The sequence below is a fragment of the Pistacia vera genome, unplaced genomic scaffold (genome assembly GCF_008641045.1).
Source record: "Pistacia vera cultivar Batoury unplaced genomic scaffold, PisVer_v2 Contig600, whole genome shotgun sequence".
Classification (NCBI taxonomy): domain Eukaryota; kingdom Viridiplantae; phylum Streptophyta; class Magnoliopsida; order Sapindales; family Anacardiaceae; genus Pistacia; species Pistacia vera.
Genome location: NW_022196447.1, coordinates 49,334 through 110,281, shown reverse-complemented (window position 1 = coordinate 110,281; position 60,948 = coordinate 49,334). Strand labels below are relative to the sequence as shown.

The window sequence follows — 60,948 nt, the reverse complement described above, 5'->3', positions numbered from 1 at the left end:
ATTTCTGGCCGGAAATGGCCATACGGTGCACAGAGGCTATTTCCTGCCTTCTGTGCACCGTTAGGTTGCTAGCTGTTGGCGGCCTGCGGTGGTTGCCGGCGACCGACAGTGGCTGGGTTGGTGGGGGTGCTTTGTTGATTTTTCAAACTTTTATTATAGGGTTGTTTTTGCTAAGTTTTTAAATGTACTGGAGTTATATAATCCAAATAATAATCAATATTAAAAAAATAATAATATAATAATATTTAATTAGAAGACAATTCAGTCATTTAAGTAATATATCCACCAATTTATTCCTCCCAACCAAACATATTAATACAACATACCCATCAATTAACCAAACACATTTTCTTAAAGATTCCCAGTAATCTTCAAGGTAATCTAACTTTTCAGTAATTCAACATTCTCTGAACCAAATGTCTCCTAAGATGTTCTCCTTCCTAAAAATTAAAATGGGTTAAATGAGAAGAAAAACACCATATGAAAATTGAAAGAAGTACAAAAGGAAAATAAATTTTTGTATGTAAATTGTCTGTTTCTCTGTTTTTATTCAGCTTGCAAGTTATATGTAAATTGTCCGTTTCTCTGCGTTTACTTTGATTTGATCCACATTCCCATAATCTTTTCATTACCCTCCACTTCTATATAAATATCTCAACTCTCAACATTCACCCTCTCCCTCTCTCACTACACGTTACACAACACAACTCAACCACCTCTTCTTTACTGCAAAACATGGAGAGCGGAGCGTCAACGAAATGGCGTTTTGAAGAAAACAAAGACTCCAACTACAACTCCAACACCAACACCAAAACGGCAGCCACCTTCACCGTTCGAGCTCTACTCAACACTTTACTCGATAATCTTAACCAAAACGACACAAGACCCGTCATTCCTTTGGGCCATGGCGACCCCTCTGCCTTCCCCTGCTTTCGAACAACTTCTGTGGCTGTAGACGCCATCGTTGATGCTGTCCGCTCCGCCTACTACAATTCCTATTCACCTACTGTTGGTATTCTCCCTGCCAGAAGGTAGACACATCTTTGTTACCTTGTATATCTATGTATGATGTTTCTTTGCTTTTTGTGTGTTGGTGCGTGTTATGGATGATATTTTTTGTTGCCGTGGTCAGGGTTTGCAGAAGATTATTCTTCCACTATTATATGGTATATATTCAAATAATGGCACCAAAAAGAAAAAGGGATCCAATACAATAGAGTTACAAATTAAGACGGCACCATAGCATTTTTTATTGCATACTTTAAGCTCATAACTTGGAGGTCTTAAAAACTCAATTGCATTCTTGCGAAGTTATACTTAGCGACAATTAGGCAATATAATTATTTGGTACTGGTCCTACTGGATAGAGATTTTTATTTTTTTATTTTTCATATAATATTAGGCAAGTGTATAATTGTTTAATCTCATAAGATTAAGCATATACTGTTTTCATCTACTGTTGAGTCGGTTTTCCTGATTAACGGCATTGGAAAATAAGATCAAGAACCAAAACTAAAGAAACATGTTTTCTTCTTAGTTTATGGTTTCATTTCAATATGGATGTGGACGGTATGTTACTCTAATTCAATTTCAATTCCACCCTATTTATGGGATCAAATACTGATTGGAATCTGATTATCCAATTCCACTCCCAATTCCCAGGACTGATTCAGTTCCAAATGCATGCAAACAAAGGGTGCAAATTAATATTTAACCTCTTGAAATACAGCTTTATTGTAATAAAATGTGAAATTTGAAGTTTCATAGTACATTACATGGACAAAGAATAAGAACCTTAGGTTTTGTTTCAATAATGGGCAGGTTCACATATACGTCTAATGATAAATGCCATTTGCAAAGTTGCACATCCTTTATAAACATCAAAACTTCCCGGAAATTTTTTGTAATTAAAAAAAAAAAAAAAAAAAAAAAAAAAAAGAAAGGGATTGGTATGTGTCATTGTGTTGCATGTCACATAACTGCCAGTTGGAGGCTAAGGTGATGATCATAAAACGCAATGAAAAACCCAATCTCCAAGTTTGTATAGTTACGTTTTATGTGTATCATTTGATGTCTATTTCTGACAGGGCTATTGCAGATTATTTGAATCGTCACCTCCCATACAAGTTATCACCAGATGATGTTTATCTTACACTTGGATGCACACAGCAATTGAAGTCACTGTAAGTGTCCTTGCCCGCCCCGGTGCCAACATTTGCTTCCGAGGCCTGGCTACCCATACTATGAAGCTCATGCAAACATAGCCATCTCGAAGTTCGCCATTTGATCTTCTCCCAGAAAAGGGTTGGGAGGTTCTTGATGCAGTGGAAGCTCTTGCTGATGAGAATACTCTTGCCTTGGTTATCATAAACCCTGGCAATCCTGTGGAAATGTCTATTCTTACCAACATTTGCGAAGGTGGCTAAACTGTATTTTCTTTTCCACCAGTGATATAATTGAACTTCTTTAATGATATAAAAGCTTTAGTTTTGCATATACATCGTCATGCTGATATAAGAAACGTAGCAAGCTTCTATATTAAATGATTCTGTACCTTCTTTTACCTGTAATTATGAAAACATGAGCTTAGCCTTATTGGTACGAGTTTTTTAAGGTTGTTTTCATGGTAATTAAGTGGTTCTAAAGTTTTGCTAAAAGCAGTGGTGTTCTGATTTGCTGAATAGATTGCAGAGACAGCAAGAAAGCTTGGGATTATGGTAATTGCTGATGAAGTTTATGCACCTCTCATTTGGAAATAACCCTTTTGTTCCAATGGGAGTGTTTGGATCAATTGCACCTGTCTTTACACTTGATCTATATCCAAGCGATGGATAGTTCCTGGTTGGCGGCTTGGTTGGATTGTGACAAGTGATCCCAATGGCATCTTTCAAAAGCTGGGGGTTGGTCTCTCTCTCTCGATATCTGGATTTAGTGAAAAATCTTATATGGCTGTTGTAAACTTAATTAATCCCAGAGATTGATTTTTTATGGCTTTGGGCTTATCAGATTGTTGATTCAATTAAGGACTCTCTCAATATCTCCTCTGATCCTGCAACCTTCATTCGGTTTTGATTATGATGCTTTTTGTGAAGAATGTAATCATATTGAAAAAGAGTAATTGTTTTTCATCTTTAAAGTGACTGGGGATTTACTAATTATTCTCTGACCTATGAAAATTTATTCTAAATATTTTTTCGGGTCTTTTCACCTGAAAGGTATTTGGCATTCCAAGTAACCAACAGAGTAATCTTCCATGGGTCCACTATAAACATGGTAGTCTAAAGTTTCTGCGACATTATGACCTTGAAGCATTTGTACTTGGGACACGTTTATGTTTCTTGACAGCTCATTGGGGCTTGAACTCCTGAATACTCCCATGTGGTCTCTGGGGACGCCTAAAGATACTGAGCAACAATTTCTTGTGGCAGTCACTGAATTTTATAATTTTATTAAGTTTAGTTGTCTGCGTTTTTTACATTTTCAGGACTGTTTTGTTGAAAGGTTCATTTTCTTAAACACGTTTTACTTTATGAGTAATCAACTTGATTAGAATTAAGTGTGGCCTGGCTTCTAAATATGAACAGTAAGAATTCTATGGCTTAGAGATCTCTCTGTGTGTATATCGTTGATGTGTAAAAGTTATTTAGCGTTCTAGCCATTAAGTCAGATTCTCTTGATTATTCTCATACAGTTATAACACGTGCTTTATGCATCAGGGAGCCGTTCCTCAAATCCTTGAGAATACAAAGGAGGATTTCTTTTCAAAAATCCTTGACATACTAAGGGAGACTGCAGACATATGCTATGATAGAATTAAGGAGATACCATGCATAACGTGCCCAAACAAACCTGACGGATCCATGTTTTTAATGGTAAGAGCATCATATCATCTAATATGTGCAGAAATGAATGTACACTGCTAATGCACTTTATTCCAGGTGAAGCTGAATACGTCACTGTTGGAAGACATTAGCGATGACATGGAATTCGCTCTCAAGCTTTCTAAAGAGGAATCAGTCATTGTTTTACCCGGTAATATACAAATTACTCAAAACTTAGTTTATGTAGCATATTAAATTTTACCAGCATGATACTTCCTAGCTTCTCTTCTTTGATTGAAGGAACCAGTTCAAATTCAGGGATATATACTTTGATTGCAGTAGTTTTGTTTTAGTTAACTAAGAATATTTTGGAGCGAAGGGAAAGGGACACATGAAACTTAATTCCGAGTGTTTGTGGACCAATATTTATTTAATTTGTGAGTGCTAACCATCAACGATAACAAATCTTGCAGGGATAGCAGTTGGAATGAAAAATTGGCTCCGTTTAACCTTTGCCATTGAACCTACCGCCCTTGAAGACGGCCTTGGGAGGATAAAAGCCTTCTATAACAGGCATGCCAAGAAGCAATAAGAGTTGTATCAAATTACAAGTTGGGAGTTTGGTGATCAACAACAACAGCGCGTTGATATCGTAGTGCTGGTTTCCTCAGATACCTATGAAATAAAGTACCTCTTGTGTCTACATAATTAGAATACAATCAAAGGACATAAGAGGGGTTGTAGTGAGCAGCAACTTCGTGTTGCCTCACAGTGATTACTGCTTGTTTTCTTGTTTTGTGTTTGACGCTGTTCAATTAATGATTTTATCAAATGAAATATATATAACCCGCCGTAATAGCTCACACAGTTCCCCTGTAGAGAGACACACAGACAAAAGCCTTCAACGCGGGACAGAAATGGGCGGGACATCGATTTATAGTACAAGATATTGATAATTGATTCCAACCCTCAAGATTAAGAAGTGGTAAATGTGAGAACGGTCCTGAATCCTGATCGAATCTGATTAGTTGACCTTGTCCCTCCAAACTTGACCCGACTTGTCGTGAATCACGTGAGTACGTGACCAGTTAAGTGAGTATAATGCATACTATGTGACAAAGCGTTATTTATCAAAAAAAAGGAAAAACAAAAATTAAAATTAAATTAAGATTGACGTGATTTGGTTTAAAAAATTAAATATAAAGGAAATGAAGATAAACATTTACACGGCACACTCAACGCCCTCTGTATCGCAAAAACATGGAGAACGGATAATCAACAAGATGGCGTTCTGAAGAAAACAAAGACTCCAACAAGAACACGGCAGCTGCCTTCACCGTTCGAGCTGTCCTCACCACCTTAAGCGCTAATCTTAGTAAAGACGATACAAAACCTGTCATTCAGCTAGGCCATGGCGACCCCTCTGCCTTCCCCTGTTTCGAACTACTTCTGTTGCCGAAGACGCCATTGTCGATGCTGTCCGCTCCGCCAAGCACAATTCCTACTCATCTATGGTTAGCATACTCCCGGCCAGAAGGCAGACACAACGTCTTTTTTTTTTTTTTTTTTTTGTTATGATGACACTATTATTGGTCATAATTTTCAGAGATATTAGTACATCAGATGGACAAAAGAATAAGAAACTTTCAGGTTTTTGTTTCAAACAATGGGCGGGTTCGGGGTTCCCATAATAAACTTATTGATAACAGTTGCACATCCTCTATAAACATTCAAAACTCTTTAGAAACTTTTGTGTCTTTGAAAAATAATAATAATAAATTGGCAGCTTTGGCAGGGCATAAAACTACAGGTGATGATCATAAAAATGCAATGATATACACAATCTGCTAACTTTTAACAATTTCATAACATTTATTATCATTTGATGCTAATTTCTGACAGGGCCGTTGCAGATTATATGAATCTTAATCTCCCATACAAGTTATCACCCGATAATGTTTGTCTTACACTTGGATGTACTCAAGGAATTGAAGTCATGGTAACTGTCCTTGCCCCCCTTATGCCAACATTTTGCTTCCAAGACCTGGCTTCCCATATGATGAAGTTCGTGCAAAACATAGTCATCTCGAAGTTCGCCATTTTGATCTTCTTCCAGAAAAGGGTTGTGAGGTTGATCTTGATGCAGTGGAAGCTCTTGCAGATGAGAATACTCTTGCATTGGTTATCATAAACCCTGGCAATCCTTGTGGGACTGACTACACTCACCAAAATTTGCAGAAGGTGGGCTGAACTGTTTTCTTTTTTCCACAGGAGATTAGAATTGAACTACTTGTAAAGTTGTAATGATATAAAAAGCTCTCATATTTGCACGCGACATCTTGATTGTTATATTAGAATATTAGCTAGCTTCTACATTAAATTTTTTTTTTTTTTTTTTTTTTGATAACTGAGGTGTCCGGGTCAGTTTGTGCGCATCTCAACTAATTCTCAGAGTTCATTGAACACACTAAAAGTCCAAAGGACCAGAATGTTATTATGGTAGGTGACCTCAAGGTTTGAACCCAAGAATTCAAGGAAGGGAGTCCTTGACAGCCGGGCCAACCGCTTGGGGTTTACATTAAAATGACTTTGTACCTTCACTTACCTGTAATTCTGAAAACATTTAGGAGCTTAACCTTTTGAGTTTGAGTGTTGAGAGTTGTTTTTCCATGGTATTAAGTGGTTCTAAAGTTGGGGTGAGCGGTTCCGGGTATCCTGTAATTTTTGGGGGAATTAGAACAGGAACCGGAACCAGAACCGAAGCCGAAACCGAAACCCATACAGTGTAGGTTCCCATAAAAAGGAACCGGAACTGGAACCTATCAATTCTGGTTCTTAAATTCAAGGAATTGGAACCTGAAATACAAGTTCTGGTTCTTTACTTGGGTACCCTATAAAAAATCAATTGCCCCCTATCAGTTTAAAAAATAACAAAAATATCTTAAAAGTTTACAAATACACCCCTAACAAATTAAGAAAATCTGTATTTAGTAGTTTTCAACTTTTGATTACTCATTCATTTGTGTCCAATGTGACTCATAAATATTGTACTAAATTTCTAATAATTTAATTAAATATTGTACTAACGTTTATAACGTAATGTTATAATTAATTAAGTAATCATACTATAAATCTATAATATAATATTATAATTAATTAAATTTCTAATCATTTAATTAAGTAATGTACTAATGTAGTAAATTTCAAATATTTATAATGAATGTAATAAATTTATAATTAATTAAGTAATCATTTAACTATATAATGTTATAATTAATTAGGTGATTATAGTATCAGGTTCTTTTTCCCGGTTTCGGTTCCTCCACATGTAGGAACCGGAATCGCACAGTGTCGGTTCCAAAAAAATAGAACCGAAACCTACCCGCACAGTATCAATTCCAGATAGGTTTCGGTTCTACCCGCAGGTTCTGGCTCTACCCACCACCCGTGTTTACCCCTAATCTAAAGTTTTGCTAAAAGTAGTGGTGGTGGTTGATTTTTTTATTTTTTATTTTTTTAAAGTAGATTGCAGAAACAAGAAGAAAACTTGGGATTATGGTAATTGCTGATGAAGTTTATGCCCATCTCACCTTTGGAAGTGATCCTTTTGTACCAATGGGAGTGTCTAGATCAATTGCACCTGTTATTACCCTTGGATCTATATCGAACGGATGGATAATTCCTGGTTGGTGGCTTGGTTGGATCGTGACAAGTGATCCATCTTTCAAAAGTCGGGGGTCTCTCTCTCTCTGTCAATATTTGGATTTATGTAAAAAGTAAAAACTCCTATATAGCTACTGTAAACTTACAGTAATAATCCTAAGGTAATGATGTCTTTAGCTTTCTAAATGATTAAAAATCAGCCCAATTCATCCGATCGTGTTGTATTTTGAACATACAGATATTATTTTCGAGTAACTTTTGCCGCCACGAGGATCTCAATAGTCAATATGATAAAAATTGACAATAGCGGTATCATAAGAGTGTTTCTGAAAAAAAAAAAAAAAAAAAAAGATAGATAACAATTGACAGTATCTCGTACCAGCTAAAATTTTTGATGAATTTGATTAAAAATTCGACCATAAAAAAAAAATAATGATGATGATAATATTGGGTATTGTATGTGTTAGTGTATGCCCTAGGAATCAATCGTGTCGTCAGTTCCAAGACATTATGTTTTGTATATATATATTAATGTATATATTTTGTATATACATTTTTATCTTATCAATAGAAGAAAATGTTCTTATTTCGCGTGTGGTTCATTGCTTCATTTATATATATATATATATATATTATGTGAAATGTCCGGATAATACAAATCTTTAGAATATCAAAATCATCAAAGTATTCCCTACATAGGTAATATTAATTGGGCAATTATATTATATAGTAGGAATGTTGAATGCCTCCGTAGAATATAATGTGATGGTATTAGTGTGGGTGATTATAAAAGTTATATCACTAGGGCATTAGTATGGATAAGCGGTTAGTAAACTGTTTATCGAATATAACCATTTATGATTAATCACATGGACATTTAAAATGCAGTCAATGATTTATCATAAGATTGTATTAGTGTATTATTAATCCTTAGACCTGAGATATCACGGTTAGATTCTGCATAAACGCATATGGTTCATATGATGTATAAACACGAGACTAATCATGTCATGTGTTAATAAGCTGATTTGACCATGTGTTGTTTATGTGTGAGGACAAGCGATAGTCATGATGGGATCCGTTGACTTGGTATAGATTGATATCAAGTTTCTAGACAAATGTCAAGATAAGTTGGAAAAGAGAAATCTCCGGCCGGAGTATATAAAATGTTACCTGAAAGGTTGTTTCATAATGACACGTTCCATATGTATTGATTAATTTGATATAAAATTAAGATAAAGATTTTGACATACCATGAATCCATTCTTAATTGGGATTAGACAGCAGGATGATTTGATTATACAGTACGTATGATTATAAAAGGGTTCGGTGGAGTATATATTCATTGTGATTTAGGGGTTATGGAGCATTGCTAGATGCCTACCATAATCGATGGCAGTTTTGTTCATAAAAAGTTATGACAAAACATATCAGAATAGACTATGATATTGGGCCCACGGCTAGGCCACAGTGAACCTAAGAGGTCACACATAAAAACTAAGGAGAATAGAGAAATAGCCAAAGAGAGTTGATTATCCAAGGTTGGCTAGCACCTACCAATGGTAATAAAGTTATTTATATTATTATCATTGAATTAGATTCAATGGAGGGTTATATTAGTTATTATGAATAATTTAAAAGTTAAATTGCTAATTGGAATTAAATGGAATTTCAATTCATAATTAATCCTTTATATTAAACTGAAGTTAACAGTGGGTTGTAATTGAAAACATATAAACAATTTAAGGGTTAAATTGTTATGTAAACCATTTAAGAGTTAAATTGTTAATTGTGATTAAATGTTAATCCAATGTTATTATTTAAAGAAGTTTAATAACTTCATAATAATTATTGAATTATTTACAACTCCAAAACAATTATGGAATTGTTTAAGGAAGTCCAAAACAATTATTGAATTATTTACAAGGCTACATATATAAAGAAAATGATATACCAATTTTAAGATAAAGATAAAAAATTTCTAAGAACCCTAAATGTCTCTCTTGGCCTAATTCTTCTTTTACCTTAGTGTGGATACTCTTTTGTTTAATTTCTCTTGAAATTAAAAGTCTCCAAGGTTGCTAAGGACTTAAGGTAACAAGTTATACCTTGCTTGTTTTTCAATTTGATTGAAATTTTTTGCAAAATATGAATATACATGTTATAGTATCACATGCATCATTCTCCATGCATTCCATCTTTCAGTAGGCTAATCAACGCTGAAATGTTTTACTTGGAACACTTACCAAAGGCCTAGAAATTAGAAACTAGAACCTTCTGGTTCACAAAATGCGGTAGGATATTGGGGTCTAAAACAAAAATTTAAAATATATAGAGTGCGTTTGGTTAAGGGAATATTGGATTACTGGGAATGTTATATTAATGGAAAGTTAGATTACCTTGAAGATTACTAAGGATCTTTAGGAAAATGTGTTTGATTAGTTGGAATAAATTGGTGGGCATGTTATATTAATATGTTTGGTTGGGAGGAATAAATTGGTGGGTAAGTTATTTAAATTACTAAATTGCCCTCTTTTAAATACTAATATAATATTTTGTTATTATTAATTTTTGAATAATTCTTTTAACCCCCAACGTTTTAAATTTAGCTAAAACACCCCAACTTAGACCTGGGCAGGGATCGGTCCCAACCGAGTCCGGGTCTGGGCCTGATTGGGATCGGTCCCAAAGAGACTGGTCCCATTTGGGACCAATCACTCATGGGCCTGGGAAATTTATTTCCACCCTTATGAGATTAGTAAATTTTTAATTAATTTAAAAAAAATGATAAATTAATTAATGGTTAGTTATAATTAATAATTATTTATAAATATGGGGTGTTTTAAATTTAAACTTTAAAGAGATAATTTAATTAATTAATTTTAACATAAATGTAATATTCACACAATCACACATTCACACTTCACAAATAAACAATTAAATAAATTTGTTTTTATTAAATTATTCATCGTCAACAATATTTACATCATTCAAATCTGTGTTCCTAAAGAGTTTGAGTAGTTTGGGATCTTCAGGGTGCTGCTGTAGTCTTCTCTCTGCATGAGTCCAATCCCGTAAACATGTTATCACTTCAATCATCTCATTGGTTAAAGAGCATCTTCTATCTTCAACAATCCGGCCACTCGTTGAGAATGCTAACTCGGATGCAATTGTAGAAACCAGCACAAATAAAATGCCACGTGCCATTTGGGCTACAATAGGAAATCGACTTTGATGTTGGTTCCACCATTGAAGCACATCCATCTCACGTTTCTCCTTCTTCGTTATGTAGGACATGTCCATTTGTAGGTAGCGATTCAGCTCATTTGGTCCATGTATGTACAAGCTGGAGTTACTACTTCCGCCATGTTCCATATACGTCCACATGCTCAATCCTTGATAGATATCTTCATTAGGGTCTTGTTGGTCGTCTCTGCTGGACGTTCCAGTTCCACTTCCATTGTACCTGCTTTGATATAAAGAAAAAAGGATTTCCAATTTTTGCTTAAAGTTAATCAAATAAGACGTATAATCATGTCCTAAATGCTAGCCTATCTCAGTAATTATACAATCAACTACGAGTAATTTAAACCTAGGACCTACAACAAGGCCTAATCCATGTAAGAATGGAATATCTAACCAATATTTCTAGTATTTTTTTTCCATCTTTGAAACAATTTCCATTAAGACGTCATTGTATCTATATTTAACAAAAGTTTTAGAAATTTGAAGTAAAATATCTAACGCTAAATTAGTAGTAGGATAATAAATACCACTTAATGTATTAGTGGAATCATACAAAATTTTAAGAAATGAATAAAAAAGTTCGCAAACGGTCCAATCATCATAGTTGACAACTTCCTCTGGATAGTTTTTCCGGTTGACGAAATCTGTAATTTGTCCTACGGTTGGCAAAGCTTTTTCCAACATCAAGTAGGTGGATTTCCAACGGATAGGTATGTCCATACATAACTTCAAAGGTCGAACTAGTGGGTCCTCTTGTTTACAATATTTGATGTACTCTTGCCATCTTTTGTTGTACCGCCGATGATGAATCCGATAGTTGCACGCACCCTCTCAATCTTTGAATTTTAGCTTCTAAACCTGCTTTAACAATCAAATTGATGATGGGGCAAGCACATCTTTGGTGAAAAAATTTGTCTGCATCACGCAGATCCAATCTCTTTTCAAATAAAGAGATAGTCGCGATGTTAGCAGCTACATTATCTAGCGTTAACGCTACAACTCTATCAGTTAATACATATTCTTGCAAAACTTCAAGAATTGTAAAATAAATAGTGTTAGCATTATGTGCAATATATAATGGTTTAAAACCTATTAATTTTTGTTGTAAACCCCAACCTTGATCTAAGTAATATATTGTGACAGTTAAAAAATCTGTTTTTGATCTACAAGCCCATATGTCTGAAGTAAGTGCAATAGATATATTCTAAAAATGTTTAAATTAGTTTTTAAGTTGAACATTTATTTTGTTACAAAGTTTTAGTATGTCTCTTCTACTTCTACTTCTACTTCTACTAATAGAAGTATATGCTGGACAAAATGCAGTTTTAATCATGTGAATAAAATAAGGATTTTCATATCAAGAAATGAGAGAGTCCATAACAACTATGTATTTTACTATTTCCTCTCATGCTTAGAGTGCATTGTATTACAATGTTGATAGAGTTGAGGATTGTGGATTAAAATTAAGTTGAGTTTGAATTTGCTTACTGGGTCCGATTGAAGATGGACCAAACAGTTGCATTATTTGGGAGTGCTTCTTCTCCAAGTGTCATCGCATCATCGAAGTCCCCTTCTCAGCGCCGATAATGGTTCCATAGAAATTACATACCCCGCACGATTCTTCCCCCTCCCCATTTGTCTTTACCCGTTTTGATTTGGTGAAGTATCGCCATACATTGGACACAACCCTCTTTGACGGTCAGGGGACTGGGTCGCGGAGTCGCATCGCACTTGTGTTTGGCTGCACCCCGTTCCGACCGAATTTGGTTGTTGAATTGCAGTTGCTGCCTCTAGAAAGGGTGAAAATAGATCGAACCCTTCCATATCTTCGGTGGATGGAACGTAGAACTCATTTGGCCCTTCGAATGCATAATTTCGGGAATCCATTATGAATTTATGATAAAATAATAAGTAATTAAAATGAAAAAAAAAAATTGAATAATATAAATAAATGAATAATAATATGAATAAATTATAAATATAAATATAAATTGAATTGAAGAGAATATGGAATGAAAATTGGATTGGAGTAGAGAGAGAGATTGAGAGTTGGTGTGAAAAAGAAATATGGAAGTGTGGGATTTATAGTGTAAGTTTGGGGGGGAGGGGGGGGGGGGGGGGGGGGGGGGGGGGGGGGGGGGGAGAACGTACAAAAAAAAAAAAAAAAACAAAAAAAACTCTCCCCTCCCCCCTTCTTAAACCACATGACTGTTGGTAGCCAACGGTCATGTGCTATAATTCTATTTTTTTTTTCTTATCAATTTAACTCTTGATATTTTTGTTAATTTCAAAACTTATAAGAGTTTTTGGATATTTTCTAGGGGACTTTTTGGAAAGAAGCAAAGGGGTTTGGGCCCAAGCCCGGGCCTTGGAGAAGGGCCCGATCTAGGGACCGATCTCTTATCCGTGGCCCTGGTCCAGGTTTGGGACTAGGCCCTCCTAGGATCGGTCCTCACAAGGACCGATCCTAGGACCGGTTTTTTGAGCCGATTTGTTGGGATCGGTCCCAAATGCCTAGGTCTACCCTAGCTTATATAAAACTTTAATTTATAACAAAATCACCCCCACCACCCCAAGCCATTGCCGGCCACTGCCATCCACTGCCGGAAGTCGCTGAAAATCGTTGGAAGTCATCAAAAGTTGCTGAAAATCGCTGGGAATCGTTGGGAGGCTCCGATATGACCGTTTCTAGCCATATTGATGACCGAAAATGACCATATCAAAGTAGATCTAGCCACTCTGGCTGGAAATGGCCAGATCTATTCTGGCCATTTCCAGCCAGATCCATGGCCTTTAACGGCCAAATCTACTTTGATATGGTCATTTTCGCCCATCACTATGGTCATTAATAGCCATATCAGAGCCTCCCGGCAACTTCCAGTGGCGGCTAGTGGTGGTTGGCCAGTTGCCAGCGGTGGTGGTGGTGGTGGTCTGCAATTTGTTTTAAATATATGGGCATTATTGTCCAAAAACTTAAATAAACAAGGGTAAAATTGTAATGGTGGATTAATGTAAATTGATTTTAAAACAAGGGCATTATTGTCCAAAAATTTTATTAACAAAGGATAAAATTGCAACAAAAATAAGATAACCAAGTAGTCTTACAATATCTAAAAAAATGGAGATTACAGATTACCTCCAATATTACCAACAGTAATTACTATTGGTATTGGAAGATTACCAGAATCTTATATTACTTGACAACCAAACGTGGTAATCAGGTAATATAAGATAACATTACCTCAGTAATCTCATATAACCCCCAACCAAACGTCCCCATAGTATAATCCAATAAAACCTCTCTATAGTCATAAGAGTGGGATCAAACTAATTTATTACTATAAAGAGGTTATAACTTAATAGAGGTGTAGTTACAAAAATTATTGTGTTGATTTCTTATTTTATAATTCATGTTTTAATAGTATGTATTAGGATTTCAATTCATTGTTTTAGTAGCCATTTCTATAATTAGACAATAAGAGAAATAAAACAATCATGAGGATGATAGTATGGAAATACAAAAAGTTTCATGCCAAGTAACTTTAAACATGCTTGAGAAGCTAGAAATATTTTGGCTTCAATAAGAAGATGTTTATGCTAACAACTTATTACCTACCTGCAAGTTAAAAAATCTGGTAATAACTCTTAAATCATTGTCCCAAATAACTTTAGATAAATATTTTATTTCATCTTAAACATTTTAATGTAACATAGCATATTTTTTTTTGCAATATACAGATAGTCATTACTATGTGGGGACAACTTTTTTAAGACGAGACTTATTACATTGTGAAATTTATTCTTATTTATAATTATCCCAAATTGAGAATAAAATTTTATATGACTATATAAATGTTATTCTTATATAGAGTATCACTATAGAAAGGTTTTACTATATGTATAAATTAATACTCGATAAATTAATAATCTCTATTACATAATAATTTCTTAAGGTCCCGACTTGGGCAATTGGGCTCGTAGGCTAAATTAATAATTTTGATAAATTAATAAAATAATACTTTTCTGGAAAACCTTACATAACTCTGCGATCCTATTCATATCATAAATAAATAATTTGCTAATTGACTATGATATTTTATTAAAATATGACTATTTTTCTTGAAATTTAAATCTTGTTAGATGTCATCTCTAATTTTTCTCATTGCATCTAGAAGTTATGGGGTTGAATTCTCATTGCAATAAAAAATTATAAAGTGTTGTTGATGCTTTGAGTGCTTCCTTGCGCGTAACAAGCTTCAAAGCTATTGCATCATCCCCAGCTTCATCAGCAGCAAGATTTTCAGTGATGTTAGCACAATTTCTTCTAAACTTAAAACCTTTGAACTTGCATCATTTTCACCAGAGTAATCCAAGAGGTAATTTACATTATACATAAATTCTCTTAAGATTTTTGAAATAATAAACTTGAATTGTAAATATACTCTATAAATTAATCACTTAATTAATACCTCTTTTAATTAATAGAATTTATATGGTCAGAAGGTTATTAATTTATAGAGGTTATACTTGTCTATTTTCTAACTAGATATGGGGTCCGAGCGTTGCGCGAATATATTTATTCAATGTTTTTGAAATAAATTGTAAACAAATTTATTCTAACAAAATAAACTAATTAGATTAAGACATAATAATTGTCAAATTATACAAATTTTAAAGTAAATATAAATTGTATATACAAAGTTGTGTTAAGATAAAATTAATAATTATACCTGTATAATTATTAATATCAATTATAGTTAGATGTCATTAAATCATTCATCCAACTTGAGAATATCACATGAATATTATATGATCTAATTGTATTTTCAAGATCATCACCTTGTACAATTGATATTATTTTTGTAGACATGTCTTTGATATTCGATGTCAGTATTTTGTAGTGAATCGTGTATGATATTTAATATCACCTTAATATTATCAAGACCAACTATTTAAACTTAAAATGTATACTGACCTTCCACAATTTCTATAACTTATATTCATTTTCAAGTTACATTGCGCGGGTAAGTTTATTATATTTTTTTTACATTATTATTGGTTTTTTTGTGTTTTAAATACATATTTTCTATATTGAAGTTCATTTTATACTGAATTGATAATTAAAAAATCAATAAATAAAATATCCACAAATTGAACTCAAAGTCTATATCATCATGGTTCTTCTCAAATATGTCACAATTTAACATCTGCAACCAAAGTTTAAAACTTTGTCAAGAAAAGCAAAAAAAATTGCAAGTTAACCCACTGGGTATTATTGATAAGTCTATAAATCAATCAGAGAAAGAGAAACCTTGTTGAAAAATGTGAACTTTTAAGCAAGAGACTTGTAGAGCCAAAGGAAAAAACTGATTTTGATTATTAAGAAAAGAAAATGAATTATTTTTATTATTATTATTTTAGAAATTAAAAGAAAAATTAAGAATGTTGAGAAGAGAACTCACATAGAAAGCAATAACAACTCCAACAGTATAATCTGAAGGCAACTTAATTGAAGCATTGAAGAAGCCATAACGATAAAGGTCATGTGACACAAATCCATTTGCTACAATTAGAATTGACCACCACCTATAGCAAAAAAACATTTGATAATAGCATTCTAAAGAAAGACGATAATTATAAAACCCACAAAACACACAAATCAAACAACAAAATCAATCCAAAAATCAACAAAAAGAGATAGAACAAATACAATTAAAAATACATATCAATATTTGTTTTCCTTTGTCATCACTGTAATTGAATTTGTTTTATGTGTATAATGATAAAATGAATGGTTCAGGAGTAGGTTTATAGTTATCCTAATTCATCATATAATATATCAAATTAAAGCCCTATATTTCTAGTTTCCAAATATTCAAACCGCTCATCAATTGGATTTTTATTGAGCAAATTATGACTAATTTACTACTAACTGTTCAATGGAAATCGAGAAATAGGGGAAACTGAAATGTGCGTGATGATAAAAAGAATGGTTCAAAAGTAAGGCTACAGTTATCTAAATTAAGCATATAATATATCAAATTAAAGCACCGTCTATCTAGTTTCTAAAGATTCAAACCTCTTATCAATTGAATTTTTATTGAGCAAGTTATGGTCAATTTACTACTGACTATTCAGTGAAAATTGAAACGTGTATGATGATAAAAGGAATGGTTTGGTGGTTGGGTTACAGTTATCCAAATTAATCATATAATATATAAAATTGAAGCCCTATCTGTCTAGTTTCTAAAGATTCAAACCTCTCATCAATTGGATTTTTATTGAGAAAGTTATGGTCAATTTACTACTAACTATTTTGTGAAAACCGAAATGTGTATGATGATAAAAGGAATTGTTCGACATTGGGGCTATGATAATCATATTTTACACTATGATTTTGCATTGAATTTTGATAGGATTTAGGATATTTTTCATACAATTTAGGCCATAATTGCTATCTAATTCTATTAATTTGTCTTAGCACGCCTAAACAATGATTTTGAGCATAAATGACAGTTTTGAGCATAAATTGTGTAACTTGAGCTTGGAAATTCAGAATGACCTGAATTTAGAAGCTTTGAAAAGCTAAGAAGAAGAGCTATAACTTTCATGTTTTGGGTTTTTCCTAGTTCTAACTAGACAAGGGTGACAACTTTCTGCCATAACTTGTGCTGTAGACTTCGGATTGTGCTGATTCTTGAACGAGTAGAAAGATAATTGAAAGGGATACAATTCATATGTTTAACACTCTTCCAGATTCAGATTCTATCATGCTCAAATTTGGCCCGAAAGTTCCTCGCCGCGGCGAAACCTGCATCAGATGTAAAAATAAAACGACGCGTTTTGGCTTGCTAGGGCTTCATCCTTAAGTGAGAGGGGTATAAATTAGAGCGAAAAGGAAGAGAAAAAGGTCTTGGTTCATCATTTGGAAGGCAACTCTTGGAAGGAGAAGATTATTGAAGATTTGGGCTTTAAATTAGAGAAGATTTCTCCATCTTTTGCTTGTTTTTAATGATGAATCTTGATTCAGTTTGTTTTTGTCTTTTTATTTTGTTTTTTAGTATGAACTGAGTTGTTTAGGTAGGGTTTGATGTAACCTTGATACAATGATTCAAATTTATATGAATTGATTTACTTTGAGTTTTAATTTCATGATTGAGTGTTTATCTCTTTGCTTAATGACTTTTGGATGCTTGATCACCATTCAAATGTGTGTTGTTCACAATAAGACTAAGAAGTGATTTGTGATTGTGCCTCTTGGGATAAATACCGTAGATTAAGCAAACGCTAGAGATAGGTTTAGCAATCTATGAAATTTAGATAGAATTCCATAAAAAGCTTAAAAGACTTTGAACTATTAATCTTCATTTTGTTGGGTGCGGTGTAACAACTTCTTTCTACTATCAAAATCATTAAATATATTAATGAAAAGACAAGTATACTTATCAAAATAGTTGGGCCCAAAATTTTTTCTTTACTTAATATATACATTCTTTACAAAGTACAATATCATTTGTACAAGAAGACTCTCAAAATAGTGGACAGTGCAGCCAAGTCTCCCCGCTTGCCGATGTCCATCCGACCAAGTCCTCACCTATAACCTGTAAAAACATAGAAAACAAAGGGGTGAGCACAAAGATGCTCAGTAAGTAAATCTTTTATTCCATAGTCCCCGTGTATTACTCTTCAATTCTTTTCTTACTCTACTTCTAGCTCTCACTATTCTTTTCTTTCTTTCTATTCTCATCACCCATGGAGAATCTCATAATAACATGCATGGATGGGATGCATATGCACTAATCATAACAATGCATTTCTCTCTTTTCTTTTCTTTCTATTCTTTTTCCTCAGTTTTCTTATTCTTTCTTATTCTTCGCCGATCGGTCTTGTTGATGCATGGATTCGGAACCCTTAGCATGTGAGTGTACTCTCTCTCATGTATAACCTCACCCACATGTATTTTCACGGCTATACGAATTCTTTTTCTCATTCTCATTCCGCTTCTCATGGCGGATACCGCTCTCATCATCGTTATGTTACATTGTTTCTACACTCACGACTCCCCATCCACACCTATTCTCTTTTCTCTTCTTTAGCACTTCTCTAGTGCTAACTCTTTCTTCTCTTATTCTAAGAGAATTAGTTCTTTTCTTTATCTCTATTCTTAGAGTGTTTCTTTCTCATTTCTCATATTTCTTTCTTAGGTGATTATTCAAATAAACATATGCATATGGATGGCTCATGCCTAATCTTTCTTATATGCATTCATGAAATGCAAATATGCTATGTTGCATAAAGTAGGTTCTCTACTTCTACTCATGCTTCTTTAAGCTTTCATCAAACAATATGTGTGCATCATAAACTCTACCTTACAAATTCTACTTCTTTCTTAACCATCCAAAATTGGAGTTCAACTCTTTTCATCACACACCTGCAAAGAAATACACTTCAAATATTCCTCTCAAAATTCTTTCAATTCTATCCATACTTCTACCAACTTTTATCAACACAATCCACCATTTTCATGGTGGAATTCTCTTCATAAACAAAATAAACTCATTCATAAATCCATCAATACATGACAAACATAAAAATTCAATCAACTAAATCAATAGAAATCTCTACACATCATTCAATCATGCAAATCACACTTAGGTGATTTACTTACCTTAAACTCAAGTAGAATCCATTAAGCTCTCCACTCTTGATGGCTTGATACTTTCTCTTAAACCTTAAACACAAACTCAATAAGGATCCTACTCTTACACCAATAAAATTCACATCTAGAGTAAGGATTCTACCTTTAAGTGCTTAGGATCAACTTTTATCAACTCTAGTCAAAAACCCTCCAAAAATCCTTAAAAAGTTGAATGAAAATTTGAGAGAATTGAAGGATGAAAGAGGCGGTGGAAAGAAAGAAATGAGAAGGTTTTCTAAAACTAAACCTTTAATATCTCATATTTTCTCCCCTTTCCCATCTTACCCTACTCTTTCTCAGGAATTCCATCTTTGTCCTTTAATTCTTTGCAAATGCACCCCCAAAAAAACTATTCTCCATGCAATTTCCTTGCATTTCAATCCCCACTTTTTCTGCTAATTAGGGGTAAAATGGTCATTGTGCCCCAAAGGAAGAATTCTCTAAAAACTCAAGGAAATTTTCAGCCGAGTCTTCGCCCTGGCAAAAACTTACAACAGCTACACCGTGGGTTGTAACACCTCTCGCCGCGGCGAAGCTTCTTCTTCGCCCCGCAGACTGTAACATCAAGATTTCGTCAAGTCTTTACAATTTTCAAGCAACCACTCAACCAAACCAAATAATTAACAACATACAAACTCAAATGAGGGTAAATCAATAAACATTCAAGCCATTCCACAAGGCTTAAAAGACTTTGAACTATTAATCTTCATTTTGTTGGGTGTGGAAGCTTAATAGGGATAAGTAGGGAAATGTAGCCTGAGAAGGTATGTTTTACAACTTAGGGAATTCGATTTTCAATCAAGGAATTAGAACTTGGGTAATAGATTCTATAATTTGGGTTAGCGTATCTAGGTGAAATCAACACCCTATAATTTTTTAGCATTGTTTAATTAGTTAAGTTGTTGGGTTTTGCTTTAATTTCATTATCATTCATTTATATTTTGTTAATTTGTATTTAGTTGTTAATTTTCCATCAATCCAATTTATTGTTTCTTCAATTAGGACTTAAACTAGAGAAATCAGTACTTAGTAACACTATCCTCGTGGGAACAATACTCTACTTACCACTTTATTACTTTTTGCGACTAGTACACTTGCTACATTTGCATGTTTATGAAATCACGCATCAGGCTATAGTTATCCAAATTAAGCGTATTCAAGATCTAGTTGTCTAGTTTCTAAATATTCAAATCTCTCATCAATTGGAGTTTCATTGAGCAAGTTATGGTCAATTTACTACTGATTGTTTAGTGGAAACCTAAATGTGTGTGATGATAAAATGATTGATTTACTAAAACTACATGGTTCAGCATCAAACATCAATTGATATTTGCTAAATAAATGAAATTAGTTATATTTAGCAACAACCTCTTTTCATGATATATGTATGTAACATAAAAAGATATAAACAAAAAGAGATTGATCAATTACAATTAAAACTATATATCAATATTTGTTTTCCTTTAAGGATAATAATAATGGTTCGGCAAATTATAAATGGTTTACTAAAGCTACATAGTTCGGCAACAAACATCATATGATATTTGTGATACAAATAAAATTTGCTATATTTAGCAACAACCTGTTTTCGATATATGTATGTAACATAAAAAAAAAAAAAATATATATATATCAACAAAAAAAGATAGAATAAATACAATTAAAACTACATATCAATATTTGTTTTTCTTTGTCATCACTAAAATTAAATTGGTTTTATGTGTGTGATGATAAAATGAAGGGTTCGGCTGCAAGTCTATAGTTAGCTAAATTCATCATATACACATCAAATTAAAGCTCTATCTTTCTAGTTTCCAAAGATTCAAACCACTCATCAATTAAATTTTTATTGAGTAAATTATGGTCAATTTACTACTGATTGTTCAATGGAAATCGAGAAACAAGAGAAACCAAAATATGTGTGATGATAAAAAGAATGGTTTGGAAGTGGGGCTACATTTACTCAAATTAAGCATATAATATACTAAATTAAAGCCTATCTATCTAGTTTCTAAAAATTCAAACCTCTCATCAATTGGAGTTTTATTGTGCAAGTTATAGTCAATTTATTACTAACTATTTAGTGGAAACCGAAATATATGATGATAAAAAGAATGGTTTGGTAGAGGGGGTACAGTTATCCAAATTAAGCATATAATATGGAAAAGTTAAGCACTGTCTGTCTAGTTTCTAAATATTTAAACTTCTCATCAATTGGAGCTCTATTGAGCAAGTTATGGTCAATTTACTACTAACTGTTCAGTGAAAACCGAAATGTATGTTATGATAAAAGGAATGGTTTGGCAGTGGGGCTAAAGTTATTCAAATTAAGCGTATAATATATCAAATTAAATCCTTATCTGTATAGTTTTCAAGGATTCAAACTGCTCATCAATTGGATTTTTATTGAGCAGATTATGGCTAATGTATTATTGATTGTTTAGTGGAAATCGAGAAACAGGGGAAACCAAAATGTGTGTGATGATAAAAGGAATGGTTTGATTGTGGGGCTACAGTTATCCAAATTGAGTGTATAATATATCAATCTAAATCCCTGTCTATCTAGTTTCTAAAGATTCAAACCTCTCATCAATTGGACTTTTATTGAGTAAGTTATGGTTAATTTACTATTGACTATTTTGTGGAAGCTGAAATGTGTGTGATGATGAAAGGAATGGTTCGGCAGTGGGGCTACAGATATCCAAATTAAGTGTATAATATGTCAAATTCAAGCCCTTTCTGTCTAGTTTCTAAAGATTCAATCCTCTCATCAATTGGATTTTTATTGAGCAAGTTATGGTCAATTTACTAATGATTATTCAGTGGAAACTGAAATGCATGTGATGATAAAATGAATAGTTTACTTAACCCAAATTTAAGGGATTATCATATTATGACTGATAAGAGATATTTCAAATAACACCTATTAATTGGAAAATGGAATGAGCCAAAATTAATTCATTTAAAATATATACTCACACATCAGCAGAACATAAACAATTAATCATTCATATAAAAAATTAAAATACACGAATGTTTTTACAGAAAACATATTCAACACAAATGAACTGTTTCTACTAATATAGATATGACACATACTTACAGTTCGGCTTACAATAGGATCATCCTCAATTTAATCTTAAAAAAATACATGAATATTTCCTTGTAAACAAACATAACAAAATTTAATCGATCTTCATGTTAAGATTGTTAAGGAATAATTATTCATTCATATAACAACTGTTACCTGAAAATGAAATCAACCAAAGTTAATTAATCTTCATATTAGAATTGTTAAGGAATACACTTACCGTTCGGTAGGACTAACACAATTAATCATTTAAATAGATTGACTGAACAAAAACAATCATTCAATTAAATAATAACCGTTAAAATAGTTAGGAGATATACTTACAATTTTGTATTAAAATAGTTAGAAGATATACTTACAGTTCAGAAGAACGAATCAAAATAACAACTCATTTGACAATGTCAATCAGACATCCCGCCTTTTCCATGTCAATTCATGAATCGTTGACCTGTAAACAACAACAAAAACATAAAAAATAAATAAAAAATCATGAAGAACAGACATATTATTGACACAAACTAACATGACCTATAAACAATTAACAAAAGACTAGACGTATTGTTGACACTAACTAATGATGGGATTTATGCATTTTGGACATGGAAATCGAGAGAAAATGATGATCAAGATGATGGACATAAGGTAGAAAACAAACAATTAAAACATTAACTTATTAATGTAAGAAAAGGATAGAAATTACCAACTCCTTTTGCTATTAAAAGCTTGATGTTGAAACTTAGAGTCTAAATTCTTCAAAAGAGAATGAAGAAACTCAAAATAAAATCCACTCAAGCCAAAGATGAGAGAGAGCCAAGAGAGTGAGAGAGAAAATGAGAGAGTGCCTTTTGTTTTTCAATTGTTGCAATTGCATTAAAAGGTATAATACTTAATTTATATACCATGGGCACAAAGTGTAATTTTAAATAGTTTTGGGAAGGCCTCAAACAATTTAAAATTAACTTGAGAATAAACATTTATGTCAAGTCCTTGGTTTTATGTTTAATTCATAATTAGACCAAAATTTAATTCCATTAAATATTCTAACCCTTTAGAATAAAACCAATGCACTTTTGCCCCCATCATTGAATCCAATTCAATAATAATATTTAATAAATCCTTATTACCCTTGGTTAGTGCTAGCTACCATGGATAATCATTTCTCACCAATACATTAATTCGGATGCAACCGTTTACGTCCGAACATCATTAATATGATTAATTATATGTATTATTGTCTCTCCTAGAGCTTGGTCTTATGTGTGACTGATAAGAGCTTGAATGTGTATATTTTGTTAGTGTTTTAATGGGTTTATTTATGGAAAAATATGCTTAAAGTATGGAATTTGGATTATTTCTTTCATAAATACCATTTATGGGATCACGGGTGCATGTTGAGTGTTTTCAGGTGCAAACAGGTTATTGAAGGGAAAAGAATGATGTTGATACGTGTAGGAACAAACGGCACAAGAATCAGGGTCGAAATGATGAAGTTGTGACACGTCGAAGATGTTACGGAAAATCTGGAAATCTTTCATCACGAGTATGCCTCGATGTTTCTGTCATAACTTGAGCTGTGGAAATCAGAATTTGATGATTCTGGTGGCTTTGGAAAGCTTATTCAGAGAGCTACAATGTTTGTGTTGATGACTTATTCAAATTCTGAAGATTATGGATGCCTTGGACATAAATAACAATCACTGCGGTGACCATTCTTACCGCCGCAGCGATGGGTCACAGGTTTGGGTTAATTCATTACCCTAATCCGAATCTGAATGAAAAAAGTTTTCTAATATTTTCCCTAAGCACGACCAGAACGCAGGGGATATAAAAGAGAGTCTTTAAGAAGTTAAAAGGACTTTTGGGGAGAAGAAGAAGACGGCTACCAATTTGGAGATCGGGATCCTGAAAGCGCTCGTTCACCGATTAGAGAAGTTTATCTTTTTCTTAAATTGATGTCATTAATGAGAATGATGGGTCTTGTTATTTTCATTATGAACTAACTTTCTTGTCTAGGGCTAAGATGTAGCCTGATTTATGAATATGTGTTGACTAGAATGGTTGTTAATCCTTACTGAGTTTATAATTCTAAGTTTTATTACTATGCATAATGCTTTCAATTCTCAAGGGCCCGAGGGTTGAATGATTTCAAGGGTTAGGTTGAGATCGAGAGATGAAACCTGATTTGTCTTAGGTAATAAAACCATAGATTGAGCGAACGCTAGAGATAGGTTACCGCGATCTGTGAGGCTCCGGTAAATTCCATAGAGCTTAATGATCTCTTAGCTCCTAAATCCAATTTAGAGATATCTTGGGTTGTTGTTTAAGGGTTAATTTGCTAATTGCTCGAGAGAGAGTTAGTGGAATAATAGGGGATTTGGCTTTTAGAATACACTTGATTAGGTTAACAACAAATGTCAATGCATAGGATTAAATTGGTGTGAAATCTATGCCCTAGGTTTAGTCATATTGATTTTCACTTCAAAGTGTTTACAAATTCTGCCTTTATTTAGTACTTAGTTTTTAGTTTATTTACTTTTTCATTAAATTCATTCTTAAACTTCAGTTTAATCAAATAGCAATAGAATATAATAGTTTGGTACTTGGTAGGTAGTTCCCTTGGGATTCGACACTCGTTTACTCGAGTTTTACTACTTGCACGATTTCGTACACTTGCGAAAAGCCTGTCAGTGACCATTTTGGTTCACTGTGATCTAGCCGTGGGCCCAATATCAGATTTTGATATGTTTCGTTATAACTCTTTATAATCAAAACTCCCACTGATTATAGTAGACGTCTAGCAATGTTCCATAACCCCTAAACCACAATGAAGTGTAAACTCCAATGAACCTATTCTGATCGTACGTACTGTGTAGTCAAATCCCTCCATTATCTAATCCCGATTAAGAATGGTTCATGGTATGTCAAAACCTTTAACTTAATCTTTAATCGAATTGTCAATCGATACAATGGAATTCGTCAACATGAAAGTACTTTTCATTTGACATTCATTATACTCTGGCCAGAGATTTCCCTTTTCTAATGTTTATTGACATTCATCTAGGAACTCGAGATTGGACTACTTTGAGTTAACAAATCCCATCTTGACCATCACTTGTCCTCGCACATGAATAACATATGACCAAACCGGCTTATTACACAAGACGTGACTAGTCTCATGCTTATACATCATATGAACCATATGCATCTTGACCATCACTTATCCTCGCACATGAATAAAATATGACCAAATCAACTTATTACACAAGACATGACTAGTCTCATGCTTATACATCATATGAACCATATGCATCCTATGTTGAATCCAACCATGATGTCTCAAGTCTAAGGATCAGTGGTACACTAGCACGATCCTACGATGCATCATTGACCACATCCATGTGATTCATCGTAATCGGTCATATTCGATAAACAATTCACTAATCGTTTATCCATGCTAATGCCTTAGTGACATACCTCTTATAATCACCTACACTAATATCATCACATGATATTCAATGGAGACATTCAACATGCCTACTATGCAATGTTATTGCCCAATTAACATTACTTGCGTAGGGAATTCTTTAATGATTTGATCTTATAAAGATCCGTGTCATCCAGACATTTCACATGCAATATTAAATATAATATAATATAAATGAAGCAGAAAATCAACATGTGAAATAAGAACAGTTTCTTTTATTCATAATACATTTACAAGATATAATGTCCTGAAACCGACAACACGATTGGTTCCTAAAGCATACACTAACAACGAATATATAGCAATAATACACAACTGAACATACACCCCCTTTTATAACCCCTTATTGAGACCTTTCGAATGCCAATACAATTAAATACGAATTGAATACGAAGAAAGGTTTGCAATGTCAATACAATACACCTATATAATTATTAATAAACATGTATGTTTTTACTACCAATGCGATGCACCTATGTAATCAATCTTTATGTCTATTTATTTAAAATTTGGAATACCAATGCAGCAATTAATATTGTCTACATCATCACCAATAAAATCCAACCACATGGCAATCACAAATCCAAGGTGTCATTACGGTTAAACCTTTAGAATGCCAATGCAATGCACCTATATAATTAGTATTATTATTAATTATTAATACAACCAATGCAATACACCTATGTAATCCAATCTTTATGTCCTTTATTTAGACTTTGGAATACCAATGCATCAATTAATATTGTCTACATCATCACCACTAAAATTCAACCACATGGCAATCACAAATCCAAGGTGTCAAGATGGAGCAATTTGATTGGGCTCATTAAACCACAAATCCTAGTTGTCAATCTAATGTGTCAAGATGGAACAATTCTATAAGTTCTAAAATGTGCCACGTGTCAAACAACCAAGGAGGTATTTAGCTTTATATAGTAAAACCTCTCTATAGTAATACTCTATATAGAAATAAACTTTACATAGCCATAAAAAATTATAGTCCCAATTTGGGATAATTATAAATAAGAATAAACTCTACATTGTAATAAGTTATAATTTTTTTAATTCCCACCTTAAGGAAAGTTACCTCTACATAGTAATAATTATTAGTATATTATAAAAAAAAATATATGTTATGTTACATTTAAGGTTTAAGATGAAATAAAATATTTATCTAAAGTTGTTTGGGACAATGATTTATGCTTTAGAATTGTTACTACATCTTTTATTTGGCGAGTACGTAATAACTCGTTAGCATGGACACCTTCCTTGTTGAAGCCAAAATATTTTTAACTTCTCAAGCATGTTTAGAGCTTCATGGCACAAAACTTTTTATATTTCCATACTATCATCCTTAGGATTATTTTCTTTCTCTTCTTGTCTAATTATAGCAATGATTTCTTCTTTGGTTAAAGCATACATGATTTGTTGCTTATGTGGATGATCGAGGAAGACATTAATATCCATTTGATTATTGTAGTAAAATTGTCAAATCGAATCACTGAATTCTGCAATGACTTTTTTATTCTCCTCATCCACTTTATTTGTAACTTGCAATTCATCGACATTGGGGGCTTAATTTTGTAGTGCTTAAAACCATTGGCTATTGTCTATGGCTTTACATCAATTGACTATGAATCAACTGCATTTACAATTCCATCAATGACGTTGATCTTTGCTGGTTCCAAGACACAATCTTCTATTCGTTTCAAAAATAGGCAATTGAAGTGTTAAATTGAAATCCTAATACTGTACTACTAAGACATGAATTATAAAATCAAAAATCAAAACAATAATTTTTGTAACTACACCTTCATTAAGTTATAACCTCCTCATAGTAATAAAATTAGTTAGTCCCACTATTATGACTATAAAGAGGTTTTACTATATATATATATATATAGTAAAATCTCTCTATAGTGATACTCTATATAGGAATAAACTCTACATAGTCATAAAAAATTCTAGTCCCAATTTGGGATAGTTATAAATAAGAATAAACTCTACATTGTAATAAGTTATACTTTTTCTAATTCCCGCTTTAAGGAAAGTTGCCTCTACATAGTAATAATTATCTATATATTGCAAAAAAAAATATGTTATGTAAAATTAAAGGTTTAAAATGAAATAAAATATTTATTTAAAATTGTTTGGGACAATGATTTATGCTTTAGAGTTGTTATCACATATTTTACCTTACGAGTACGTAATAGCTCGTTAGCATGGATACCTTCTTGTTGAAGCCAAAATATTTTTAGTTTCTCAAACATGTTTGGAGCTTCATGGCACAAAACTTTTTGTATTTATGTACTATTATTCTTAAGATTGTTTCCTTTCTCTTCTTGTCTAATTGCAACAATGATTTCTCCTTTGGTTAAAATATACACGATTTGTTGCTCATTTGGATAATCAAATAAGACATTAATATCCATTGGATTAGTGTAGTGAATTTGTCAAATCTGATCACTCAATTCTATAGTGACTCTTTTATTCTCCTCATCCACTTCATTTGTAACTTACAATTCATTGACATTAGTAGTCCTCATTTTGCAGCGCTTAAAACTATTGATAATTGTCTGTGGCTTCACATCAATTGACCATGCATCAATTGTATTTTCAATTCTATCAATGACACTTATTTTTGCTGGTTCTAAAAAACGATCTTTTATCTATTTCAAAAGTAGATAATTGAAACGCTGTATTGAAATCCTAATATTACAAAAATATGAATTGAAATCCTAATAATGTACTACTAAAATATGAATTATAAAATAAGAAATCAAAACTATAATTTTTGTAACTATACCTTCATTAAGTTATAACCTCTGTATAGTAATAAAATTAGTTAGTCCTAACATTATGATTATAGAGAGGTTTTACTGTATATAGTTAATATTCTATAAGAAAAATGTTTTATTTAGATTTTACTTAAATTATATATTTTCTTTATTTTTTATGAAAAAATTATCAAGAAGTCCATTTTGGAATTGACTTAATATTCATTTGTAGAGCTATTAAAATGAAAGAGTTTTGATTATTTTGAATAAAGTGGAGAAGATAAACATGAGATTTGAATATAAGAATAAAATTTTGAAAAATAAATAATTTAAACAGTTTTAATCTTATATGGCATTATTTAATACTCCTTCCGTTTTTTTTTTAAGTGACGTTTTAAGAGTTTTTAAAATTTTCAAAATTAAAGTCGTTTTGCCTTGTCTTTTCTGCACCTTTCATCATGCCTTCTCCACTTTTTATCACACCCTCTCTCTTTCCATTTCATCTTGTCATTTCTCTACTTTTTGCTTCTGTCTCTCTTTAATCTTTTATCTTATCTTATCTCTTCCCCTCTTCTCCTCTCTTCCTTATTTTCCATCGCCACTTCTTCTTTCTCTAATCTGTCTCTGCTTCCATCTTTTCTCTCTTTTTCTTGTCTTCCTTCTCTATGTTCCTCTCTCCACTTATTTGAAGCACCCTATCGTCTTCAATCTCCACCTTCACTTCCTCTTTCTTGAGCCCTGGAAGATCAACCTTGAACTCGTGAGCTTTTGGGGTTTCCTTCCAGTCCACACGGGTGTTAACAAAACCCGAAGTTTCTTGAGGGAGTTGAGAGGAGAGTGACGATACAGATGATGGGAAAGGAAAGTCCTTGAATGAGTTACAGACGGTGCGGAAAGAGAGGATGTCTATGCATGTGGCAAGGCGTTTAGCGATGGCGTTGAGGAGAAGTGCAGGGAGAGTGGACTAGTCTGGTTGAGTGGTGTCCATGGGAGAAAAAGGAGAAAATGGGCGTTTGTGGCAGTTGCGTAGTAGATTTGAGTTTAGAAATTTGTGATTTTTTTTTTTTCTTATCAAAATCATTGTCAAAATCAATTTGTGATGTTGTTGCATTATTGTCAAATTTGTGATGTTGTTGCAGCGTGAAAGAACTGGAGCAACGTGAAAGAAAAGAAACAGATGAAATTGGTGGGAGAAATAAATGCAATAAGACAAAATTATTAAAAATGTTATTTAAATAAGCGGGAAAGTTTCCCACTTTCAAAGTCTCTCTCACCTGCAGAATCAGGAGAAAAAGTTGATGGGAGAGAGAATTTTTTTTTTATTAAAACCTGTGCCCACACCTAAAACGTCACTTAAAAAAAAACAGAGGGAGTACCATTTTATTATAACGTAATTATGATTTTAAGATCTTAATTATAATTTCTTAAATATTATTAGAAAGAATTAGGATAAATGTAGGTAACATATTTAATGATAATCACTATTTAATACTAATAAATATATTAATAAGATTTTTTCGAGGTCTCCCCATTAAACTCTACCCTGCTTAGGAAATAGGAAGCCTTGCGGTTAGCAATTAATTTGAATTTTTCAGTGGGATGTGATGAGTATTAATCCAGATTTTTCGGGAGTTATTATAGTCTATTCACATTCCAGTGTTATAGTGTAAGTGTGTTCCTTCTCTTTCTGTACGATTTCATAGTTGTTGTTTGTATCATGATGTACAGAAGATAGAAACAAATCTCTTTTGTTAACTTTGCTCACGTTAACTATGTATAGTTTGGTTTATATTCAATTCTGTCACTCCCCGCCTCCAATTCAACCTATCCTTTACTTACAATATTTTTCCACTCCGGAGAATGACGTTTTTCCCACCCTTCAAGTTTAAAATACATTTTTTTTACCCTTTGTTAGGTTTATTATATTTTTAATTAATATTTTTTTAAAAAATAAAATACCCTTAAATATTTGATTTTATTATTTTTTAATTAGCCAAAAAATCAAATATTAAAAAGTCAAAAGAAAAAAATAGTTAACTCTACCTAAAAATTAAGAATATACTATATAATTGTTTAAAGTTAAATGACTTTAATATTTATTTATTTATTTATAATGCCATCAATATTTTTATTATATTATTAATATCTACTAAATTATAATGTTTTTCATTTTTACTAATTAACATAGAAATAATATCTTAATTAATTAAATACAAAAAAAAATTATCTTTACATTTTAACTAATAAATAATCGAGTAAAGACTTAAAAGCATTTCATATTTTCAATTAAATTTAACAAAAAATATTACCCGAACTTGACAGAGGTGAAAAAGTATCATTTTAAAACTTACGGGCGAAAAAAGTGTCGTTTCGCCTAACCTTGGGTGGAAAAATGTCGTTCTCCCTTTACACTCTTAATTCCCAGTTCACTTTTAACAACGCACACCTCATTCAGTTCCTGTGCCGCCGAGCAAACTTCAAAATGGAGAATGGGCAAATCTGGGCTTTCAGAGGGACTCAAAGCTTAGTGCAACAGTCTAAAGACTCTAAACAGAAGGTAACAATCCGAGAAGCTCTGGACAAGTTAATGGGAAACCTGAATGAAGATGATGACAGGTCGGTCATCCCTCTTGGCCATGCGACCCTTCGCTTTTCCGTGCTTTCGGACCAGTCCTGTAGCCGAAGATGCCATTGTTGATGCGGTCCGATCATCAAAGTTCAACTGTTATTCTCCGGCCGCTGGTATCCTCTCCGCAAAGGTAAAATATAGTTTTAGCCTTTCATGTGACGTGTATACGGCATTCATTTGGATGGTTTGTTAGATTTCATGTGATTAGCTAAGAGGTTAATGTTCATTTGATTGCTAAGTAAACGGTTCGGTTTTTTCCAATAAAGGAGAAGAGTTCTAGTTTTATGATTATTTTATTAATATTCTTTCATTTTTTCACTTATTTTCTTTTATATCCAAGAGTCAAGACACTGACATATACATTTTATTTATTTTATAACTCATCAATTATATTTTCTAGCAGTAAGTAAAGGATGTGATATGCCATTTTAATCTGAAAAACTGTTAGATAAATACTTTCATATGAAGTACAAGATTTACATCGTTTTACAGGGCTATTGCAGAATATCCTCTCACGTGATCTTCCTATAATTGTCACCAGATGATGTTTCTGTCACATTAGGTTGCACACAAGCAATTGAGATCATCATACAGCCCTTGCTTGTCCGGGTGCTAACTTCTGGTTCCTAGCCAGGTTACCCACTGTATGAAGCTCGTGCTGCTTTTAGCAACCTAGAAGTTCGTCATTTTGATCTTATACCAGAGAAGGATAGTTTGATCTTGATTCTGTTGAAGCTCTGACAGATGACAACACTGTGCTATGGTTATCATTAGCCCTGGCAACCTTGCGGAAATGTCTTCACATACCAGCATTTGAAAAAGGCATGTTATTAACCTGATATCATAATGTCACTATATTCTGTATATATTTGGCACACTAGCTTTAAAATTGAAGTGAATGTAAAATCTAGAATCAACTATGTTCTGTAACTTGGAAACTCCCAACTTTTTTATGGTTTTGGTTTATGTGTTTTGTGGGGATACAGACTGCAGACAGCACGAAAGCTTGGAATAATGGTGATTGCTGATGAAGTTTATTCCCATCTATGGTTTGGGAATAAACAATTTGTCCCTAGGGGAGAGTTTGGATCAATTGTGCCTGTACTAACAGTGGGTCCATATCAAAGAGATGGATTGTTCCAGGTTGGAGCTTGTTGGATTGCGACAAACGACCCCTGTGGCCTCTTGAACAAGGGGTTAGTGCTCTATCTTTCCAGCTTGTTTCTCACATTGTATGGTTGTTAAGCTGTGTTGCCAATTAACAAGACAAGGTAGGATCAAGTACAGTATATATTATGAATTCAATCGAGAACATTACTTTTACTGCAATTTTTTCAAGGCTTAGCAATCTGTATCTAAAAACACTCTGATCTGATATATTTGTCGTAAAATCTTGTCAAAGCTGGAAGCAAGAATTACTTATTTACTTTGAATCAGAACCATGACATTCACTTCTGCAAGTACGTGTAAAGTCACAAAGTAGATTCCTTCCCGTTATGCTTACCTTCCGGTGGTTACCACTAGCCTGCTTTTGCCATACTGCTATTTTCTAAGCTTGACCACTTCAATTTTAAACATAATCTCTCTGTTTGTTCTTACCAGATCTTGACAGCATTAAAAGTATCTTAATATCTCCTGACCCTGCAACCTTCATTCAGGTATTAGTCTAGATATCAATAAGCAATACCATCTGAATATTTACATCTTTAAATGGCGTAAGTTGTGTATAAAACTAATCTTTACGTCTGGATTAAAGAAATTATATCATATGCAATTAAGCAGAGGCATCACAATGATGTTTTAACAATAAGTTTAGATATACATAAGTTTCCATATTGACTAATAGAAAGTTATTAATAACAATAAAGGTTGGCGGAGCTGATTTGCGTGAACTGCTAATCAATAAATATCATTAAATCATATAATGTTGAATAATGCTTCATTTCATCTGCCTGAATATGCTAAATATTCTCTGGTTTCCTTTTCTTATCATAATTTTAAGGTACAGGGACGAAAGAAAAACAATAAAAATGAAGAACATGAACAAAAGAGCCGATGATGATTTGGATCTTGTTATATAATAGGGGGCAATTCCTAAATTCTTGAAACACAACGGAAGAGTTCTTCTCCAATATCAACACCATGAAAGAATATGCAGACTTTGTTACAGTAAAATAAGAGATCCCTGGCATTGCTTGTCCACAAAACCTGAAGGAGCCATGTCTGCAATGGTAAGTACTTAAAATCTGTTGCTAATTCGGTAACTCTTTTATTTTATTTTATTTTCCTTATTAAATGAAGATAGTAATTCCAAATTGTGACGACCACAGGTGAAGCTAAACCTGTCACTACTCGAAGGCATTAACGATGATATGGACTTTGTGCCAAGCTGGCCAAGAGGAATCTGTTATGTTTACACCAGTATACATTGTTTAGAACCTAATGACGTTTATCTTCCTAAGTGGTACAGATTTCAATGTCCTCTTGAAAAAGCTACCTGAATTATTGATGTAACCTGCAGGGATTGCTGTGGGAATGAAGAATTGGATACGCATAACTTTTGCGATTGACCCGTTTTTCTTGCAGAAGGCCTTGACAGGATAAAGGCTTCTATGAAAGCATGCCAAGAAGCTGTAACATTATCATTATGTGTTTATTTTCTCAAGTTTTCTTCAACCCTTAGGGAGCTTTATTTGAACTCATTTCATCAGTAGTTCCAACTTCCATACAATACTGTAGACATGGAGTCAAGAGTCCTGTTTCCTGCTTTTATGAACCTATTAATAATATGAGGGTTATTTGTTTTTACTACTTTTCACTTAAATCTAAATAATTTAATTCTTTGCATAACTTATATCTAAAGTCTGAATTTTTTTAACAAAACATTAATTTTTAATATGAGCATATTATCATAAATTAAGTTACCCATCTTTGGGGAGTTAACCGTTTTTTCCCATCCAAATAATGATTTAATGACATTTTTCCACCCCAGACTTTTAAAATACTACTTTACTACCTAAATTTATATTTCGGCGGCGAACAGAGAGTAAACTCGATATAGGTTGTTAGGGCTTTTGAAGAAGGGAGGCCGATGAGTCTTTCGATGATAATGTTGGATTTTGATGGTTGGGATTGATCGGAATTGACTTGGGAGGGCGGCTATGCATACCCATCGTTTGATTGCCGGTGATTGGCAGGGTCGGTGGGAGTTGGGTTTGAGGGATTTTAACATTGATGATCGAATAAGAAATTGTATAGTGTGGGGTGCGATGATGCCAGAATTGGAAACATAATATAAATTTGGGTAGTAAAGTGGTATTTAAAAAAATCTATGAGTGAAAAAGTGTCATTAAACTTAGGGTGAGCACGGGTAGCGGGTAGAACCGAACCGGGGTAAGAACCGGAACCGGAACCGGAACCTACCCAGAACCTGCATGTGCGGGTAGGTTCCGGTTCCAATTTTTTGGAACCGCTACTGTGGGTTCCGTTCCGGTCTTGCATGTGGAGGACCGAACCGGAACCAGAACCTGTAAAAAGGGTACCCTGTTTGGAACCTATAGGGGGTACCGGTTTGGAACCTGTTTGGAACCTGTTTAGAACCTATTTGGAACCTGTTTTAGAACCTGTTTGGAACCTATTTGGAACCTGCTTTAGAACCTGTTTGGAACCTGTTGGAACCTGTTGGAACCTATTTTGAACCTATTTGGAACCTCTTTGGAACCTGTTTGGAACCTGTTTTGGAACCTGTTTTTAGAACCTGTTAACCTATTTTGGAACCTGGACTATAATGAAATATTTATGAAATGTAAATAATGGGGGAGTTTCTATTATTTTACATATAAAAATTTAAAATATAAAAGTTAAATTTTTAGAATAACCTAATTAAATAAATATATGAATACAATATACTTATTACATAAATTACACCATATTAAAAGCTTTATATATATAATATATTAATATTAAGTTTTGATCAATTAAGTGAATAATTGAAATTCTGATCCAATTAAAATGTTTTACATTTTTACGTTATTAAAAGAATTATTTTTGAATAAAATAGTATATTAGATTGAGTAATAATATATTTAGTTATTTACTTCAATTATCAAGTTCTAAGTATATCTATAATAATTGTAATTAATTAATTATATATGATAAATTGATAAACATTAATAAATTTATTTACTAGTTAAATATCATACTTAATCAATTATAATATTACATTATAGTTAAATAATTACTTAAATAATATAATTTTATAACTTACTAATTGATTTATATATTAATTATAGCTTACATTAATTGATTACTACTTAATTAATTGACTTATAAGTTAACATAATTAAATAGTAATTAATAACTTATAATTAGAAATTTAATTAATTTAAACTTACGTTATAGATTTAGAATAATCACTTAATCAATTATAACTTTTTATAACATTAGTACAAACTTAATTAAATGATTAAAAATTTAATTAATTATAATTACATCAAAAATTTATAGTATGATTACTAATAGTTAATTCACTATAACATTACATTATAGTATGATTATATAATTAATTATAACATTACATAATTAAATAATTACTATTGATTATGTCATTATATTATAAATATTAGTAATTACTAATTTACTACATAAATATTAGCATTACTTAATTAAATGATAAGAAATTTAATTAATCATAACATTACCTTATAAACATTTCATTATAAACATTAATTAAGCATTACATTTAGTTAAATAATTACTCAATTATTATATATTATTATACTTATATAATTATGATCACTTACTTAATTATAGCATTATATAGTTAAATGATTACATAATTACATAATTAGTTATTGATTTATAACATCATTATAAACATTAGTAATTTACTAATTTACTATATATTACATTACTTAATTAAACGATTAAAATTTAATAATTATAACATACTTTATATTTATAATATGATTACTTAATCAATTATACATTCCATTATAAACATTAGTATATTAACAAATATTTGAAATTTAATTAATTATAATATTAAATTATAGATTTATAGTATGATTACTAATCATTATAACATTACATTATACTATTATAGTTGATCATATAATTAATATTTTACATAATTAAATGATTACTTAATTGATTATAGTTATGATATATGTTTTAACATTAGTAATTACTAATTTACTACATAAACATAGCACAATACTTATTAAATGATAAGAAATTTAATTATTTAAACATTACCTTAAATATTTCATTATAAGCATTAATTAAACATTACATTTGTTAATAATTATTCAATTAAATTAAATATTTATAAATATACTTATTATGATCACTTACTAATTAGAGCTACATAGTTAAATGATTACATAATTCTTAATTAGTTATGAATTTATAACATTAACTATAAAACATAGTAATTTATTATATTATTACATTACTTAATTAAACGATTAAAAATTTAATATTATAACATTACCTTATATATTTATATATATTACTTAATCAATTATACATTCCATATAAACATAGTATATTAATCAAATGATTTGAAATTTATTATTATAATATTAAATTATATTTATAGTATGATTACTTAATTCATTATAACATTACATTATACTATAGTATGATCATATAATTAATATAACTACATAATTAATGATTACTTATTGTATGAGTTATGATATTATGTTTTAAAAATTAGTAATTACTATTTACTACATACACTTAGCACAATACTTAATTAAATGATAAGAAATTTAATTAATTATGACATTACCTCATAAACATTAATTAAGCATTACATTATAGTTAATATACTCAATTAAATTATATATATTATATTACATTATATATATGATCACTTACTTAATTATGCATTATTAGTTAAGGATTACATAATTACATAATGTTTATGAATTTATAACATTACATTATAAACATTAGTAATTTACTAATTTACTATATTTTACATTACTTAATTAAACGATAAAAATTTAATTATTATAACATTACCTTATATATTTACAATAGATTACTTAATCAATTATAACATTTCATTATAAACATTAGTATATTAATCAAATGATTGAAATTTATAATTTAATATTAATTATAAATTTATAGTATGATTACTTAATTTATTATAACATTACATTATACTATATAGTATGTCATATAATTAATATAACATTACATATTAATGATTACTTAATTGATTATGAGTTATGATTTATGTTTTAAACTTAGTAATTACTAATTTACTACATAAACATTAGCACACTATTTATTAAATAAAAATTTAATTAATTATAACATTACTTTATAACATTAATTAAGCATTACATATAGTTAAATAATTACTCAATTAAATTATAATATTATTATATTATTATATATTATGATCACTTACTTAATTAGCTTTACATAGTTAAATGATTACATAATTACATATTAGTTATGAATTTATAACATTACATTATAACATTAGTAATTTACTAATTTACTATATTATTACATTACTTAATTAAACGATTAAAAATTTAATTAATTATATTACCTTATATATTATAATAATGATTACTTAATCAATTATATCATTCCTTATAAACATTAGTATATTAATCAATGATTTGAAATTTAATTAATTTAATATTAAATTATAGATTTAAAGATGATTCTTAATTCATTATAACATTACATTATACTATATATAGGATCATATAATTATATAACATACATAATTAAATGATTACTTAATTGATTATGAGTTATAATATTATGTTTCAAAACTTAGTAATTACTAATTTACTTCATAACATTAGCACAATACTTAATTAAATGATAAGAAATTTAATTAATTATAACATTACTTATAACATTTCATTATAAACATTAATTAAGCATTCATTATAGTTAAATAATTACTCAATTAATTATAATATTATATTACATTATAATTGATCACTTACTTAATTATAGCATTATATAGTTAAATGATTATATATTACTTAATTAGTTATAATTTATACATACTATAAACATTAGTATTTACTATTCTATTACATTACTTAATTAAACGATTAAAAATTTATTATTAACATTACTTTATATATTTGTAATATGATTACTTAATCAATTATAATATTCCATTATAAACATTAGCATATTAATTAATGATTTAAATTTAATTAATTATATATTAAATTATAGATTATAGTATGATTACTTAATTCTTAACATTACATTATACTATTATAGTATAATCATATAATTAATATAACATTACATAATTAAATGATACTTAATTGATTATGACATTATATTAAACATTAGTAATTTACTAATTTAAACAATACTTAATCAAATTATTATAACATTATATAAAATTTATGGTATGATTATTTATTAATTAGAACATCGATTATAAACAATATTACAATACTTAATTAAATGATTAACAATTCAAGTGTTGCTTAGAGATTACAGATTATGAGTTACATTGGACACAAATGAATGAATAATGAAAATTTGTTAGGGGTGTATTTGTAAACTTATAAGGTGTTTTTGTTATTTTTAAACTAACAGGGGGGTAATTAATTTTTTACAGGGTACCCTGGAAAGGAACCGGAACCTGCATTTTAGGTTCTGGTTCCTTGAATTGAAGAACCTGCACTGTGCGGTTCCGGTTCCGGTTTCTTTTTTTGGGAACCTGTACTGTGCGGTTCCGGTTCCCCCGAAAAATGCAGGGTACCCGGAACCGCTCACCCCTAATTAAACTATTATTTGGGTGGGAAAAAGTCGTTTATTAACACATGTACTAGACAATACCAAATTAGTCAATACATTACATGCACAACACATTGTTAGTTATGAAGGGTCGTTTTTGAACAATTTTAGAAACGGTAATGCTAGATGTATTAAGAAATGTACAAAGATTTCTTGTATAAAGTGAGGTGGCATGAGATGAATGGAATAATAAATATGATGAGTTTGATTTTTTATATTCACTCTTTCATTTATCTCCTATCACATCACTTTGTACAAAAAAAAAAAATTTGTAAATTTATTTTTATGCCTATTATTATTGTTTTATAAATATGAGGATGGTGTTTTTAGTTCAAAAAACACCACATAAATCGAACAATAATACTATACTCACAAACCCTTCTTATTAAATTTCTCTCACAAACGTGACGTGTCAGTTCGTAATTGATCAACTTGCAATGGATTCCTTATGCCCAACAATGGGTCCTGTTGATGCTTGATTTTGACACCAATGACTCACACATGCAAAGTGCTAAGCGGACTTAGAAATTACACGTGATATGAAAATATGCAATGAGAGAATAAATAAGAAGCGGTTTTTAAAGTGGTTCGGATGCTCAAAAGCAAATCCTACGTCCACCATGGTTGTATTAATAGGTGGTTACAGTCAGGTCGTGTACAGCGAGCTGAATTACAATCAAGAGAGAGTTTATATATATATAAAGAGAGAGAGAGAGAGAGAGAGAGAGAGAGAGAGAGTGTGTGTGTGTGTGTGTGCTTTGAAAAATTGAAGATGAGCCCATCCCGTAAATGAGAGAGGAGCCTTCTATTTATAGTTGGTAGATCCAAGGTAGTAATCATGATTCTGCAGTCGGGTAGGTGTGGTACAATTCCTAACCCACTTCCCATTGGTTGTCTACACGGGAGACATCTTTAAATCACGTAGGGCTTGGGCAGCTGGACAATTCTTAGCCACTCACAAGCTTGGCATTCACCTACCACACTGACGATAGCCATACCTCTTCTGTCCTTACGCGACGTGGCAGCGTCTAAATGGCACAAACCCTTCCTAAACTCTGATTAGCCCTTGTTGACGTGAGCTCACGTCAGTCCTAATTTTTTAGGCATAATAGAAGCCCCTCAGTTTTTAAGGTTTAAGGATTGAACCTTGAGAACTTCATGATTATGCCATGACTTGACTTATCCCAAATGACGTTTGACCGAGCTAATCGAGCTGTAAGAAGGGCGCAGCATAGGTCTCTAAGAATAGCACAAGCAACCTGAGGTAGCCTTCCCCCATAGATTTAGAGACCTGGGTCAGACCCTACTCAGTGTTGTACCAACCTGCTTTGAGTTTCATCCGCATCTCGCGACCTGAAAATACTTAGCACATTTTTACCAAAAGCAAGGAATCACATCTTTTCGAAATCGATACACAGCGAAGAGTGTTTTACTTGAACGACCTCTTCAGATGTTATCCATTGCGCTTGATAGCTAGTCTGGTCCATTAAATAATCTTTATTTTGACAGACGTGTCTATTGCACAATAAGTGCTAGCCATGCGCATTAAATGCAAGCCATGCTGAAACGACATTCCGTTTAAGAGCATTAAATGCAGATGAGGGCGCATTTAATGTGGAGGAGGTAACCTTGCCGATGCTTGGTTGCTTTAATGGAGGGAAATGTCAATTGGCATCCACGAAGCGTAAAGGTTACTCTTCTCGCGAATTAGTGACATGTGGTCGTAATCAATGGCGAGAAACGTATCCCGCCCAAGCGTCGCTTACTTAGGGAAACCAATCGTCATTTTCCCCCCTATAAAACCCCAAGTTTGCCTCAAGTTTTATCACAGAACTCACATTTTCAGAGAGAGAAACAAAACTTTTGCAAAATCAGTCCGCTCTTCTTCCAGTTGATACACACTCTCCGTTACGACAGGAAGTTTGTTCCCAGCAGTCAAGAGGTAAGGAGGACTTCTCTTTCGTTTTCTTTTATTATTTTTGTTAATAGCTTGACTTATGGTAATGGTGGGTATGAACTGCCTCGTAAGCTTTCATGGTGCGTATTTCTGAACAGCGGTAAGAAGAGAACTTTTTTCTTTATAAAAAGTGAGAACTTAAGGCACAGATCCTTGGGGATTCATTCCCAAGGATTTTTAAGGTTTTTCTAGGGTTAAGGAAGGTAAATTATGGTTTCTTTTGCTTTTCCACATCATCGTACAAAACATTGTACGGAGACTGAGTTATCTCTACATGTCACCCAGAGCAGCCGAGGGACGAGCTCACAGGTGTCAGGCACCCTAGTAGGTCCCGTGCAAGAGGCCTTATAGGTGGCCACCCGGGACGAGATACAGAAAACAGTGGACCAGTTTGGCTTAGCGTGGATGTCTACCAGCATAGGATATACACAGCTCGAAATCCCCAGAGGGAATGGCTGTGATCTCTGAGGCGATCTTTAAATGTGGGGCGTTGATACCTTTTCACCCCTTCATTAGATCGATCCTCGACCACTTCGAGGTCACGCCATTACAATTCACGCCTAATGCATATATTATAGCGGTTGCTATGTATATCGCATGTGGCGAAAATGGTCTTGGCGAGCTGACAGCGCTAAAGCTCGCATGCGCTTACTATCTGAAGAAGAGCAAAGATAAAGACTCTTTTTACCTCTCGAAGCGATCTACGATCAAGGGAGGAATATTTGGTTACCCCAGTAACATCGAGGCTTATGAGACCAAATTTTTCTTTTTTTGAATATGATGGCGTTTGCCAATTTAGGGAGTCGAGTAGGTTTTCCTTTCCTTTGATTTGCAAACTGTTCCTTTTTCTTTAGCTCTTATATTTAACGAACGTTTTGTCTCTTTGCAAGAAATAAGACGAACAGATCGACGACTCTGACAGATTTTAACCAAATTGTGACATTCAATCATCTACCTAAGCAAAGTCATGATGCGAGACTGCTCGTGACTACTGCCAACTTAAGAAAGTACGGTTTTTTCAATCCGAAAGCATCTTTAGAACCCTTAGCTTGTAAGAATCTTCACACTTAGAACCCCTTTCTTTTGCCTGAGGTGACCTTTTTGCTAATATGCTTTCATGGCGCACAATGACAATGCCATCTAGGGTTCCAAGGTCGTCGACGAGGACAATGGGGGTTCGTATTTCCCTGGGTCACCCCGACTAAGCCAGCCCAGGCAATCCCTAGCGATATCCCCATATGAGGGATACACATTGGCGTCGAAAGGTGAACACCCACAGAGCGATGTGGGGAAGCTCCTCAGCCTACGGCTACTCGTGTTGCTAAGTAGAAAACTATGGGCCAGAAAACCAAGAAGAGGAAGCAGCTGCTTGCTGAGAAGGAATCGGAGTTCGAGTTGGAGGGCTTAAAGGTGCTGCCGGGGGGATCATAGCCTTACCAGGCTTTTCGCTCTGGGGTGCCCTCGAGGAGTGCACCAAGCACTTCTGCGGTCCTCGAGAGCTCGTGCGAAGGAGAGGGGAGGTCATGGTTGCCCAAAAGAGAGTGGGCAAACAACGGGTCGACGAGATGTCAGTTCCGTCAAGGTCAGCTATGCCTGTGCTGGATTCCATGGGGCAACTCTCGGAGCACCTACAGCCGGTGGTATATACCCTACTGGAGTGCCAATTGGCTGCGGCCTTTGAGGAGTTCGTGGCTTCCCGACCCACGGACTTGGCGGCTACTGCGCTTCAGTTGCAAAGTTAGGTAAAACAACTCGTTCTTGTCGAGGACTTTCTAATATTAGTTGATTTTCTAACTTTTATGATTTTCGGGAAAATGGAGGTTAACGCTTGTTTCTTTTCTCATGTAGTCCCTACTCACCTTGCATATGGCCCAACAGAAGATCAATTTGGACTCTGCTAGAAGGTTCCACGAGCTAAGGGAAGAGAATACCAAGCTGAAACAGGACTTCGTGGCTTTGGACACAATGGCGGAGGCGATCCATATTCAGGCGAATCAGTACTTGGTAGAGAGAAATTATGCCCTTCGTACAGTAGACTTCCAGAAGGCTGAGCTCGAGAAGAGAGGCGAGGAGAATAAGGAGCTCCAAAGGATAGTGGCCAGACTCACCAAAGAGTGTTACGAGAAAGAGAATAAGCTAAAGGTAAACTCTAAGTGTGCCATAAAGGCAGAGGAAGACAGAGCCTGACTGTGGGAAAACTCTAAGAAGCAGAAAAGAGCTCTAAAAGTGGATCTCGAGCTGTCCCAAGGGTGAGTCGCTTCATTAACTGATCAGATAAAGCGACAAAATCTTGAATTCGAGAGGAAGGCTGTTGACTAGGCAATACAGGCCATCTACAGCTTGCGACTGAGGAATCCGGGGATGGACCTCTCCGACCTCCCGAATGAATATTAGGACATCCTTACTTCCATGGCCCAAGCTGATGATGCTAAGGAGGAATAGGGACAAGAGCCTCCTCTGGAGGATGACCAGCTAGAGGCATACGTCCCTAAGGACCCAGCAGCTGATTAGATGGTCGACGACCAACCGGGGGATTTAGAGGTCGCGTTTGCAGAGCCTAGAGGCAGGGACCAATGATCCCCTCTTCTGCTTTTGCACAACTTTCCTTTTGACTCTTCCTCTTTTTCTTTTTATCTTTTTTGCTACCCACTGTACTTATCTTAATCATATATAAAAGGAGTATTTTCGGCCATTCGTGATAGCACTTCTATAATTCGAGCACTTCACAAGACTAATATTATACATCTGATCAGGAAACTTGTAAAAATATCGTAACGAACAAGATCATTCAAAAGAACATGACAAATATTTCTTCAAGATAAAGCAGAATGATCTTATTCATAAAAATTACAAGGAAAAATTTACAAGTACAAGAAATGAATAAAATTAAGAGCGAGTACGAAATTACTGGTAATAAAGGCGAAGGTGCTCAGCATTCCAAGCTCGCGGTACTTCAGAATCGTTAAGCCTCTTGAGATGATACGTTCTTGGTCATATTGCCTTAGCGATGCATTATAGACCTCCCAGTTAAGTCCCAATACCCCCGCACTTGGTTTTCTTGTACCGAGAAAGACTTATTTCAGAACCAAGTCACCGACCTGAAAGTCTTTTCTCCTGACCTTAGAGTCGAAGAACCTTTTTGCACGCTACTGGTAGGATGATATCCTTAACCGAGCCTTGTCGCGGTGTTCTTCAACTAGGTCCAGACTTGCATGTAGAAGTGCTTCATTGTCTGTTTCATTGAATATGTCTCTCCGAAGTGAACCAATCCCTACTTCCACTGGGATCATAGCCTCGTAGCCATATGCTAGTGAGAAAAGCGTTTCTGAAATAGAGGTTCTCGGAGTTGTTCTATGTGCCCATAAAACTTTTGGGAGGTCATCGACCCAATTGCCCTTGGCAGTGCCAAGCTTGGCCTTTAGTGTGTGCTTGATGGTTTTGTTGACAGCTTCAACTTAACCATTGGGTTGCGGTCTTACGACTAAGGCAAACTTTTTATGGATCCCCAACTTATTGCAAAACTGCTTGAATTCCTCATTGTCAAACTGCTTCCCATTATCAGAGATAAGTGTATGAGGAATCTCATAGCAGCACACTTATTCTTGAAGACGAAGTATTTAAGCTTCTTGGTAATGATCATGGCCAAGGGCTCAGCCTCAACCCATTTGGTGAAGTAATCTACCCCGACCACAGCATACTTGATGCCCCCCTTTTCGGCTGGCATGGGCCCAACAAGATCAATTCCCCACATAGAGAATGGCTAAAGGCTAGTCATTGTCATCAACTGGTGGTAAGGAGCTCGCAAGATGTTCGTGAACCGTTGGCACTTGTCACACTTTTTCACAAAATTAAAAGTGTCTTCTTGAAGTAAAGACCAATAGTACCCTTGGCGGATAATTTTATTAGCAAGGGTTCGTGCGGTGTTATGATTGTCGCAGATCCCTTCATGTATCTCCCTCATAATATAGTTTGCTTCTTCGTCGGTTACACATCGGAGGAGAAAGGCACTAAACCCTCACTTGTATAACTGATCTCCGACGAGTGTGTAACGAGCAGCTCTAGTGTGCAGGATTTTTGCCTCAATCTTGTCACTGGGCAGAGTCCCATCTCGGAGATACTAAATGATTGGAGTCATCTAGGAGATTGCTTCTATTGTAGCTATAGTCTGCTCGGGTGAGCTGATACTAGGAATCTCTATGTACCGAATTGGAATACTTTCCAGCACATCTGAGTCTAGCGATGAGGCTACTCTTGCTAAGGTGTCCGTGAGAGTTACTGTCTCTCGGGATTTGCTTGATCGGGAAATGCTTGAAAGGCTCTAGTGCAGCCTTAGCTTTCTTTAGATAGTTGATCATGTTTTCTTCCTTGGCTTGATATTCTCCCAAGATCTGATTAACAACCAGCTGGGAGTCGTTGTGAATGCTGATCGCGTTAGATCCCATTTCCCTTGCTAGTCGTAGACCGACGAGCAGCGCTTCATATTCGGCCTCATTGTTTGTAGCTTGGAACCCAAATTGAAGAATTCCATGAATGCAAGTCCCTTCGGAAGTGAGGAGGAGAAGACCTACCCCGACTCTTTTCCTGTTCGAGGAACCATCGACATAGAGTCTCCTAGTCGATAAGTTCTTAACGTTTTCCTGGATGACTTCACTAGCTGACTGCTCGGATTCTCAATTTTGCTGGTACGAGAATTTTGAAATAAAATGAATGACAACTTGCCTTTTGATGGTTGTCTTTGGTCTATAATGCAAATCGAACTGACTTAATTCCATTGCCCATTTGAGTAACTTATCCGAAGCTTTCGGCTTCTAAAGAACTTGTCTGAGTGGGTAGTTAGTCAAAACATGGATTGTGTGGGCATGGAAATAGAGTCGAAGTTTCCTGGAGGCGATCAGCAAGGCATAAGCTAATCACTCCATTTCTGGATACCGCATCTCAACGTCCAGTAGTTGCTTGCTCACGTAATATACTAGCCATTGAACTCTGCCCTCTTCCCGAATGAGATGCGCTGATGATAAGAGTGTAATTTAGATATTTTTGTTCCTTCCATATTATGTTTTTTGTTATGTTTTATGCCTATTTGAGTTGATTAGAGTTTATTTTGTGAGTTTGGCATAGTTGGATAGACTTTAGGAAATAAGTGATAAAAAATTAGGAAATTCCAGAATTGTTGTTATTCTGACCAGTGCTGCACTTTTCAGGTTTTTCAGGGAGTTAGATTCCTTGATTGCAAAAGTGTTTTTCAGAGAAATTAAATTAGACGAATCAAGCTTTTCAGGAAGGTATTATGGGCGAGAATCCGAGTTCATTTGGGTTCTCAGTAGTTGTTGTAAAACCGGACCTGGAATCCTAGTCGCAGAAGGATTCCTTAGCTGAGTATTGGATATTTGAACGGGCCTAACTGGAGCGTCAGATATCGAAAGCAGGTGATTCAAAAGCCCAGATTCATCTACACATCCTGGACTACAATTTTTATCAAGTGATGGAGCCCAGAAAATATCTTTTACATTGCGAGAATCCTGGTGCAAGCTGGAGACGAATTCTGGAATCCATATCTGATAAGATTTTGTCTAATCTGGAAGTCTATCTTCTAGGAAACGTCTAGGAAAGAAATTTCGTGATTCTTGGGGAAGAATTAAGGAAAACACATGTTATTTAATTAGAAGTTTTTAGGTGAAATGGGGGGAGGACAATAGAGTTTTAATTTTCAGAGTTTTTGCTTTCTAGATCAAGATGTGCGGCTAATTTCCTTCTTTAGTTCAAGGGGATTTTGAAGCCTAATTTCATGTCATTGGTGTAACTTAACTTCAGTAACGTTGTTCTCAATCTTGTTTTTATTATAATTGTTTATGTTATTCTGATTTAATTGTCTGTGATTCTTGTTTGAGTGATTTAGTTTTGGCCTGCTAAATTGTTTAATCAGAATTTACCTGTTAGAATTAGGAATTGTGATGCGTAATAGTCCTTTTTCTATTCAACAAGTGACGCATGATGATAGCTGATTATGGACAAGTTTTCGGTCTATTGTCTTGAATAACATAACCTAAGTTAAATAATCCGAGCTTGCGTGATTGTTGCTTAGATTGATCTATTCTCCTAATTCTTATGGCTGCCATTGAATTAAATTTAGAGAGCTTGTTCTAGTTTGTTCAAGGGTTAGTATCTACTCAAAGAGCTTGTTTCAGTAGTGACAAACTAAGGGAGAATTCGGGTAACAGAGCTTGTTGTTTCCTAGGGTCAGTAGTTCCATAATGACGAGATAGAACAGTGTTACGGTTACTTTATGTCCAATGCATGTTTAGGTGGATATTGAACCGAGAACTGATTGTTTAACCTGATATTTTATTTCTCAGTTTTAATTTAGTTTGCCTTGAGTACAAACCCCCTTTCATTACTGTTGTTAGGTTTACTGTTTAGAGTTTAATTTGCGTTTCTGTTATTTTTATTGTTTTAGAATATGGAAATTAATCGAGTCATTCCCTGTGGGATCGACCCTTGCTTACCCTTTATACAATTCAGTAGTTAGGCTAGTAAGGTTAATTAATTTGGTGCATTCGACACGCTACCAGCTGACCACATACTAAGAGACAGACAGGTACAGGAATAGAATTTCCTTGGGAAGAGGCTTGGATAGAAGAGGCGGCTTTCCAAGATGTTCTTTTATACTCTGAAAAGTCTGCTCGCACTCTAGAGTCCACTCGAACTTCTTGTTGGCCCTAAGTATATTAAAAAATGGCAAGCAGTGATCTATTGCTCTCGATATGAAGCGACTGAGAGCCGTTATCCTTCCATTTAGGCTCTAAACCTATTTTTGGTTGGTCGGGCTTTTCATATAAAGGAGAGCCTGGATCTTCTCAGGGTTGATTTCGATTCCCCTTTGGTTAACCATATACCCCCGAAACTTTCCTGAGGATACCCCGAATGAGCACTTAAGAGGGTTGAGCTTCATCCTGCACTTTTGGAGTACGTCAAACATCTCAGCGAGATGTGCTATGTGATCTGAAGCAACATGCAACTTGACCAGCATGTCATCAGCATAGACTTCCATCGGCTTTCCGATCTGCTCAGAAAACATACGGTTAACCAGCCGTTAGTAAGTTGCCCCAGCGTTTTTTAGGCTGAAGGGCATAACCTTGTAACAATACATTCCTCGATCTGTAAGAAACGAGATATACTCTTCGTTAGGTGCATACATCGGGATCTCATTGTACCCCAAGTAGGCATCCATAAAGCTCAGTAGCTCATGCCCGAATGTGGCATCAACGAGTTAGTCGATCCTTGGCAAGGAAAAACTGTATTTCGGACAGGCTTTGTTGAGGTCGGTGAAGTCAACACAAGTTCGCCACTTGCCATTGGGCTTCTTTACCAAGATCGAATTGGCAACCCAACTCGGGTAAAGCGCCTCTCGAATAGACCTATTTAAAATGAGCTTATCTATCTCAATTTTCAAGGCAACATAGCGCTCAGGGTCCATGGCTCTTCTCTTCTGGCGAACCAGCTTGACTACACTATCAATGTTGAGTGCATGACATATAACATTAACGCTGATCCCGATCATATCAGCATAAGTCCATGCAAAAACATCGACACTCTCTCTAAGAAAGCTCGTCAGGCTTTTGGCAAGCTAAGGGTTGAGATTACTCCCGATTCTCAACACTTGGGTCGGCTTATTTTGATCGACTTACACCTCAGATAGGTCCTTAACTGGCCCACTATGAGGGTACTCCTGGATGCGAGCATCCATGTTATCCTCTACTGGGCCAGGTTGTGGCTCGATTCTGCTGATCACCATAGCCTACTTGGGGATGCCTATTGGCCTTCCTTTTCCCTTGCACGCCATCTAAACTACTCTTATGTAGCAGTCATGAGATTCACGCTAAGATCCTTTTACTTCCCCAATCCCCGTCAGAGTGGGGAACTTCATTTTCAGATGGTAGATAGAGGTGACTGCCTTGAAACTTCGCAGTAGAGGTCGTCCTAGAATGTCATTAAAGGCGGACGAATAGTCTACCACCAAAAACTCTATCATCTTGGTCATTTTGTTGGCTTCACCCAACGTGACCGGGAATGAGATCGTTCCCCTAGGAATTAGATAATCCCTAGTAAAATTGCAGAGAGGGATGGAGGCAAGCTTCAGGTCTACCTCATCTAATTGCATTTTTTCGAAGGTGATGAGAATGAAAAATGTCATATTTACCCCCTTAATGTCTAGTCTTTTATACTTATTTTCTGCCTAAATATACTCATTATTATTCTATTTTGATTTAGGATGCAAATGGAGGCGTTAATTGCAAAACGGAATTAATTAAGTGAATTCAGACAGTTTCGACGTCGTTTCGTAATCTGGGCATAACTCTCTCATCCAAGCTCCGATTGAGATGATTCAAAATGCTGTGGAACTTTAAGAAAGAGATATACAACTTTAATTTTTTGAGTTTGGAGAGATACTAGCTGCATCAAGATTTTAATTGGGCTTGAAGTTGACGCATCTGCACTGGACGTTCTGGAACATTCTGCCTTGTCATGCAATTCAAATAGGCAGATTTTTATTGGAAGATTTGAAGACCTATTGCACGAAAATTACAGCTGGACACACTATTTTCCTATTTTGTATTAAGACTTTATTTTATTTTCAATTACTCAGATTAGGATAAAGATTAGCTTGGATTTTAGAATATTTTTAGGAGATTTAGGTTGAGTAGAATTAGAATTCGATTAGATATTTTTAAAGGGAGATCAGATTAGGTTTTGGAAAGGGGGACCACGCCTCTCTCTTCTCTTCTCTGCAATTTTTCTTTCTTTTTGAGTTTTTGTTTATGGCCATGAGCGGTTAAACTTTTGTAACTTGGTCAAGGAAACGGAGACCTCGGAATCAACCAACTGTGAGGTCTAATCTATTTTATTTTGTGTTCAATTTTCGTGTTTGAGTATTGAATGTTGTTCGGTGCATCTTCTGATTGATGCATTTAATTACTAGGAGGCCTACTAGTGGATTATTTGTTGCAATCTACTGCTAAGTTTGATATCAAATCCGTAATTGTTTGATCCCTCTAACTTGTGAAGCAATTAGTTAATAATTTGTCTTTAGGAATTAGTAATCTTAAAAGGACATTCAACTAAATTAAATACAACCGCTTGTGTTTGTTTTGTTTAGCTTTATCGATTTCTCTAATTCTTAAGGCTGCCACTAGATTAAATCTTGAGCGCTTGTCTAGGGTTGTTTAGTGGTAAGATTAATTAAGATCGCTTGTTTCCTAATTAATTACAATTAAGGAGAATAGGAAAATAGTTCCAACAGTGAATATTTAAAGCAAGAATTGATTTATTATTGCATCAATGATCTTGTAAGATTCCGTGGTGGATGTTGACGGAGACCAATTTTCGTTATATAATTGATTTCGATTCAAATTGTTTTGTTTTGATTTTCTCCAAGACTGTTTTCTGTTTTACTCAAAACCCCCCAGCTTTGTTCATATCATCGAAAATTCGGCTAGACCGCTCTTCGTGGGATCGACCCTTGCTTATCCTATTTACAGTTTAGTAGTTAGGTTAGAAAGGTTATTATTCTTGTTGCCTACGATAGCACACCAGAAGGCTCGCTGAAACAAGATATTCACAGCGCTTCCATTGTCCACCAACATTCTGTGGACTTCACACTGTCCTATTTCAAGTGTGATGACAAGTGCATCCTCATGGGGATATGCAATTGCATCGCGTCTTTCTCAAATAAGGTAATCTTCTCTTCCCTGCGAACCTTAGTAGGTCGCAACGTCATGCTCATCACACTCATGGGATTATGATGAGCTTCCCGAGCATACGTTTCTTGGGCACCTCAATTCCCCATGAGGTGTGGTCGTCCGAAGATGATCCCTACACAATAGAGCATGAGGAATATTCGCTATGATACTCTGTTGGACTGGCAACACTTTGGGAGAATTTTCATCCTGTACTCGAGGGATTTCCTTATTGTCGAGGTCGGTTCGCTCAGTTTCGAAACCGTAAGTCATTTGCTGATGGATAGACCGGTCGATCAAAGGTTTCTATGAGAGAGCGGATACTAAATTAGCTCCCTTCTTCTAGCACCAAATTGTAGATGCTTGATTTGGACACCAACGACTCACACGTGCAAAGTGCTAAGCAGACTTAGAAATTACACGTGATATGAATATGCAATGAGAGAATAAATAAGAAGCAGTTTTTAAAGTGTTCGGATGCTCAAAAACGAATCTTATGTCCACTATGGTGTATTAATAAGTGGTTACAGTCAGGTCGCATACAGCGAGCTGAACTACAATCAAGAGAAAGTTTATATTAATATATATATATATATAGATATATATATATAAAAGAGAGAAAGAGAGAGAGAGAGAGAGAGAGAGAGAGAGAGAGAGAGAGAGAGAGTGTGTGTGTGTGTGTGTGTGTGTATGCTTTGGAAGACTGAAGATGAGCCAATCCCGTAAATATGAGAGGAGCCCTCTATTTATAGTTGGTGGATCCAAGGTAGTAATCATGATTAGGTAGTCGGGCAGGTTTGGTACAATTCCTAACCCGCTTCCCATTGGTTGTCTGCACGTGAGACATCCTTATCGCGTAGGGCTTGGGTAGGTGCACAATTCCTAGCCACTCACAAGCTTGGCATTCACCTGGCACACTGACGATAGTCATACCTCTTCCGTCCTTGCGCGACGTGGCAATGTCTAGACGGCACAAACCCTTACTGAACTCTGATTGAGCTCACGTCAGCCCTGATTTTTTAGGCATAACAGGTCTCATCTAACCAAATGTGAACCGACCAATTACAAGTTGCCACATAAGCATTTATTTGAAAAAGTTGTAAGATGTGTTAATCAACCTATCTTTATTCTAAATTGAAGGGTCTTTAATGTCTCTTTCTAATTGTCTTCATTCTGTATGAGTCGATGATTGTTGTCTGATGATTCATGTGCAAAAGAGAAATATGTAAAATCTATTCTTTCATCAATTTTACAACTAATATCCTTTACTTTATTGTACTTTATTATTATCGATTCTGTCACTTCATCTACCTTCCTCACTCGACTTATACTCACCATATTTAGGGGGTATTTGTCTGAGCTTATAAAAATTAGCTTATAAGCAACAAGTGCTTATAAGCTAATTTTAGCTTATAAGCATTTAAAATTTTAAGCAATTACGTGTTTGGTTAAAGTACTTATAAGTGATTGATAAGTAGTTGATGTGTTTGGTAAAATGTGGCTTATAAGTACATTTTATTATAAAATGATTAAAAATGGTATTACATTAAACAAGGGTATACTATGAAATTTTAAAATTAAACAAGGATAATGTGGTAATATACTTGATCAAACTAGCTTATAAGTAGAGTGCTTATAAGCAAAAAAAAAAAAAAAAAGTACCTCCCCCCCAAGTGTTTGTCTAAGCTTATAAGCTGATCAAACTAACTTATAAGCTCTAAAATTAAGCTGACATGTTTGTTTATAACTTTTTTGAGCTTATAAGTTAAGCTTATAAGCCAAAAAAAATAAGTTTGGGCGGGGGGTACATTTTTTTTTTTTTTCGTTTATAAGCACTCTGCTTATAAGTTAGTTTGACCAAGTATATTACCACATTATCCTAATTTAATTTTAAAATTTCATAGTATACCCTTATTTAATATAGTACACTTTTTAGTCATTTTATAATAAAATATACTTATAAGCCACATTTTACCAAACACATCAACTATTTATCAGTCACTTATAAGTACTTTAACCAAACACGTAATTGCTTAAAATTTCAAAATCTTATAAGCTAATTTTTATAAGTTCAGACAAACACCTCCAATTTTTTTTTGCTTATAAGCTCAATTTATAAGCTAAAAAAAGTTATAAACAAACAAATCAACTTAATTTTAGAGCTTATAAGCTAGTTTGACCAGCTTATAAACTTTGACAAACAACCTTATTTACACTTAGGGGGTGTTTGTCTGAGCTTATGAAAATTAGCTTATAAGCAACAGGTGCTTATAAGCTAATTTTAGCTTATAAGCATTTGAAATTTTAAGCAATTATGTGTTTGGTTAAAGTACTTATAAGTGACTGATAAGTAATTGACGTGTTTGGTAAAATGTGGCTTATAAGTACATTTTATTATAAAATGACTAAAAAAGGTACTACATTAAATAAGGGTGTACTATGGAATTTTAAAATTAAACAAGGATAATGTGGTAATATAATTGGTCAAACTAACTTATAAGCAGAGTGCTTATAAGCAAAAAAAAAAGGGGTACCTCCCCCCTAACTTATTTTTTTTTGGCTTGTAAGCTCAACTTATAAGTTCAAAAAAGTTATAAACAAACAGGTCAATTTAACACCAAACATCAAAATGGAGAATGGAGCAAAACCATGGGTTTTCCGAGGTACTCAAAAGTTTACTACAAAACAGTACTCTAATGACTCTAAACAGATGATAACCATCTGAGAAGCTCGGGAAGAGTTAATCGGAATCTTAACCAAGATGATGAAAGGTCCTTCGTCCATCTTGGCCATGGCGACCCTTCAGCTTATCCGTGCTTTCGGACCACTCCTTTGGCCGAAGACGCCATTGTTAGTGCTCTCCGATCAGCTCAGTTCAACTGTTATCCTCCCGCCGCTGGTATTCTTCCGGCAAGGAGGTAAAATATCAGTTTTACACTTCCATGTAGCTGCGTATACGCATCCATTAATATCAGTTTTTTCAGTAAGGAGGAAGAGTTTTATTTGATTTATTTTTACTTGCACGGATTTCAATTAGGGAATCAATCAGTTCTTTCATTAATTTCAACATTCATGTGACTACTTTCATGATTATGTTATTATATCTTTTATCTTTTACTTTAGTTTTTATCTAGAGGAAATATTTATATGTTAGATTATAAATTGAAAATAAATAACGCATATATATGTGGATTCTATAAGGAAAACATTGAGTGGTTGAAATTAGAAAAGATAACATTCACATCTTTACCATGCTTATTATATCTTCGATTTTGTATAATTGAGTGACTGTAATTAATGCTATATACTGTAAATTGTTTTTAGCTTCAAGGTACATGTTAAATAGTTCTATGAATGACTAGACTATTATGCCAATAATAATTTTTTAAAAATAGAGGAAATAGGAATAAAGTTGATTGGTTTCTTTGTAGAAATGCGAACCTAAGAGTAAAGGATTTTTTTTCACCCAAATAATGGTTTAATGAAAACTTTCCCACCCACAGACTTTTAAAATGCAATTTTTCTATCCAAATTTATATTCCGTTTCTAATTCCGGCATAGTTGTAACCTCACACTACCATCATTCTCTTCCCCGATCACAACTTACTAAAACTTCTCAAACCTACTCTCGTCGACTTTGCCAATTGCTGGCAATCTAGCGATTAGAGTTTACGTAGTTGTCCATCCCAAGTCAAATTCATATATATCGCAACCACCAAAGTCTAACCTTCCACCACCACAAGATTCATCAGGTCTCTCCTCTTTAAAAGTCCCAATAGTTTGAACTGAGTTTACTCTCTATTCATTTTTAAAATATAAATTTAGATAATAAAGTGGTATTTTAAAAGTTTGTGGGTAAAAAAATGTCATTAAACCATTATTTGGTTAGAAAAAAGTAGTTAACTCAATGCATAAGTACCAAAAAAGTTAACTCAATGCGTAAGTACCCAAAAAGTCTTAGGAGTTCATTTGGGTTTATAGACTTAGGAATACTAACTGAATCTTTTCAAGATTAATTATTTACATTATTACTTACATATGTGTATATATATATAAGACGTATCATGTTCTTCTCTGCTGTGCTTTAGCTTTCCAAGGACTTCTCCCTCCCGTTCTTGTTTTCTAAGGGCTTCGTGTATATCGCCTTGGCCATATTTTCGTTAGTCTTTCTAATATAAAATGATCAAGAGCAAAACAATGGACCGGACATTACAAGTCATCATACTATAAGAATACATCAGTTCAAGAAGACAGTGGCATGTATATTTTTATTAAGTTATCAGTTATTTATCTGGCAGTAAGTGCAAAAATGTGACATCCGCAATTTATCTGAAAATTGTTATAAAAATACCTCCATATGATAGTAACAAGATATTTACGTGGTCTTACAGAGCTATGGCAGAATATGTCTCCCGTGATCTTCCTTACAAATTGTCACCGGATGATGTTTATGTCACAGCAGGTGGCAACCAATCAATTGAGATCATCATAACGGCCCTTGCTCTTTCCGGTTTTAACATTCTGCTTCCTAGGCCAGGGTACCTACAGTATGAAGCTCATGCAGCTTTTAGTCACCTTGAAGTTCGTCATTTTGATCTTATACCAGAAAAGAGATGGGAGGTTGATCTTGATGCTGTTGAAGCTCTGGCAGATGAAAACACTGTTGCTATAGTCATCATTAACCCTGGCAATCCTTGTGGAAATGTCTTCTCATACCAGCATTTGAAAAAGGCATGTCATTATATAGCCTAGTATCATTATATCATATATGTCCTATACATTCTTGGTTATCACTATGTCCGATACGAGAGTCTTGATTATTTCATAGGGTGCCACTAGCTTAGTTTAGAATTGAAATCGAATGTAAAGAATCTAGAATCAACTATGTTCTATATATAACTTGATAGTCCAACTGTTTTATAGTTTTGGTTTATGTGTTTTGTGGGAATACAGGTTGCAGAGACGGCACGAAAGCTTGGAATGTGTTGGATTATTCAATTTTGTAGATTGTTACATGGTTATATGTGTACAATTAGTGTAGATATATGATGTGCTGTTGTTAGTATAACGCAAGAGGAGTAGTAGTAGTTAGTGTTTGTGAGTTAGTTAATTGAACTATAGTTAACTAATTAACTATAGTTAACAGAATGTAATAAAAGACTTTGTACTGTTCACAATACAGTTAGTCAAGCTGAATAATAATCTTTACTCTTTGTAAATATCTTTCCCCTATTTCTTGAATGTTCTTCTCTGATGTAAATCGAATATGGCATTAAAGCTTTTGTCAAGCTGCGGGATCGTTATTTCTCGCCCAAAACTTAGCTAGCGTTGAAGATCATTTGATTTTGATTTGATAATTGTTCAAAGATTTAGGTCAGTTCCCTATAAATTGATTGAGGAATTTGATGATTGATCAAGAATTGTTCAAAGATTCAGGTCAGTTCTCTGTAAATCGATTGAGGAATTCGACGATTGGTCAAGATTAAGTTAGCTCTTTGTAAATCGATTGAAGAAGTGATTTTAAGCAAGTGAAATGGCAACAGATTCAAGTTCGCCTCTCTACATCCACCCTTTGGATACTCCTGGTTCCGTTTTGATCTCCGAGCAACTCACTGGAATGAAGAACTATGGAATCTGGAGTATAGCTATGACCATGTCCTTAAGAGCGAAGAATAAGCTAGGGTTTGTGGATGGTTCTTGTCAGAAATCAAGTTTTAATCAATCATTACATGCACAATGGGAGCGATGTAACTCCATAGTGTTAGCATGGATCTTTAACACAGTCTCTAAGGATATATTATAGCATCATATATTCAAATAGCACACACCAAGTGTGGCAGGATCTGCAAGAATAGTATAACAAAGTTAATGGAATGAGAGTGTTTGGGATACACAAAGAAATTGTAAATTTGGTGCAAGGAACCAACTCGGTTGTAGTGTATTACAATAAACTCAAAACCCTATGGGATGAATTGAGTTTATTGGTTGGTCTCCCAGCACCAGACAGTGAATCCGCCATAGCTTACTTAGCTCATTTGAATCAGCAGAAGCTACTGCAGTTTTTTATTGGGCTTAATGATTGATACACTCTAGTAAGAAGTCAAATTTTGCTAATGGCTCCTCTACCCTCGATGAAACAGGCATATTCGATAGTTAGCCAAGATGAGAGTCAAATGGTTCTCAATGGTTTCAATCATAGCATAGAAGTGACTATAGCTTTATATTCTCAGGGCAGTCACAAGAGTCAAAACCAGAACACAAAAATATGAAGGAAAAAAACCTTATATTGAGTTTGATTATTGTCATGCTCTAGGACATAAGAGGGAAAATTGCTATAAGCTACATGGATATCCAGCGGATTACCAATTCACCAAGGGAAAAAAGGCTAAGGCTAATCAAGCTCTCTCTGCCCAGGAATCAGTTCCACAGACACAAATCATGAATCCAGAGTTTGGAGCTAATCTTGGAAATATGTTGACACCAGAACAATATGCACAATTTTTGCAATTGCTGGGCAAAGAGAACGTCTCAACTCCATCAGCCAATTTAGCAGGTAACACTATTTCTCTATACTCCAGTTCTAATAATGCAGATTGGATACTAGATTCAAGGGCCACAGATCATATGACCCATAATTTCCAGAGTTTTAAATGTACTGTTGCTAGCAAACCATCCATAGTAAACTATGTAGGTCTTCCCAATGGTACAAAGACTCCCATTAAACATGTAGGTTCTGTGAGATTGCAGGAAAACTTGTGTCTTGATAAGGTTTTGTTCTTGCCAAATTTTAAATGCAATCTACTGTCAGTGTCAAAATTGACTTCTTCATGTCGAAGTTCTGTTACATTCTATCCTAATTTCTATGTTGTTCAGGATCCATGGAGTGGCAAACTAAAGGGGATTGGTAAGCAATGCCAAAGGTTATACCATGCATTTTGGTCCTAGTTCACAAATAAAACTATTTATTTCTGTTTTAGAAAAAGGGGAAGTTGTGTGTAAGCATTCTTCTAGTTTAGGACCTGAAACAAATGTTATTAAACAATCGAATGTACCTATTGCTTCTTTAATAAAGTCTACTACATTACATATTAAGGATACTGCTCCTTGGCACAAAAGATTAGGACATGTACCATTTTCAGTCCTTAAAAGAATAAATAATACTTTACCTAAACAGCATGATTTCCATTGTGATGTTTGTCCATTAGCTAAACAGACTAGGCTGCCTTTTGCATTAAGTGAGACAAATTCCTTACATGTTTTCGAATTGTTGCATTTAGACATTTGAGGGCCCTATAAGATACCTACACAAGGAAATGCTAGATTTTTCCTTACTATAGTAGATGATTTCTCTAGGATTACTGGCTATTTCTGATGCAATTCAAGTCAGATATTTTCCAAACATTCAAAGACTTTATTCATATGATTAGAAATCAATTTAACCAAACACTTAAATGTATAAGGACTGACAATGGGTTGGAGTTCTTTAATCATCAATGTCATGAGCTGCTTGCTAGTTTAGGTATCATTCACCAAAGCACATGTGTATATACTCCACAACAGAATGGAGTGGTAGAGAGAAAGCATAGGCACATACTACACATAGCTAGAGCTTTTAAATTCCAGTCTAGCATCCCAAATTACTTATGGGGTTATGTTGTGAAGGCTGCAGTATACTCATTAATAGATTACCTAAAAGAATCTTAGATGGTCTTTCACCATATGAAAAATTCTATGGGATTAAACCTAGAATAAACCATTTAAGGTTTTTTGGCTTCTTGGCATATGCTACTAATTTAGTTCTTCATGATAAGTTCACTCCGAGATCCACACCTTGTGTTTTCCTTGATTATTCTCCTACAAAAAAGGGTTACATCTTATATGATTTGCACACTAAATCCATTTGCATTAATAGAGATGTAGTCTTTCATGAACAAATTTTCCCTTTCACATGGCATCCTTCTAACAAGCCCATTTTCTTAGATTCTTTTATGGCACGAGATTCTGATATTTCAGATACTGTTTTACCTTCTTGTCCTGAAAATACAAGTCTCTTACAAGACACAGAACTAATAGATTCTTTGCCCCCAACTCATACTGATGCTTTACCTTCACAAACTAATTTTGTCTTTAATTCATCTATTCAACCCAGAAGATCCAGTAAGACAACTAGACCACCTATTTGGACGACAGATTTTGTATGTCCAACTTTGCCTCAGTCCAATTTGACTACTGCCATTCCTTACCCCATACACAATTATATATCCTATAGACACTTGTCCCCTACTTATCAAAAATGTCTATCTAGCATTTCAGTTCTTACAAAACCTACTTCCTTCACCCAAGCATCCAAAGATCCCCATTGGATTGTTGCAATGCAACAGGAAATTCAAGCCTTGGAAAGAAATGGAACTTGGTCCTTAGTTCCCTTGCCTTCTGGCAAAGTACCAATCGGTTGTAAATGGGTATACAAATTGAAATATAAGGCAGATGGCACCCTAGAAAGGTACAAGGCAAGGTTAGTTGCAAAGGATTTACACAACAAGTTGGGATTGATTATGAAGAGACTTTTTCTCCTGTGGTAAAAATAGTTACTGTTAGGCTTATTTTGGCCATTGCTTCTATGAAAAATTGGCCACTTTATCACATGGATATTGATAATGCATTTCTTCAAAGAGACTTACAAGAGGAAATATACATGCATTTACCTCAAGGGTTTCCTAAACAACATGATACTACTTTGGTTTGTAAGCTACACAAGTCTTTGTATGACTTAAAGCAAGCCTCTAGAGCTTGGAATACCAAGCTTACTACTGCCCTAATACAAAGAGGGTTCCAGCTAGGGGTGTTCAAAAGAACCAGTTGGAACCGAAACCGACGGGTACCCTAGGTTTGGTTCCGGTTCTTACCCAGAACCAATCGTCAATGGGTAGGTTCCGGTTCCAAATTTTTGGAACCAGAACCAGGAACCAAGAATCGAGACTAATATAAAATAAAATTAAAGATTAGGGGGGTTAATAAAAACTTTTGTAGAAAAAGTAATGTGAATATATTTATATTTATATTTCATAACATTTAAAGTAAGTTGGTTTGACTTTTGAGAATCTACCTTTACAAAGTAATGGAATTTGTATTTTTGAATTTATAATTTGTAACTTTATTTTTGTTAACAAGTGCCAGGTGGGGGGGTATTTATAAGTTTTTAAGGGTTTTTTTGGCCATTTTAAAAACTTTTGGGGGGTCATGTAATTTTACAGGGTACCCAGAACTGGAACCAGAACCGTTGTTACAGGTTTTTGTTCTAGGTACCTAGGAACCGGAACCGTCGGTTCCAGTTCTGGTTCCAAATTTCAAGGAACCGTCGGTTCCAATTTCGGTTCCTTCAAAAAGTGCAGGGTACTCGGAACCAAACACCCCTAGTTCCAGCAATCACCATCAAATCATTCCTTCTTCTTTCAAAAGGTTGATGGTCATATTGTTATTTACTCATTTATGTTGATGACTTAGCTCTTACCGGTAGTGATTATTCCCTTATTCAAGCTACTAAAGATCTACTACATTCCCATTTTAAGTTGAAGGATCTGGGAGCACTTAGATACTTTTTAGGATTTGAGGTTGCAAGATCTTCCAAGGGAATTAGCCTTTGCCAAAACAAATATGCTTTGGAGTTAGTTGCTGAGTCAGGGTTGGCTGCTGCCCAACCTTCTTTAGTTCCCCTTGATCCCAATATGAAATTTACTACTGCAGAATATGATGAGCATTTTCCTAGTCAACCGGATTCTATCTTGTGAGATCCATCCAAATATCAAAAACTCGTTGGAAAGTTGCTTTACTTATGTTTGACTCGACCTGACCTTAGTTTTTCTATGAATCTTCTTAGTCAATTTATGCATCAGCCTAAGGAATATCACCTTCAAGCTGCTTTAAAGGTTGTGAGGTATGTTAAAAACTCTCCTGGAATGGGTTTATTTTTTCCTGCCTATGGTTCACTTCAGTTACAAGCCTTTTGTGATTCAGATTGGGCTTCGTGTCTTATGACGCACAA

The 60,948-nt window shown here is 34.0% G+C and overlaps 3 pseudogenes; all 3 read left to right on the top strand.

Annotated features, from left to right (window-relative positions):
• The first annotated feature begins 610 nt into the window (after positions 1-610).
• LOC116110345 lies at positions 611-4,684 on the top strand (annotated as a pseudogene).
• Positions 4,685-5,081: 397 nt separating this feature from the next.
• LOC116110332 lies at positions 5,082-34,013 on the top strand (annotated as a pseudogene).
• A 19,522-nt stretch (positions 34,014-53,535) lies between these two features.
• The window catches only part of LOC116110331, a 10,083-nt pseudogene continuing 2,670 nt past the window's right edge, over positions 53,536-60,948 (top strand).